The sequence below is a fragment of the Aedes aegypti genome, chromosome 3 (genome assembly GCF_002204515.2).
Source record: "Aedes aegypti strain LVP_AGWG chromosome 3, AaegL5.0 Primary Assembly, whole genome shotgun sequence".
In the NCBI taxonomy this organism is placed as follows: domain Eukaryota; kingdom Metazoa; phylum Arthropoda; class Insecta; order Diptera; family Culicidae; genus Aedes; species Aedes aegypti.
Genome location: NC_035109.1, coordinates 176,715,552 through 176,787,640, shown reverse-complemented (window position 1 = coordinate 176,787,640; position 72,089 = coordinate 176,715,552). Strand labels below are relative to the sequence as shown.

Genomic DNA, 72,089 nt, shown 5'->3' with positions numbered 1-72,089 from the left:
CAATGTCCCAGAAAGTTGACGTCAATCGTACCGTTTCGGACGATGGCGAGGAAGACGATCTGTGCGACGTTACCCAATTGGAATGTGGTGAATTCGAATCGTTTCCTGAGATGGAAAACATGGACGTCACGAAGATTGTGTCCGACAGCAACAAACCGATGGTATTCATTCAAACGTTCAAAAGCGAAATTAACGGTATGACATCACTGGATCGCACCTTGGAGGAGATCAAACCTCGCTACATCGTACTGTATCACAGCAACGTGACGGCGATTCGGCAAATTGAAGTGTACGAAGCCCGGCAGCAGCGCCAAGAGCTTGCCAGGGTGCGAGTGTTCGTTATTATCCACTCGAAAACAGTTGAAGAGCAGTCCTATCTGACGTCGTTGCGGAGAGAAAAGCAAGCTTTCGAATTGCTGATCGACACGAAAAGGGTAATGTTACTTTATAGATTAGATACATATACATAGGGAGCCGGGTCCGATTCTTGGAACTTTTGATTCACTTCGGCAGTGGGATTTTTTGAAAGCTACTAATCTCATATTTGGTCACAATATGCGTCGTATTGAGATGCTTCTTTTTGCCAAGTTCCAGACAATTCGGCCGAGGAAAACCCCCATGCCAAAGTGAATCATGGTAGTGCTGAAGTAGCTCTGCACCCTACCTATGCATTGCTCGATAACTTCTACAGGAACTTGTTCTCGAAACATACTTACTTTAGTTTTGATGGCGCTACGTCCTTCAAGACATGACCTGCGCCACAATGTTACGTCAACTAACTCGATCTATGGCTGCTAACCTCCAGTTTCTCTCTCGCCCACACTTCCAAGATCCTGCTCCACTTGGTCAAACCACCTAGCTCGTTGCGCTCCTCTTTGTCTTGTACCGGCCGGATTTGAGGTGAACACCATTTTTGCGGCATTGTTGTCCGGCATTCTGACAACGTTTCCCGCCCATCATACCCTTCCAGCTTTAGCGACTTTCCGAATACTGGGTTCACCGTAGAGTTGCGCAAGCTCGTGGTTCATTCTTCTTCTCCATACGCCGTTCTCACATACTCCGCCAAAGATCGTCCTAAGCACACGCCGTTCAAAAACTCCTAGCGCATGCAAGTCCTCTTCGAGCATTGTTCACGTCTCATCCTCGCCTTATGCCGGTCTTAGGCGGCATCCACAAATTACGTAACGCTCTAGGGGGAGGGGGGAGTAGGCTCAAGCGTTACGGTTCATACAAAATTTTGAAATTTTTCATACAAAAAGCGTTACGGAGGGGGGGGAGGGGGTCAAAAATTTCCAATTTTAGCGTTACGTAATAAATGGACGCTGCCTTATCAGCGTCTTGTACATGGTACACATAGTACAGAGGTGAAGTTTACCAGACCGTAAGATCTTGTGGAGTCCGATTTAGATTGGATTTGGATTTGAAGTGAATTTGGATTGTATATGCATTAACATTTTATTCGTTTTAATTTGTATTTGGATTAGATTTGATCCGATGTGAATTGAATTTGGTTTTAATTTGATTGAATAAGAATTTAATTGGATTTGGATTTACATTTGATTCAATGTGGAATAAAGTTGGATTGGATTTGAATTGAATTTGACTGGAAATTTGATTGGATTTGGAGTTAATTGGAATTAGATTTGGATTAGATTTCAATTGTATTTGGATTGGATATGGATAGGATTTTTAAGTGGATTTGGTATAACATTTGATTCAATGTAGAATAAAGTTGGATTGGATTTGGATTAGATTGGATCGCTTTTGAAATTTGTTTGATTTGGATTTAAATCGGAATTTGGTTTTGAATTGGATTGGATTTAAATTGGATTCGGATATGTATTGGAATATGGACTTATATTGGATTTGGATTGAGTTTGGATGTGAATTGGATTGCATTTGGATTGGATTTATAATTGGATTGGATTTGGATTGGATTTGGATTATATTCGGATTAGATTTGGATAGGATTTGGATTGGATTTGGATTAGATTTGGATTGGATTTAGATTGAACAGGATTGGACTACCGTGAAGGCCCCTAACTCTGCGCACTTTCACCAAAATCCACCAAAATCTGGTAAAATACTTACATTTTTGTTCAAAATTTATTTTTCATATATTGCTACAATAGTAATAAAAAAGCACACGAAGAATTTTCTTGACAAATTTACGTTTGTTACTTTAATAAAAAATAAAATAGCTTTAAAAACATTGAAAAACTTCCAAATTGACTGCCCGTTAGCAAAAATGCTAAGGGAGGTACTCGCACTTAAGTCATTTGAAGCAAATTAAAGAGAATATATTTTCGATTTTAAGTACGTAGGCTCTAGTTTATTTATCGAGCAATCATCACTGATAAATTGCAACATATTTTCTCTCCATTTTCTTATTCTTCTTAAGTGCGCATAGTAAGGAACCATTTTTCAACTATGTTCCTTACTATGCGCAGCAGTTATAAAACGTTATTTTCAACATACAATCAACCCTGCAGAGGTCGATATTGAAGGGAATCATCGACTTGTCGACACCATCGAGATATGGAATAGAAATGCTTTGGAAAATTATTTGAGGGGACCATCATGGTAAGGGAAGATTAAAAAATGACCTCCATCATATTTAAATGATTTCTACACTCAAATCCCCTGTCGCGATTTTTACAGTACCTAATGCATGCATTGTCACATTTTCATAGACTCCACCTTCCCGTGAACGATGGACGTAATTTTTAAATGCTCCCTAACCATGCAATAAAATAATTTTGAATATTTGTATAGTTTCATGAGTCAATATCGAGTAATGGGACATCGAGGTTTAATCGCATTTGCAACATAGAAACGCCAATAAAGTGCTGTTATTGATCTGCAATAGGAATCGTTCATTAATTACGTCACGCTTATACAGAGCGGCGATACTTTTCGATTGAGTGATGAACACTACATTAAGAATGGATATACCCTTACGCTTAAACTATTCTTCGTATTTAGTAGAAATGTTCGGGTTTCACATATAACAAACCAGCACCAGGTTCTTATTTATTTTCTTCAAACCCGGATCCGACCAGAATCGAGACAATAATTTGATACCAAACCCGGACCCGAACCGAACCAAAGAAATTTTTTGTTTTATATTTGCTAGTGAAAATACATAAACAGTCAAAGCTTTCCCTTACACGCCAAGGGTGAACGCAAAAAAGACATAGTATGTTGGTGTTGTATGTTGGTTTAGGTTTTAGAAAACTAAGTTAATTACATGTTTTGGAAATCATATGATGATTTCGATTGTTTTGAGAGTTGCACTTAATGGCATTCAATTGAATTATAGATAAAATTCACTTCACTTAGTAAACTTGTGTTAGAGACATTCCACGCTCCACTGGGGACGTAAAGCCGTATGAAGCAAGAAAATAAAGAGAAAATCGGAGTTTAAATGCTAGTAAAGCTATTAGTAAAACCCCGTTTGGCATAATGCCATATGGCATAATGCCGTTTGGCATACAGTCGTTTGGCATAATAGCTGTTTGGCATAATGCCATTTGGCATAACGGTCGTTTGGCATAATCGCCATTTGGCATAATAGCCGTTTGGCATAATTGTAAATAGCATTGCATTTAATCAAATTCGTTCCATTAGGCAAAGGAGGTTTTGATAAACTGCTCGTGATCGCACATTCTGCTGTCAGTTATTAATAGGACATACATAAAATCTTCATTTTTAAAAGGAAACCAACATATAATGAAGCTCTTTTATAATTGCATCATACATGACTTCCGGAGATATTATAGCGCATTTTTTAACAAATTGTGTCCAACGCCTGAGTTATGTCATGTTATTTGAAAAAAAGAAGAAACATAATGTTTTATGACGCATCTTATGGTCCTGGATATTACTATACCATTGCAGAATTTTCTTTTTCAAATTATGCCAAACGACCATTATGCCAAACGACTATTATGCCAAACGGCTTTATGCCAAACGACTGTATGCCAAACGGCATTATGCCAAATGGCATTATGCCATACGGGGTAGACCCTAGTAAAACACTTCAACTGTTATAAAGAATTTATCGAGTGCGCAGAGTTAGGATAGGAACCTAAATGCGCAGAAGCATTACAAAAATCAGTGCGCAGAGTTAGGAACACGGACACCCTTGAGAACAATTAAAAACTTGCAATAAAAATCATTACTTAGTGAAGCTTTTATATTTTTTCCTTATACATAAGATTAATAAGTATTTGCTTCCAAAATTTCAGAATATTGTTTTTTGTTTTCAATCAATTACAGCTGTTTGAAATTTGAAAAGCCTTAAGTGCGCAGAGTATGGGGCCTTCACGGTACAATACAACGTTAACGAATTTGCAACTTCCAATTAGAATCACGCATTTTTATCAAATCTACACCATAGTACATATCAATAATTTTATTTTTTATTTTTTACAGACAATGGTCGTACCGGAGTACCAGGACGGGAAATCTGAAGATGCAATTACCATGCTCCAGAAGAAACAGGAGATTTCTACGAGGCAGGCCGGGGGTCAAGCGGTCAGCACTGAAAGCATCATCACGCCTCGCATTATCGTCGATATGCGAGAGTTTCGATCAGACTTACCATGCTTGATTCATCGTCGTGGCATTGAGGTAGTGCCCCTAACGATTACGGTGAGTAGTTTCTACCGCACTCTTTCTGCTTCATCCAATATGTTCATGAATTTCCCAGATCGGTGACTACATTCTGACACCGGAAATTTGCGTGGAGCGAAAATCCATCTCCGATCTCATCGGTTCTCTCAACTCGGGACGACTTTACAACCAGTGCGTACAAATGACCCGCTGCTACGCTAAACCGATACTGCTGATTGAGTTCGATCAGAACAAACCATTTCATTTGCAACGAAATTTCATGATGTCTGGGGATTCGAGTTCTTCCAATGCAGACATCATGCAAAAACTGCAACTGCTCACGTTGCACTTCCCGAAGTTGAAGCTCGTGTGGTCTCCAAGCCCTTACGCCACGGCCCAGCTGTTCGAAGAGCTGAAACAAGGTAAGCAGGAACCCGAGCCTGAAGTGGCTACGCTACTCGGTTCGGATGAAGCCGGAGGTGAAGGGGAGAACATCGTGGACCGAACAAATCCAAATGTTCACGATTTTCTGATAAAACTGCCAGGAATTAACTCGAAAAACATTGGCAAAGTGATGAGAAAATGTAAAAATCTGAAGGAACTACTCAAAAAGACCGAAAACGAGCTGGAAGAATTGTTGGGCAACAAAATGCAAGCCAAAATGATGTGGGAAATATTGCATGTGGCACATAAACCTATTCAAGGGGATGTAGGTGAGAAGCAGTTTGCTTCCAAATTTAAGCGTGGACTCGGAAAAAGAGCTTTTTGAGGTCTTCTGTAGGCGAATTCCGGCGCTTATTTTCTTCGAAGAAAAGAAAATTTTCTTGCTGGTGAGTTATAGAAGAAAATTTCTTCTCTTCGAAGAAAATGTGCGCCGGAATTCGCCTACTGGGGTTTAGTTGGTTTGTAATAAAATTCAAAAAGTAATACTATTGAAGAAGTGGCTTTTTAATCAATATCACAGGATTTGAGATTTCTTGATTTTCATTTTCATTTTGCAGCGCTTGGCTTGGTGGGGCAATAAGCGCGTGAATAAGTCATTCCAAAATCGGTAGAAGGAAAAGGTAATGGCCATAATAGTCTATGTAGACCACTTGAACACAATCAGAAATATAGGCAAGGTTGGGGTAGATTTTAGGAAATTAATTGTAGATTTGACACAGTAATGCGATTAATGCTGCAACATGTAAATGTGTTGATTTTGATAAAAACTATTTTTTCTATTCCTCTTGTTTATTTTAAAGGCACTCTGTGCTCATGGCCGCCACTGTGCCGGAATCATAGTTCTTCTTTATCGATACAGATTCTATTTTAACTATTCTATATTTACATCACTCTCTACTACTCTTTTACTCTCACACTGAGCAGGTAGGAGAGTGCTCTGCTGTTGGTCCAATCAATTTCCATATAATCCATAGTCCATTGCTCTTGCGGTGGTTCATTTTGCCGTGTTCTTGAGTCGTTTGAGGCTAGCCGCCTTCGAAGAGGGTCAGTTTGTCTCAATCACCAGCTGATACTGACGGAGGATGGATGTGCTCCCGGAAGCACGGCCCTCCGTGCGGCGTCTTCTGGTGGCTGGACGGGTTTTATTGTGGAGGAGTTGGGAATCGAACCCATGACCTTCCGCGTATGAAGCGAATTGTTAACTTAGGGGGTTGAAAGCAAAGGGGTGTAAGTGACAAAACCTTAGTTTTGAGAAAAACAACTTCTAAGTTGTTTGTTTTTTTTTCAGCAATTGTTCATTCCATTGTATGGGAGCCGAAAAAACAAGTAAATCTTCTACGAATTTTTTTTTCTATTGGATGAAAAATGACCTAAAAATACTGTTCGAAAGGTTGAAAAGTATTTCAAATTTTTCAGCGTGCTCAACTCAAAAACCGACCAAAATTTCACGAATTTAAAACCGAAACATTTTGAAAATTATACCGGAAAAAAGCGGGAATTTTAAAATGGATATTAGGTGGTCACCCTGGAACAGCTACCGGAGGAGTGGAAGGAAGGGATTATATGAGTCATCTAAAGAAAGGCGACATTTTAGATTGTGAGAAAATCCGAACGATCACCATCCTAAACATCACCTACACCTACCCAGATCATCTTCCGTCGTCTGTCACCTTTAGTAAACGAGTTCTTGGGAAGGTATCAATCCGGCTTCGTTGACGACCGAGAGACAACGGAATAGATCTTAACTGTACGGCAAATCCTCCGAAATTGTGAATAAGAGGTCTCATCAACGCGTTAGTATCGACCGCGTAGAGCTATGGAAAATCATGGACGAGAACAGATTTCCCGGGAAGCTCACAAGACTGATAAGAGCAACGATGAGAGGTGTGCAGAATTGTGTGAAGGTTTCAGGCGAACATTCCAGTTGTTATGCGGAGAACCGGGCATAACACCCGGGTTACGGTTTTCACGAGATCCAGTCATTTTTTTTTGCTTCGCGGTTGATGTGAACATTGTTGACAGAACATTTTAAAAGGGGGCATACCTGTACACCCGCCTGAAACGCGTGGCGTCCAAGACAAAATACATGCTAGTAAGTGGAGTCGAGCGCGACAGGACTCGCCTAAGAAGCAGTGCAACGATATGTGGGGATACGTTCGAGGTGGTCGATGAGTTCGTCTACCTTGCATCCTTGCTGACGGTTGATAATAACGTTAGCAGTGAAATCCAGAGTCGAGCTTACTATGGCCTCCATAAGAAACTGCAGAAGAAAGATTCATTTCCGCACGAAATGTACCATGTATATACAAAACTCTCATAAAACCGATTATCCTTTAGGGGTCATGCACAATTTACGTCACGCTCCAAGGGGGGGGGGGGGGTCGAGCCAAACGTGACAAGCCTTAAACAATTTTCAGAGGACTCATACAAAAAGTGTGACAAAGGGGGGGGGGTCGAAAAAGTTGAAATTTATCGTGACATAATTTGTGTACCATCCCTTAAAAGGAATGAAACATGGGCGATGCTCGAGGAGGACCTGCAAGCATTTAGAATTTTCAAACGTCGGGTGCTTAGGGCAATATTTGGCGATGTGCAGTCTTCAAGGAGCATCATTCAGAATGATTCGTAATAGCATGCGCTGAAAGTATCAATTGTACAGGGATCGGTGCGAATCTCATCTAAATGATCCTATGCTCACTAGATATGGAATAGTGCATCATTGATTCAAATCATTTCGCTGATTGCCAACATAAAGGATATAGGTAAATTCAGCACAAAGTTTAATGGAAACTACTAAGGACAGGCATTAATGTGAAATTAGTGTTGCTATTAGCATGTTAGAACATTATTAAAAATAAACAAACAAGCAAAAAGTGGTACCGAAAAAAGTTATTTTAGTGACCAGCTTTGAGAAATAAGTGACTAAAAATTTAAAGATATTGCCTATATTTTTTTCAAACTGAAAAGCTAACATTTAGGGTAAATCGCCAAATGTTGAACGGTTGAGAAAGGCTTTTTATGTTATTTAATGGAAATTCTGTTATAGAGGTTGCTAAAAAAAGCATTCGGTGTGGCGATTGTTTAACCTTATTCCTGTTACATTTTTGGCACTGTAATGTCCATTTTGAAATAAAAAAAATATATATTTAAAAAGATAGTTCTATACCCAATTATTGTTGAACACATACATAAGCCATCTTATCCTAATGTTGAACGATTGTCGCTAAATGTTGACCGCTTTACTCCCGCATTGATTCAACTTGCAAGTTCGCGCTCCTGGTCGGTTGTGAGGACAGGATAAGGTCCGCGAAGCACTGTCCCTGACCACTCTGGGCTGAGACGGAAGTGAATCGTTCCCTTCGGCACTCCATAGACTTTAGCGGCTTCTCCTAATATACATTAACTATCAAGGCTGAGTTTTATCACTTTGAAATTGCAAGCACCAAAGTCATCATTGCTGCTGAAACGATTGACGGGCTACTTAGCCTTAACAAGGTCAATATTTTATTTATTATTATCATTAATATCTTTATTAACGAGACTTTCAGCCTGAGGCTGGTTCATCTCGGATTAATATTTTATGTTACTAGATCGCATATTATTGTCAAATAGAAACTCTGTGGCTTTCAAAAAACCTCCTAAATCAAAAAAGCTAAGAAAAAAATCCGACACCCACATTTCTTTGAAGAAAGCATACATGATTTCATGAACGATTCAATGAAAACGTTGAATCGTCGGAAAACACGAGGTCTTTTTTTACCTCGTTTTTGGAATAACGCGGAGGGTATGAACAATTTTCTTAAATGAGAATTCACGAGATATCCAAAAAGAATACTGAACATTTAAACCTCTAATTTTATAGCAATGAACTTACACCATACTAATAATAACTTATATATTATTAAAAATTACGTGGAACTCTATGAAAGATTAACTTTTTTCACATGAACCAATATTTTGATACTGGCGTGAAGTTGTTCTGGTGATGACCTAACTTAAAACTTAGCCTAAGTTAAAAAAAAAGCCGAATCATAATTTTCTCCAGAAAATTTAGCTCAAAATTGTTCAAAAAAGTGACTATAGTTGAAATGGCTTCAAAAAAGAGAGTTTAAAGTGACTGGCCTCAAAAAAGTGACCATGTCACTAAAAAGTGACTCGCTACCAGCCTTGCAATAATTCTGCGATGTAATATCCTTTTATTTAATTGTACATCTAATGACAGAAAATACAACATAACTCCGTCCTACATGTGGTGTTGCAATCATTCATACTGAAATGAATTTTATTGTTGAAATTACTGAAAATCGTTGGTGCAGTTCTTAATTCTACCATGGATTCGGTAGATTATACAATAACATTTGTTTGCGTGCAGGCTTACGGCAGGATCAGAGAAGGGTCTACTCTGGCAGACATCTTGTCAAACGAGACGAGACTATCAGCTCCCACCTCGAGTGATGGGAGACGACTAATTTTAATTAAATGGTAGAGAGTCCACGATTGTCACCTCACCAGACTTACAGAATAACTGACCATGCTGTGTCATTTAACCATTTGGTGACTTTCCACCGGCAACTTTGCGCTATTGTTCATGACATCGCAAAGCGGGAGCGACAAATTTTGTTGTATAATCTCCCGAATCCATAGTAGAATTAAGAACAGCACCAACGATTTTCAACCGATTACAAAATTCTGTTAAGTTTACTATAAGCTGGTAAAAATCACTGAGCAGTGTAGTAAATGTGACTATGTCCATAGTAGCCTCGACTACAAAGCATTGTATTTCAATCCGTGACACCCACCGTACAACACAGTATGGTGAAAAGTACAAAGTCAAACTTGTCAAATCTAGAATATTTCTAGTCATAAATACTACAACTCTGGTTAAATAAACAGAATATATTTTCTTGTTGACTATGTTATGGTAGAGTTAACAGATTAATGTAGTCAGTTGAAAATCGTTGGTGCAGTTCTTAATTTTACCATGGATTCAGTAGTTTCTAAAAAAATTCATTTCAGTGTAGCATCTTAATGGTAGACAAATTCTGAAGCAAGCAAATCTCATGTTTATTAGTGTAAGTGAAACATTATTTCAAACATCAGCTTTTTAAGCATGTTCATTAGAGTGATGCAAATTTTGAAATTTTGGCTCCTCTATGTTTAAACGACTTATATTATGGTAAATAGTATCCTCCCAAAGTTTGAAATGAATCGGGAGAAATTTGCACTGAAACTGTGCACAAGCCATTTGATTTTTTTTATGGAGATTACTATGGAAAACGCCATCCTTTTGTGTTCAGCCCTCTATCTCTTCGTCATGATGTGTTATAGAAAAGTGAACACAATCTTCTCATGTAAAATCCTTTCAGCTACAACTTTGCCGAAGACCACATTTTGATTGAACGTCAGGATAAATTGCTATTCACGCACATAAACTGGTTATGCATTTTGCATGCTTAACCAACTGCCCGGCAGGCAACAGTGGTGCTCCTGGCGGGTAGAATAGATCAAAGTAATCCAGGCTACTATGTTCTACAGCAAAAAAGCAGTGTTGCTCTGAAACGTCCCATCAAAATTTGGTCTTCGGCAAAGTTGTAGCTGGAAAGATTTCACATGAGAAGAGTTTGTTCACTTGTCCATAGATTATTATTTCGAGCAGTTAGAGGACTGAATAAAAGCTTTGCTTTTTCATAATAATTTCCATATAAACTTCAAATGGCGTGTGTACAACCAAATTTCTTCCAAATCACTTCAAAATTTGGGAGAATGATTTTTAACATAATTGACACCGTTTAAGCATAGGGGAGCAAGAACTTCAAAATTTGCATCAGTCTAATGTTCACATTAAATCTGATGATTATTAAGTCATCCAGCTTAGATGAACTTAGTCTTAATCTATGGTCTTATAACAACTTCAAGCCGGAAAAACACCGTTCTACAGAAACTTGAGTGCAAGGGACAGATAACGCAGTTATGGCGAGCATGTAAACATCTGTATCTTCGTATTGCTTCGATTCCCATAACTTTAGCACATCGGTCTTAGAATCCATGCGTTGCTTGGAGTTAGCGAGACTCGAAAGCTTAATTTTGAGGTCAATATCCGTAGAAATTGCGAATTCCATGTGGCTGTTGCACTCATTTTCGAGGCGTTTCTCAAAATCTTCATCGCCTACATATGTTTCGGATGAACCAGGAGTTTGATCTGTTTGCATTATTTATTCATTCATTCATTTATTTATTTATTCCAACTGATCTTACAATGATCTCATTGAAATGTGATTTAAAACTAAATATTAACATAAAAACTAATAAAACAAACATAGAACGGACAACAATTTTCAAACAAAAGTTCAAAGAATACGGATTGCTTATTACATAACATTTTCTATCATTCTAAAGTTCCATACTACACCTATGATCACGGTTCCCACGAGTGGTTGTGAAACTTCCTGAAAAAAATTCCAACTGGCCAAGTCGATGGAAGTAGAGCAGTTTGCTTGAGACAGGCTTCCATTCCAACTTTGAAGGAAACATACGGTAATGACGAAGGATCTTTCCATGCAGGTTTAAGCAGTTTCACTACAGCAGAGACGTTTGGACCCAGAGAATCTACAATCATCTTGGTTATATCATGTTCTGTAACATGGTTCTTCAGCCTCGTGAAGAAGAGCCAACATTTTCCATTCAACACATCGGAGACAACGGAAGCGTTAGGGTTCGTAGTAGGGTAACCAATATATTTTGGACCTCTATATATTTTGGACCCTCTGGGCCGTCTTCCTGCAAATTTCCCAGTTTGAATCGAAAGACAAATTCAGTTCGCATGTCATGTGGAAAGATAGGGCTATTCTGCACTTGCATCAACCGTTTGTACATGGAAAATGTGTTTATTTCATCTGAAAATTATTTAATTTAATCGGTTCATCCATGCAACCGTTACAACACGTTACACACAGAAATTGAAGCCGTCAGAAATTTTTCAAATGTAAACAAAAACTTTTTACAAATTTCTGAACTAATAGCGTAGAGTTTCTTTGGTTTTCCATTGTCAATCGATTGATTAGACTACGGGAAAGCATATTATACAACCAGTGTCGTGGACTTTGTCGCCAAACGATAAAAATGCCGGGGGTCCAAAATATATACTTTGAGGGTCCAAAATGATTTGGTGTGTCCAAAATAATGAAAAACAGTGCTTTGCAATTCAATTATTTTCGACGTTTTGTGGATCCTACATGACCGTATGGGCATTTTTATCTCGTAGAGGAAGTTTTTCTCTACATCTTAGCATGTTCTTTGATTTGATTACGCTGTACAATTATTTAATTGGAACAAAAAACTAAAATCACTTCCTTAGGGGGTCCAAAATACGACCGTTACCCTATTCTTTGTTCCGCATATCAGTTTTGGTGACATAAACGGGGAAGACTGAAGATTAACGTCTTTATGCGGTAAACGATCATTTTTCACGTATCTGTTGGATGCACGTATCACAAATCCACCAAAAATAGGATTTTTTCAGGTATGCCTTCAAGCCCGACGCACTTGATGTGATACACTTTGCCGCAGAAACCTTCGCAAGCGATACAATCATCCCCTCGGACGATTGAAGAAGAGCATTGTTTGCTGATCGACGGTGTATTGCCAGTTTCTCTCTTTGGTTGATCGTTTGGGGTTTCCGAAACTATTTTCAATATCTTGACCATTTTCAATATGTGATCCTGCAATAATAGTATAACAATGTGAATTGTAAAATTAATTTAGAAAAAGAAACGTTTCGTTGTTCTTACAATGGCAATGACTTTATCTTCTTTAGTCAAATACGGAGAATCCATAAAATTCCATCTTGGATCCAAAAAAGGGCGGTTTTAGCAGCTGTACTGGAAAAAAAATCTGATTTACTCGTTGCTCCAAATTTTCTATCAGCTTGGTCACCAGTGGAATTCCTTTTTTCTCGATACCTTGTAATTTGTATTGGCAAACTTTTATTGATCTGAACATATCCCCAACGATTAGGTTTGGCTTCTGAAGTTCTTTCGTTAAAATATTTGCGGGTTCAAAAGCTTCGAGAAAACTTTTCATCATGGTCCATTCTTCTTCGGTAATTTTGACCCTCTCTCGCTCTTTTCAATAGTTGAGTAGAAGTCTTCGTCTTCCACAATTCGTTGAAACATCTCGTACTCAGAGCTCCATCGCGTTGGCATACTAAGTTTTGGCAGACGTACATCTAAGACAAGACGTGACAGGTCAAAGTATAAAAACGGAACCAATCGCCTGTCAAAAAAAAAACACTTCTCATTGGTCGTTCTGGCAAAGGCCTACTTTCACATCGTTGAGTTGGATTGCAACAGGGCACTTTGTTGCTAGCCCGGCCGGGTTGCTAGTTCATAAATTAGGGTTTTTATCAAAAGTTTGGAAATTTTTCATGAAATCTCTTACTTTCAAATCTATTAATATTGCATGTGCTCCTACAATGATAATATAAATAAAAAAAAATCCTAATTAAGCCTGATTCGGTGCTGACAAGTAATTTCTCGGCCTATCTTGATGCATGGGAAAATTCTGCAAGGAATCGCTCAAGAATGCGCTTTTTTCTGATCGCAGTACGCAGTTGAAAAGAAATGTCAGTTCAAACGGGAGTCACTGTAGAAAATTTCTGCAAGGAATCGGCGAGAAATTTCTTTAGCGATTCCTGTTCAGCAGCAAATCAGGCTGAATAAAATGGAAATCGTGACAATTATCTCTAAAATCTCTGTTACGTGGGGGAGGGAGGGGGTCTAAAATTGACAGATTTTGCGTTACGTTATATTTGAATGAACCCTAAGGGTAACGAAAGTGCTTGCTCTTGAGTAAGTTTTTTCACACAACCAATCATGTTAGCCCCATTATCCACTGTAATGGCGAAAGCGTTTAATATATTGATCTTGTAATCTTCCAACACTTGCAAAATTCGTTCCTTCAAATTAGCGGTTGTCTATCTTTCGTTGATTTCGAGCATGGATAACGTTTGTACGTGAACGATACCGACGATACCATTGTATAAATATTGACAGTTAATTCCGAATATTTTTTTTTCTCATGGCGTGAGGCGCTGGCGCATTTAAGGCAAAGCATGCGATTCTTAATCCTCTCAGATATTACGTGCCGGATTTCAGAAGCTACCTTCACAACTTCTGCAGAAACCGTCTCCGAATTTAATGTTATTCCCAATGCTTTTGCCAGAGGATCTTCTTGCAGGCTTCGGAATTGAAAAAATTGAACGAAATTGATTGCTAGGCAGGCATTTCAACAATACCGGATCGAAAATCATCGCCAAAACCGTCACCTTTTTTTCCGTTGAACTGCATGGTCATTATCCGTTTTGCGTTTATTCGAAATTCCTAGTACCTGTACAATATTTTTTTTTAATTTTTAAAAGGACTAGCTAATAATAACGCACCTTCGCTATATCAGAATGCATGTTCATAATATGACGGGTGAAATTTCCAATGTGACCCTTTATGAAGCCGTACCCTGTACATAGGGGACGTGGTGGTAAAATGAACAGGGGTGGTAAAATGAACGCCGTGCCTTTAACCGAGAAAAAACAAATTTCGATAAATTTTTAGCACACACGGACGATTGAGAGCATAAATCTGAGCGTTCGAGTTGATACGTAGGTCAATTGAAGTGAAAATATCAACAAAAACTAAGATTTTAGAAAACCAACCTTGAAAATTAGATCTGACGTAACTTTTAGCTCGGAAGACTTGAGGTTTTTCAGTGAGGTGAATATCGTTATGATATGATGTCAAATCTGATACCTTTAGAATTCTTTTTGAATGGGTTACAATCATTAATGGATGTATTTTCGGTGGGGCAACAAAAATTTTCAGAAATATTTGTTTTGCTCACGTTTTTTGCATGGTGTTCGTTTTACCACCAACCGCTGTTCATTTTACCCACATAGTGCAGGTAAAATGAACATTTGCATCGCTTTTTCATAGCGATGAAAATATGTGAAAATTCAGCTATTTTAGTCTGAATCTATGTCGCTGCTATAGATTACATCCCTATTTTTGATGTTATGCGATAGAACTATACAAATTTCTCGTTTTTGTATCAGAAACAAGATGATTTCCTTAAGGTGTTCATTTTACCACCCCTTCCCCTACTTCAATTACGCACTTAAATTTCTGCTCCGCTTCACTCCAAACAAAATATTTTCTGAATTCACTATGTTTTTCACGGCCCATTCCTAAAATATATATTTAAAGATGAAAAATCTTCAAATAGCGTCATAAATTCAAATGCAAATTCATGTTGCATCGAATTGCCGGACACTTCGTAAGCGGGACATTCGCTTATTTGACGGGATTTATAACCCCAAATCCATAATAATGCAAAAGAAATTTTGAAGACTGGCGGTGTGCAAGAAAACGATGTGTGTCGGCGAAAGATGAACCACGAGCTCGCCCATCTCTACAGCGAACCCAGTATCCAGAAGGTGGCCAAAGCTGGAAGAATACGCTGGGCAGGGCATGTTTCAAAAATGCCGGACAGCAGCCCTGCAAATATGGTGTTCGCTTCGGATCCCGTTGGTATATGAAAGCGTGGAGCGCTAGGCGAGCGTGGCGAGCTAAGTGCAAAGACGAAATAAAGACCTCCATGTGCCTTGCAATTGTCTGAGGTGAGGGATTGGATCGATGGTTCTAGAAATAATCCAACTAGGTCATGAACTAATGTTTTTTGGTCTTGCGTATACACAACCCTCAAAGCCCATGAGGAAACAATCCCAAAGGAAGATAGAACATATATACAAATTGAGGCATATGTAAATTGGGTGACGATGTTCTTTATTTTCATATATTTTTGAAATTTCAGCAGGGTCCACAACAGTATGTGTTCAATAGTGGACTTCGCATCGGTCGCCGGCAGTCTTGAATTCGAAAAGAAAAGTTATAGACTATTTTTGGTTCCTAAATTTGTACTAGCGTCTTACAATTGTAGAAACGTTCAACATTGTAGCAGTGAGCCCGACAGGGAGCGTTATAACAGCATGGCTGTGGTGCTCGCCATACCGATTTGCAGCACCGGTTGGCAGGGGTGCAGTACCAATTAGTTTTCGGGATCTTTGGTTTCGGTGTAGGGTTTCGAATCGCAGATCGGACACGTCTCACAGGGTCTAAAACGAAATGTTGGGATATACAGTGACCCCACGCAGTTGAATCACCCACAATTTATGAATCAGCTGATTTCAAAAGACAAAATTATTATCAAACTTGTCATAAAACATCACAGAATTATTTTTACACATAGTTTCTTATCAGTAAAAATAGTTCGGTGATATTTTGTGACAAGTTTGATAATAATTTTGTATTTTGAAATCAGCTGATTCATAAATTGTGGGTGATTCACTTGCGTGGGGTGACTGTAATTCTTGTTTTCATCAACCCTGATCGATGAGTGTTACTCACATGGCATCTGAAAAGAGATAAATTTGCGAACTTTCATTATTGGGCTTAAATGAGAAGAATTTACTGATGAAGTAAGGGATAGTCTCATGCGCTTCAGTGCATCGTTCATTCCAATCGTTGTGAAGATGAATAGAAGCCAAACCTCAAATTTTGAAGAGCACAAATCTAGAGGACCAGACAGCTGTTCAAACTGAAAATTTGATCGATTGATCACCACCAGTCAGTGACATATTGACCAAGTTTTCAGTTTAAATAGCTACCTGATTCTCTAGATTTGTACTTATGAAATTTTGAGGTGTGAGTTCTGATTTTTCTTCACATTTTCGAAAAAAAATCCACGGTGTTGATTATCTTTGGTTGAATCGATTGACAGAAAATACTTACGCATGGCGCACAGGGACCGCAGGGATTGCAAGGTCCACAAACAGATTCGCAACAAGGATCGCACATATTGAAAAAGAAATTTCTAGCTTGATACAAATTGTAGACTCTACTTCAAAATCTTTTTTTTTTTCTTTTTTGTAATTATCACTTTAATTTTGCGTCCGCTCTCCAAGAGATCTGAAAAGAAAATGAAAGTAACAAGCATTTCCATAGTTTGGTTGCTTAGATTCCATCAAGCTAGTCCGAAAAGGAGCCAACGGTTGCTTTTCTCTTTCGCGATTGCTCTGATTGCATGCTTGAGTCGAAACACAGTCGCCTCTCCACATCTCGATCTAGGGCCGTTGTTTTTCAGTCGATAATCCTGACGATGCAAAAGTCAGTGCTACCAGTATGCTTTTTAAGCAAATCTTATGAACAAATTTAAATATCAAGGCTCACAACTTGGTAGTTTTTTGCACGCTTCATCCATTCAATGCAATAGAGTATGCTAGCTTTAAAAAAATCAGGTTTATTTTGAAAATTGGCGATGATTTTAAAGGAAATTGAAGCAAATACCATTATTTTGCTTTCAATTGAGCATTTTGTATTTATTTTACCATTATAGGAGCACATGCGGTAATCTTGACATCGAATTTTAAAAGATTTGAAACAATAAGATTTCATGAAAAATGTTCAAACTTGTGGTGAAAATCCTAATTAGTCAACTAGCAACCTGGCCTAGCTAGCAACAAAGTGCCCTGTTGCAATTCAACTCAACGATGAGAAAGTAGGCCTTTGCCAAAACGACCAATGAGAAGACTTAGTGGTCTTTTTTGACTGGCAATTGGTTTCATGTTTGCACTTTTACCCGACCCGTCTTGTCTTAGATCTCGATATCGAAGGTACCATCGAGATAGGGAGAGATCGAGACAAAGAACAAATTTTTGATGAATACAGGTCGGACTCGATTATCCGGAGACTCGATTATCCGGGATTCGATTATCCGGGATTCGATTATCCGGGATTCGATTATCCGAAATTTTAGACTCGATTATCCGGAATTTGTTTTTTGATGTTCTTGTTTTTTTTTCAATTTTTATGCATAATTTGGTAGTGCAATATACAATATGAATGGTTTTGCAGTTTTAAACGTATATAAGAAAAGGGGGGGGGGGCTTGAAAAAGTGTTTTTTTGTGTATGCAGGTCAAAAAAAATATTTTTCTTGTAAAGAAATAGTTTCTGGTTACGCAACTGCATCATATAAATAGGCGTCTTGCTGGGTAGTGCTTCGTGAAGCCCAAGCAGGACAGTTTTTACATTCAGAAATAAAATAGTGAAAAGTAAAAAATGAAAAAGTGATTTGTTTGATTTGTGTCCTCAGTACTGTTGGTTTTTGGATGCCCTAAGTTCACCGAACCATCCGGAAGTGACAGGCAGCACATAAATTTAGAGAATCAATCCGGTGAGTTTGTTCCAGTATGATACTTTTTTCTTTTGTGAGCCTTCCGGATCGTTTTTGTCCGCGTCGTGGAACTTCTGATCGTTTCTTGAACGGAAAATGTTATTTTCGGAGTTTGATAATTTTGTTCAGATTGCGCATTCTGTCCGGGCGCGTGTTACGCAACTAACAATCGGTTGTGGATGCTTTTTAACCGTTCGATGACCCTGGAGGGATCGATTCTGCTTTTCTTATAATTTTGAGCAGAAAAACCGACTGTGTTTAGTTCGAACGGGCTTCCTTTCGTTTTTCGATTATCTAAAAATACAGTACCACCCAGAACAGTTTTTCAATAGGCGTGATTTTTTTTTTACGCGTATCGTTATTTTATACAATCCGATGACCCTGGAGGGATCGGTTTTGCTTTTTACTGGTTATTGAGCAAAAATATTACTGCACAATCGACAAGCATTTCGCGAAATACTATTTATACTATAAATAAGCTATTGTTTTTTCTTTTGATTGCCGGCATTCAAAAAATTAATTTGAAAACGCTTAAACAACAAATATTTATGGTCTATCGCCAGCTTTCTAGGCGAATCCTGACAATATACCTTCCCCAACCTCCAACTCCGTAGCACTTATGAGGGTGTCGCTGAGTCGGTGGCCTCTCATTAAGTAAGTGCTACATCAACATTTCCTTCCCCTGTCCCAAGTTACGGTAAAGATGGGCGTGGCCGGGAATAGCGATATTCATGCTTTTAGTATTCTTGTTTATGATTTGAACAAGGTATACTCCCCTGCCTTGTTCTTGAAAGTAGTCAGGATGAGATTATTAAAAAGAAACATGAATGTTGCTAGTATCCAATCTACGAAGTATACCGTAACTACGCTAACGCTAACGCTAACGCTAACGCTAACGCTAACGCTAACGCTAACGCTAACGCTAACGCCACTGCATCATATAAATAAAACAAAAAAAAAAAGATAATATTTATCGAAGATTTTAATTTTTTTTAGTGTTCCGATTATCCGGAGGATTCGATTATCAGGAGTGAAAACAAAATCGATACTCCGGATAATCGAGTCCGACCTGTACTAGATTGAAAAACACTCCGTTGCCAAGAAAGTATTACACAAACAGACGTCATTTTGCGCTTCTTATTTGTTTTGAATCCCAAAACTTTGGTCTAGTAACCTTCCATATTGGTCATATCGACATACGGAGAGAAAATTGAGAACGAAAAATCAACAGAAACGCATCGAGATATGGAGATATCGAGATAAGGAGGAAATCGAGATAATGGAGAGTAAAAATGAATGCGGACCAGGGATGGGAAGTGTACTGTAGCAAACATTTACCACCTTGACATTCACATTTTTCTACACGACCATCAAAATTTAAAGCAAACCATGACCGTTCAAAAAAAAAAAAAATGTAAAAAAAAAAAATGCAACTGCTTTGAGTTGCGTAATGAATCATAACACAACAATTTCTCAGAAATTGTAAAATAATTTTGAATGCATTCCGATATAATTTCTGATACCCTCAAGTGGTCTTCAACGAAATTGCAAAAAATGTTGTACGTAACTCGTTGCAGAACTCGATTTTTACAGCGCTCGTCGTAATTATCCTACTCGGCAAGCCTCGTAGGATAAATTTACGACTCGTGCTGTAAAAATCATCTTTCTGCAACTTGTTCCGTAAACTACTATTTCAATCATTCACCTCGAGATGGCTGCCCGAAAACGATCATAGTGGAGAGACAAAAATATTCAAGCAGTGAGTGAACCAGGGATGAGAAAAGTACTGGAGCACACATTTACCGCCTCTACATTTACACTCAGAAATAAAAATAGTCCCAGAATTACTAAAATTTATGCATTAATGACTATTTTCTATCTGCCTCTCTTTCATTCTGCTGTGAATTTTCTTACTAACTGTCATTTCGACTGGGTTGAAGTTTAGCGATGCTTCAACCCAGGTGAATTGACATATAGGAATAAAATTCCCTGCAGAATGAAAGAGAGGCAGATAAAAAATAGTCATAAATTTAGTCATTCTGTGAATACCCGTGTTTCTGAGTGTACATCTTTCTACACCACCATCAAAATCCAAAGCAAACCATGACCGTTCAAAACAAAAAAATGCCACGGCTTTTCAAAACTGTAATCTTCTTCTTCTTAACGTTTTTCAACCCCGAATGCGAAATGACTCGAGCACAGTGGTGAAACGATTTTTGCGGTTTTCGGGGTTTTGCATTTCGATAAAGACAGCATGAAATTGAACTTGTTTATATGTATCGCGACGGAATGAGCGTGCTCTTTCTATTAGAGCTAATAGATTTCAATGAGTTGAAAAAAACAAGCGAAATATTTGCGATTGAATGATTTAACACTTTTCTCAATCATTCAACTTGGAATGGCTGCCCGAAAACGGTCATAGTGGAGAGACAAAAACAGTCAAGCAGTGAGTGAACCGTTGGCAGCGCAACGCCTGATGGTATTGATGCTGCTGCTGCTTTGTATTTTGGTTGACTGGCAGAATCGAAGAACTGTGGTGAATAGTGGTCACAGTTCTCAAGCCTGATGCAGACTGAAGGGATCTTTTGAAATCATCGACATACGGAGAGATATCGAGATGTAGAACATCGAGATGTGGAGAGTCGGCTGTATTTATTTGTGGTAGACTGAATGAACTGCACGAAAATTTTGACTTTTAAGCGGTGCCATGTTTACTACGATGAACTTCACTTTTCGTGCAATTTGCCATGTAATATGGACCTTTGCACGAGTTCACTAATTTGACGTTTGAGCGGTGCCAAATTCACTCGTTGCCATGGTCACGTAAATAACTCGGCACCGCTCAAACGTCAGATAATGAACTCGTGCATTGATCCATTGAAAAGCTGTCATAAGTTTTCATCGCGATCGTGTTAAGCTCGTTTGGGTCATTCCGGTGTCTGCGGTTTGTTCCGCTTTTTCCGCTGCGGTCGTGTTTATGTGTTGCTTTGCGGTAAGTTATTACCCTAGCAAAGCTCGCGGTAAACTTTCAGTAGCAAGGGACCCCTCGAGCTAGGTCTTAAGGCTGGATTACTAACAGGCAATCGGAGGGGCTTCGCGACCAACGTGCAGATACTGTTACCTTACTTGGGTTATGTAAAAAGTGTAATTTAAAAAGAAAAGTAATGTGAAACTTATTGGAAAACTGTTTCTTATGTGGTGTGGGCTGACTTTATTGAATTGAATATTGTGATTGTGGGTGTAGAGCGGGTAATTTATTGAAAACTTTGGGACGTACCGGTACTGTTGATGCTGCTTAGCCTGGTGTCTCGATGCCGTTGGACGAGCGCTCGTCGACGATGTTTCTGCGGACGGCTAGATAAGCCTCCGGTGGATTTCCCCGCAGGGTGGTGGTGGTAGTCGAAAAATTAGCTTGGTGGATCGGTAGTAGATCAACTTGACGGAAAGGTGCGATCTACTTGTCTCCCTGGCGTCTTCCCTCTTTGGCTTACATCGACAGAGCCCAGGACAAGGCCGGAGTGACTCTGCCGAAAGGGGTCCTCCTTGACGTTTAGGGCACCCTTGGGGCCCGAGGAATCGCTCCTTAACGGTTATGGCCTTGCAAGACCAGAGCGGCACTAATCTTTTTCTAATAGGCGTAATGGCCAATTAGGGACCACTAGGCCGAACCGTGTGCTTCGCCAACTTTCGTTGACGTACACAATGTTGGAGTACCGTAGGGTACCACAAAAGGTCTTGTGAGGGTAACGGGGAAGGGTTTTAGAATATCATAAGTCATAAGGGCTTGTATATTTTTTTATTTGTGAATATTTTAATTGAAGCTGATGTTGGAAGAACTAATATTTTTTATTTTGTAGATATGATCCAGCCAGTTAATTCTCAAGCATCAATACGTCTATCTGTGTACGCTCGAAATCTTCCAAAGGATGACCCGAATATATTCAAGCGTTATATACAGAAAATTAAAAGTATATCATTCAATGATCCCTACTTGATCGATTTGAAAAAGACCGAGTTGCCGTTGAATGTGACCACTGGCCATGTGGTAGAGTACTTATTAAATTATAGATCGTCGTTTACGGGAAATGCTATGCAAAATAACCGTAGCCTGAAAGGTTACAAGAAATATGAAGCAGGATACGTAACATCGGTGAACGGGCAGAAGATTAATAACGCGTACATTGTACTAGCCAAAGTAAGTTGACTTAATGAAAGTAATAGTAATTTACGGAACTAGTTGCAGAATGATGATTTTTACAGCACGAGTCGTAAATTTATCCTACGAGGCTTAACGAGTAGGATAATTACGACGAGTGCTGTAAAAATCGAGTTCTCCAACGAGTTACGTACAACATTTTTTGCAATTTCGTAGAAGACCAGTTGAGGGTATCAGAAATGATATCGTCAGTGCGCATCGTACCTTCGTGCTGTGCGTATACGAATTCTCTCATCTTGGACTCATTGACACCCGCGCATCGAAAGTGTTCCCACGATTCACACCCATCGCCATGGGCGTAAATAGCCATCAGACTTCTGGGGGGCCAAGGGCCCTTAGCATTGGAGGTTCCCAATGCTTGTTTTGAAATATGTGTGAATCGATTACAGTAGCATACAAAGGTAGGACATAACCTTAAAAAATGTCCCAAATCGATTGATGTGTAGTGTACATTATTAGAATTTAATAGTTTTGGTATGTTTTGGCTAGATAACTTTTTTGTACAGAATCAGAGGATGTGACATAGAACTCTAAAATTAAAAATTCACAAGTTCACCTACATTGATTCTGTTTGACTAGAGTTTTAACCGTTTCTTCCAACGACTTTCATCGTTAATTTCTCTACGTAAAAAGTGTTTTTTTTAATGAAAAGTAGTTGAACAAACATTGTGGCAAATGAAATTGTTTTTCCAAAATCAGTTTCAAAAATAATAATTGTTTTTCAATAGTAAATTGTTTGTTTATTAACAGTTTCTCAACAGTTTACGCAGACCGTGAATTTGAATTCGAAAATTGTAACATTCTGAGTTATTGGGTCACCTAGTGGCTAGGTAGCTTAGTTGGTAAAGTACCTACTCGTCTAGGATTTCAGTCCCATCTGAGCACGTATTTTTTTCATAATTTATTGATAATTTATCCATCTTTACTTGCATAATAAGTTAGTCAATTTAAAAACCATGCGAAGTTCCCCTTCGCCTAGATTACCGTAAAACTCAATATTTGTAAACTGGAATAGATGTAGAAGGACGGCCACTTTACGCAAGTTTTATCGGACTTGGTACAATAAAAATATCTGAATCGAACTAGGAATAAAGAGAAATTTTACATGCATATTTTTTTCAAAAACTTTAGAGACTTTGAAAAACCCTTTGTATTCAGTCTTTGAAAATATTCTCAAACTTGTAGTTTAAAACAGAGAAAACTAAGAGAATTCTCACCCCAAATTGTGGTGTTTAAACACAGTTTTAAAAATGATTTTAAATCTTCACAAACCTCTACATCATCAGTATCTCATTAGCATAGAAGCAAGTTTTATCTATTTTTTCTTAAATGTCGTCTTTTTTTTTTAATCACAGATAGTTTACATAAATGCAGAAATATCGATAATGATAAGACAACAGACATTTGGAACAAATCTTTGGACAGAAAAAAAATCTTATACACTGTATTTTCCTGTAAGAACGATTCTTAGTATCATTAAAGATCCTTGATTAAACAACAAAATTCTATACATTCTAGAAACCGCACGCTTGGAAATCATTTTATCATTGAAGCAGGCAATCCAATCTTAGCATGTTTGAGGAAGAGCACGCTTTGAATAGTAGCAACAAACAACAATTCTCAGAGTAGTATCCAAGGTATCGTTGAAGCCAACTGATGGTTCGCAAGTGCAAATCAATGCTAATCAGCTTGCACACGCTCAAAAAAGCGTTCTGGAAAACGTGAACTGTCAAAAATATTGTCAAAAACTGTCTAATGAGGACTATGCTCCTGAAAATAAAAGTGATTGCCTTTCTTGATGCGTGGGATTCTTTTTTTTTCAGAAATGATCAAGAAAAGCATTTTGCTTTGATCACAGTTCGCAGTTGAGATGAAATGTAAAGCTTGCTAAAGAAAGTTTCTTGACAATTTCTCTCGCAGAAATGTTCATTTTTCTTGTGTAGAACAGCATACTTAGCTTAAATTACAATAATTGATCTTAAAATCTTGAAGCTTGTAATAAGATTAGAATCATACTTAATAACTTAATCATTTGGTTTCATGATTAACTCTACGGCTATAAATGGATCAAACGAATTCTGCCTATTGTAAAACGTGTTTTCACAATTTCATCATCGAGAAAATAAATGACAAAAAAGGGTTTGGCAGTAGATATAAGAAGTTTTTAAACAACGTTTTGCTGTTGCATGTCAAACAATGATCATTCAGAAATTTTGAAAATATATATTCAACATGCAATTTAATTATTATCTCATCATCTACTGTTCAAAAATTTTAGGGGGGTCCAAATCTACGTTTCGGGGGGGCCAGGCCCCCCCTGGCCCCTCCCTATTTACGCCAATGCCCATCGCAACAGACCCAATTATCATCACCCTCTTTCTGATTGCATATTTTACATGGCTTATCTATCCCTTCCGTATTAGTAACGTTTTTGCCCTTTTTCGGCATAATTAAATCTAATAATTCGCCTACTAAGCTGTCTATAGGACAAGCGAACTTAACTGCCGCACTGCAGTAAGCACGACTGTGGTAAAGGCACGAAATAGAAAAGCTGACTACTGACTTGTGTTTCGATGCAATCAAACCTCCGGGTCCGGTACTGGCTGGGATGATGATATTCAGTCTTCAACTGTGGGTCGTTCGGTTGGCGGACGTCTCCCCGATTGCAGCACTACTTGGGGGCTATCCATTAATTACGTAAGGGTTTATGGGGGGAGGGGCGGTTTCAGATTTCTTACGCGTCATACAATTTATTTTTAATTTTCATACAAAAAATCTTACCATGGGGGGAGGGGAGGTTGAAAAATCGCGAAAATTGTCTTACGTAATTAATGGATCGCCCTTTGGCAGCGACACCCGACGGGCAACAATCATCCGACTTAGGATGAAAATCTTTGTAGAAATGTGGGTTGTACAGTCAGAGCCGTAGCGTGCGGTTGGCCAGGTTGGCAGCCGCCAAGGGCGCCAGTCAAAAGGGGGCGCCAAAATGCGCTTGATAATATTTTTGAAGATGCATAATGCATATTTAAATAGGGCTTCTTATTAGTAACAATTTAAAAAAAAATATTCGACATAATAATATGAAACATTTTTTTTAAAGGTTTTTAACAAAATATGCAACAAGCATTTCAAAGGATATTGTTCATTCCTTGTTGTAACCTAAAAAAAATCGTAGAACACTGAACATGAATCTACATTATATTGAATCTGAGCAGAACTCTTGCTTCGTCTTGATCAGTCTTTCACATAATTCTAGGTGTGATTCTGACAGAATGTTGTGTATGTTTTTTGATAACTTAACCATTTTTTAAACTGCTGCTTTAAACCTAGCCGGAAATTCTCACAACAGACATAATTTTTGGAATTTGTAATACATTTTAAATAACCCAAAGAATGTTGTACACAATCTAAAACTCGTTTGGATTAAAAAAAATAGTAAAATGGTTGACTGTATCCATATATACTGCCGTTCTACGCATATTTGTCCCGGTTTACATAGAACATGCGACAAGTAGACATAGAAGGGCAGTAGACATCTTCCCATCTTTTAAAAAGTTTTCCTGGTTGATATTTTACTTATTCATTTGTTTTTTTTTTAACTATATTCCATTGAAAATATAAATGGTAAACTTACTTTTAATAGATCGTTAATAAACCTTCTCTTCCATCGTAATATTGATTTCATTTATAATGTTCTTGATAAAAAAATGATTTTTTTTGTAATTATCTTCATGTTTTAGTATCTTATTGTAAAGAAAGCATTCAATTCCAATGGTAATAGCAGTTTCTCGAAAATTATTTGGACCTCTTCGATATCAAGTAATATCAAGTAATTTTTAATTGATTAAGAACAAAATTTGTGATTTACAGACTGCAATAAAACTTCTAAAAATATATTGACTTAATCTACGCTGAATTTATTTAAAAATATCTTTTTACATCTTATAGAATTTCCTTTGATTTACCTATGAGTTTTCTGAAAACTGAAGCATACTTTTATTTCCGAAGAATTTAAACCATCCTTTCCTATCGTATCTCAAACAATTTTACAATTAATATTATGAGGTAAGTCTTTGTAAAACATTCTTAAATTTGTAAGCAGTTACCTACTTTAGCTTTCGAATTCTATTTTAGGAATAAGCTTTTAAATGCTTTCCGGTTGTTTAGGGCAAAAAGTTTCAAAACTGTACCTAAAAACAAATGGAAATTTAGGAGAATTTCTTTAAAAAATATATTTCATATAAATTTGCAACGAAAAATTTTGTTGGAAACATCTAGTAGATTCTGTATATTTGTTTCTGTATTTTATGTATTTTTTGTTTCTATATTTTTTCCGGAATTTTTCAAAGCATCTTCAGATAACATTCAAAATTTCTAGAACAATTCTCATTAGAAACATAAAAGAGTACACATTGAAGCGAGTTAACCCTGGGAGAAGATGATCAGTCCCAGAAGAGGACTGCCCTAAGCCCCAAGCAGCTGATCTAAACCCAAAGACATGTTTCTTTGCAGGAATTTAGTCAATAATTTGATATGTTCTAAAGTTAATCAAATATGTCATCTATTTAAGAAACTTTTGATGATTTTCATAAAAATCTTGTATCGCTCAAAATTTTTCAAAAATAATTTACAATTAAATTTTAAATATATGTTTTGATAAGCTTCGACTAAGGGGCGCTGAAATGGAGGCCGCCAAGGGCGCCATGAGACCACGCTACGGCTCTGTGTACAGTCTACAGATAAATTACAGTTTTAATCCATTAGATTTCAGGTTATGGTGTTTCACACACGCGGTAATTCTTAATTCTTAACGTACCTCAAGTGAATGCCTCCTACGTTAACTGTACGGCGTTGACTGTAGCCGAAAACTGTTGCTTGGCACAAACTGAATTAATGAAATCCAATATATTAAACTGTTTGATGGACTGCTATCTAAACTCACTTGAATAATCGAAATATCTCACTAACTGTTACTCTTTTGTGAACACGGGTAAAAAAATGCTGACTAACTGAGCAGTGGTTACTGTGTATTCTGTCTGTTTCTATTTTCTTTTCTGTACCGAGCGCCGCGCGAACTGTCATTCAACTCGGCGAGAACCGCTCAGTTGCGAGGGAACTGACAGTGGTTTTACCGCCGTTTCGCCGTCAACAGTGTTGCCGGTAACAGTATTGATGCTGCTGCTGCTTTGTGTTTTGGTTGAATGGCAGAATCGATGAACTGTGATGAATTGTGGTCACAGTTCCCATGCCTGGAGTGAACCGTTGGCAGCGCAACGCCTGATGGTATTGATGCTGCTGCTGCTTTGTATTTTTGTTGACTGGCAGAATCGAAGAACTGTGGTGAATAGTGGTCACAGTTCCCAAGCCTGATGCACACTGAAGGGACTTTTGAAATCATCGACATACGGAGAGATATCGAGATGTAGAACATCGAGATGTGGAGAGTCGACTGTATTTAAAAGTGGTAGAACGCTAGTGGCGCTGTTAGGCAGCGTACATTTATTACGTAACGCTAAATTTGTTCATTTTTGACCCCCTCCTCGTAACGCTTTTTATATGAAAAATTTCAAATTTTAATGTGATGAGCCGTAACGCTTGGGCCTACTCCCCCTCTCCCCCTAGAGTGTTACGTAATTTGTGGACGCCGCCTTATAACAAAAAAGAACTATTTGATTAATACTTACTATTGAAGTTTTTGATTGTTTGTTTAGTGCCATCTTGTAGAGAATGTTTTATTTTGGGTAAAAAAATGATTTGACACTGAAAGCCCCGGTACTCAAGCTGTCAGAGCGGGGCAAACTAGATGTTGGTCACTTGAACAGTCGCGACATTAGCATTCTAAGACTAATGCTTCTACTGTCGCAGCAGATGCCTTTGACTTTTGAAGTTTTCGCACGATTTGATTTAGAATTTCTGAAAAAATAAGAAAATTTGACCAGAACTTTTGTTTGAATACTTTTTGAATTTCTGAACAGATGTATTGGAAAATCTCTGAATGAAATTTAGAAATTTCTCACACAATTCAGGAAGCAATCTCAGTGCGTTTTCGGAAGGAAGGAATTCTATAAGAAAAAAACGGAACAGTTTTTGAAGTAATATCTGTACGAATAGCCTAAAGATTTCCTAAAGAAAGATTTGAGAGGACAAATAGATGAATTCCATGAAAGTTATTGGCAGTAAAAAATATGCGAAAAGCCTAGAAAAGTACTCACAAAAGGACTTGTAGCAGCAATATGTGGAGCACATGAAATTATAATATTTGAATGGTTTCGAAGCAAAGACAGATCTAGTTTTGTTGAAAAGCCAGAGGAATCATTTCTATTTAGAAAGAAAGAAACTGTGGAGAAACATCTCGAAGGTGTCAATGAATAAATTCGGAGAAATTTACAGGTAAATCTGTGAATGTGTTCCTAGTAGAATCAATACAGGGATTGCTAGAAGTATCAAAATAGAAATTCGTAAAAAATGCTAAAAAAATTAAAGTGTTTTTTTTTTAATATTTCTTAAATCTATTTTCTTAAAGATTATACTGCGGAATATGTTTTTGTCTCATGCACCAAAACACCGCTATTTACTAAATAAAGGGCTGCTAAATCCAGTCGTTTTCAAAAATATCATAGCACGTCTAGTTTTTGAGATATTGACTGTTGAAAATGCAAAATTTGACTATTTCAGCATGTTTCAAATGTACGTCCAATTCATCTTATCTTGATTACACCTAAAACAACCTAGTACAAAAATTGTATAATATCGTGGCAAATACAGAAAATGCAAGTTTTTTTTTTGCAGAAGATGTAAGATTTTAATACAAATGCAGTATAAGTACCTTGCTATTTCTATATTTGCAACGATTTTATTTAAATCTTGCAGTCTCTGGTTGGGTGTACTAGTGAATTTTCAACAGGATTTTTGAAAATGAGCCCACGAGCTTGAAATATAATTTTGTAATAAACTAGAAGCCACTTATAGCCCTATAGAGAAATGAAATGAAAACAGATTCGTCGTCCTTCTGCACTTCACAAAAAATGAACCTAAGAAACTTTCTCATAAGCATAATCCAGCTTTTTAAAAGCGCTAATGGCTGCCGCAAATAGGCTCGCTTTCTAATAGGGATCGGTCGATTTGACGTTTGGCTTGAGTCGATTTATATTGAGCGAACCCAAGCCAAACCTCAAATCGACCAATCCCTACCAGAAAGCAAGCCTGTTGGCGGCAGCCATTAGCGCTCGTAAAAAGCTGGATAGACAGACTCTAGTGACGCGAAACCCCCAAAACGCTCGAAAACATAATGAAAATTGCGGCAAAAGTAGCTCACGTCGCAACGACCAATAAATACAGCCACTTGATTTATATTGTTTTCATGAAATGGTCCAAATAACTTGCAAAAGTTTAAATTAAATGAAAATAGGATTTTTTTAAATTTTTAAATTTTCACATATTTACATAAAACATGGCGCACCCTGAATATGTTGAAATTTGATATTTGTCTGACGTGCTATGAAAAATTCATTCAAATCGGTCTTTAAATAACTGAGATTAACCCTACCAAAGTTAACCATTTTGTATGGAAGATCTAGAAAGTTACAAACGTATTGTCCAATTATGTATGTACACTCGGTTACGATTGTATTTTTTTTTTCGTGAAAATAAGGTAAGCTTTTGATTATGCTCCAACATTTCACTTGAAGCGTGACATAGTTTGTATATTTGAGGCATCGAATTTACTTGTGGAACTAAATGAAGAATACTTAAGAATATCTAAAAAATCTTGAACATTATACTGCGGAAATTCCAGAGGCTTCTAGAATCGTTCGAAAAAATATTGGGACATTCCTTTCACTTACAAGACACGACGCGAGACTGGACGCAACACTTATTGTTCTTAAAAATATATTTGTAAAAACATTAATAAATGTTGTATCGAGTCTTGCATTAGCGTCTGCTCATATAGACAGATATCAAAATTTTAGAAATATCAAAATGTTCCATACAAAATGTGGCATCAGCAAATATTACCAACCGATAGCAATTTGTAAAAGGTCATCCGAAAAAATAAAAACATTTTACGATGACTTTTTCCACGGGAAGCAAGATATTAGCAATACACCCGATTCTGTTTGGTACGGTGGATGCGTACCGTGCAAAATGAATTTTCAGTTCAAAATTTCAAAAAAACCGTGCAAAAAAGTAACATTTCTCGACATTTCTTGCAAAAATAAAGTTTTGGCGGAAAAAAATGTATGGAAACCTTTTTTGCATGGCCGTGTAAAAAAAATCCGTGCAAAAACAGAATCGGGTGTATTGTTTGTGAGAGCCGGAATCTTTAATTCAAAATTCAGCAAGAAGAGCTCAAATTTGCGTAGAAAACTACAATATTTTACAACATTAATCAGTTCTTTTATTATATTAAACTTACCGGATGTTTGGAACGCGTAGTCTTTCTTCGCCAAAACTTTCTCATTGAATTACTGTCGATTCTCAATAGCTCGATATTCAAGGTACCATCGACTTATAGGATTGGCTTGATAAGTGATGACAAATTCGCAGTTTTTTGTGGCTTGATCGAAAGAGCACATATGTCTAAGTATAACACGATTTTATTACACTTCAATATCCTAATGTTGATATCATAGATGATTAAAAAAGGTTTCAATCCATCGACTCAATGACATTTCAATTTACATAATGACAACTCGTTCCGAAGTAAAATTTGCCGAGATATTCAAAAGTGAATGTCATACTAATTTCAAACTTGTTTTATAAATATTTCCAGGTCATGAAAAATTGTTAAACAGAGAATAAGTAAAAAACTAAATACCCCTAAACAAGCCAATTATCGAGTTGAGCATGGGCATGAGCATGATTGACCGCCCGCAGTTGCTATTTCGTTATTACAAGAACAGCTGTACTTACACAGGGAACCAACAGACGCTACTCGGGATCAGTATCATCCTCAATGTGTAAATACTGGTGCTCTTATTGTTATAATAAACAATACCGGCGCCGGCTGCGTCCGAATGCAGGTCAATTTGGGAATGGAAGGGAAATGTTGACGTGTTACTTGCTTTACACGCTAACTCTGAAGTACCCATTAATGGGTACTTTCGTACCCATTTCCTACTAAAGTGGTTTAACTCATTTAATGAGTAAGGTCGACTTACCCATTAAAGAGTATTAGCCACGAACTTCAAAACATGGGTATTTTTTACTCCTGGTTAATTTTGAAAAAATGGGTAAAAATGCCTCGTGTTTTTGCCGATTTCGCTCTGGATTCAGGTTAAGAATTGGGACCTTGGAAAATCAGGACGAAAAACAAATATCAGTACCATCAGTGCACCAGTATCCGCTCATGCTCCTATTTCCGCTCACTAGTGTAAAAATTGATTTTTAGTGTCAAACACCAACCATTTTCACACGGATATATTCTAGCAATATTAAAAACTTTCAAATGAAGTCGTCTTACATTATTTTCATTTGATAAAATAATTCTTTATATTGAAAACACATGACGAACAAGATTAGAATTTCTTATTTTTTTACACTTCACTTATTTTATTGTTCATTGAAACTCTGTTCCTCTTCGAGCATTGTTCACGTCTCATGCCCGTAGATGACTACCGGTCTTATTAGCGTCTTGTACATGGTACACTTAGTACGGCAGTGAAGTTTACCAGACCGCAAGGTCTTGTGGAGTCCATAGTAAGCACGACTTCCGGCAATGATACGTCTTCGAATTTCTCTGCTAGAGTTGTTATCCGACGTTATCAATGATCCGAGGTAGACAAATTCGTCCACCACCTTGAACTCATCCCCGTCGATCGTCACGCTGCCTATGCGAGCTCTATCGCGCTCGGTTCCTCCAGCCAGCAGATATTTCGTCTTCGACGTATTTACCTTCAATCCAACCCGATCTGCTTCACGTTTCAGCTTGGTATACTGTTCAGCAACCACCTGGAACGTTCTTCCGACAATGTCCACGTCGTCAGCAAAACAAATGAACTGGCTGGATTTATTGAAGATCGTGCCCCGCATTTTGAAGCCCGCCCATTTCATGACACCTTCTAGCGCAATATTGAACAGGAGGCAGGAAATACCATCGCCTTGTCGAAGTCCGTTGCGTGTTTCAAACGGGTCCAATAATGCAAACTGGACACAACGGATCCGGATTCCATCGCTCGCCCACAAGGAGCATGCAACAGATTCAGCGGATCCAACACTACTTCAAGCCAATAATCGAGTTATAGAATAAGACTTCTGTAAGAAAGCAATTTTATTTTGTTGATAGTATTTTAAAAACTATCATTTGAAAACTTTTTCGAAATGCTCGAAAAATCACGTTTTTTATTTTCATGTTTTTCAACTTTTATAATAACTGGCAAGTATTATTCACCTCCTAACACGAATTAGTTTTCCCAAAAAAGCAAGATTTTTAAAATAGATAACGAGTTATAGAGAGCAATTTACCTCCCACGTGACATCTACTAGAGGAGATATCGAGTTATAGAAATATCGACTTATGGAGAGCACGATGTATGGAAATTTGAAGGGACCGAAAAATCGAGTAATAGAATATCGAGTTGTGGAGAGTCGACTGTAGTGTGAAATAAGATATAAATTTTGACCAAAAAATGTATATCACACCGTAAAACTTTTTTTTTTATAGTGCCAATAAAAGCTGCCTGAAAAAAAGCCGATTTTAAATTGACGATCCAGGATTTCTTAGAATTGAACATTTTATTTGCATCCCTGAGTATACCAACATTTTTCCTACTCATGATTTCGAAATTGGACGTATCTCTGCGTTGAAGAATTTGTCTATTGCGATGCGAACTCTACTAGCATCATTTTTTCATCACAAAACAATATTGAAATCGCATTACCTGTTTCAGCTTTCGATATTCTTGCACCATTTTTTCACATGTTAAAAACTCTTCTGTATCGGTTTTGATCGTTGGTCATCTGCATCCGTAGACATTCCAAAATTCCTTAGGAGACCGACGCATAGCCATAACCCACGTAAATACATCCGGCTACAGATTTTTCCCCACGTCCGTTATTCGCTTTTCGAAATTATACTTTGATGAAAGTCTGTTGTGAAAAATCATACAAATAGGTGCAACTGTTTTTGAGTAATGAGCTTATAACAGGCCATAACAAGATCTTGAAAACTTCAAAAAACATCATATTATAATTTTTAAATTTCTCGAAGACAACTTAACCGATTGTTATGATTTTTTCATAGAAGTTCCTTATCACCTGATGTTGGATGGTTTACTTTTTTTTTTGTTAAATTGACTAAAAACCAAAATGGCGATCAAAGAAATTCTATATGGGAAGTGTCAGTCCCCCATGTAATTGCTGAATATCTTCAAAAACAGATTACCAATGGTCAAAATCAATACAGATTTCAAAAAATAGAAGAGTTTTTTGAAAACTGGTAAACAAATGGTGCAAAAATATGAATAATTAAAAAAGTTATCGCCATTTGAATATTTGTTTTTCGGGGTGAAAAATGAAGCTGCCGATAGAGGGGTTGATATGTCTACTTTGGGCAGCTGATTGGAAAGTTCCAATCTAAAAATGCACGAAATCTCGTTGAATGTACAAAAAATAAAAAGAAGGGGAAAAATAATAATAATTCTATAGGACAGAAATGCAATTACTGTCCCATGATATAAGAACTAACATTGAAAATGTTTGTTGCTAGAATGTTGTCGAATGATTTGAATAAACATGACTGGACAGAAGAATATTGAATTAACAAGATTAGAATTTCTTATTTTTTTATATTTCACTTATTTTATTGTTCATTGAAACTCTGTTAAAATGGAAGTTGAAACAAATGTAAAAGTTAATAAACATCGAGAATCTTACTGGTAGTTTTCCAGCTTATGTAAAAACAATATAAGGAGGGATACATTAGGGCGATTCAAAATTTAAAACTGTTAGAAAATCCAATCACCCATATCTTCCTCTCTATCGTTGCCATAATAATAGTGTTTTGTGAAATGTTTAGCTTTTTTGGTGGTGATTTAAAGGTGCCCAAAGATAAAGTAGATTAAAAAAAAAATGAAAAATGTTTCAAACAGATCAGTAATGTAAGCACAAACTTATCATCCCATAGTGAAATCTCGTGCTTCAAATCATAATGAAGGATGTTGCTGGGGAAACAAATCTCTTCTGACCTATTTTTGTTTGTTTTTTTTTGTAGATGTTTGCAGGGCTATAATCCCATATAAAGCTAAATAACAGCAAACAAACCATGAAAGTCTGGAATAATATCTGGATGATTTCTAAGCAAAGACAAACTTGTCAAAATGCCAAAGGAACCATTTCTATCTTGAAAATGGAAGAATATGTAATTAAACATCTCGAAAGTTTCAAGGAATATTTTGAGAGAAATTCAAAGGGAAATCTCTGAATGTGTTTGTAGAAAAATCAATAGAAGGATTCCTAGAAGTATCGAAAAAGGAATTCGTATAAATGTTGAAAGAATTTCTTGAAGGGTTTTTTGAAATATTATTAAGCCGAAGTAGGCCGTCATTGAAATTTGTACGCGTCGTTGATGATTGTTGCTAATTCATCTTACGATTTTGAATCAGTTGGTTTGGCACTGACACAGCTGAAAAAGTATCAGCATACTTTATGCACGTTGGCGCGTACAGTGATACTTTTTCAAGTCAATATAAACTATCTAAAATGAGAGTTGTCACTTTGAAATTGCACGCTTCAAAGTGATCATTGCTGCCAAAACGAATGACGGGCTACTTTGCCTTAATCCTTGTTTTTAGGGAATATCCGGCGATATTTTTCGAGGTGTCTGTTTGGAAGACATCTACATTGTCTGTATCATTTAAGATTAATATACCCGGAGGAAATTTCCAGAATTCCACTCAAGTGTCGTCGGTGCCAAAAGTGGGGTCAGGGTATCAAACATTGTCGCATGGATGCTAGATGCAAGATTTGTGGAGGTTCTCCCTCACGCAAAGGAAGGAAGATACCAAAAAGTTTGTATGTGAAAATTGGGGAGGCAACCAAAAATCTAACTATTGGGACTGTCTTTCACGCAAACAAACCGTTGAGACTCGTACCAGGCAGATGAAAGGCAACTTTTTTTTGTAACCGTAATTCACCAGTCAGAATCTAAAACAATTCTCAGTTTCTAGTTAACGATCGCTTGCTTAATAGTCTTACTCATCAGGTAAATTATAGTTTACTTTATTTTGTCGGGTTTTGTAGGTTGCCGTTCAAATCTCTTAATTTGTATTGGAAATACCAAAGGAAATTCCTATGTCAATGTTGTCGCAGGAAATTTCAATTTCTCCCCTTCAAATTTTCGTTCGAATTGTTTCAAATCAAAAGGAAATACTCATGCTTATGCCGCCGTAGGTAATTTCTATTCCGTTTCTTCATCACCAGAAAATGCCAACAGAAAATCATCGCAAAATGTACTTATATCTATTAAAATGTCTCCCTTTGATATTGAATATTGAGCTGAACAATTGCATCAAATAATTGATGCAATGTTTAAAACCATCAATATGGTTGAAGCAGTCCAAGTTGGTTTAAAATCTATATAAATAAAAATGGAATGGTGTTTGTATGTCACGAAATGGCTCGAGAACGGTTCAACGGATTTGCACAATTCTTTCAATGTTGTATTCATCAAGGGTTCCGACGTGATCATGTGAGGGAAAGGTTTAGAAAAGTATCCGGAATAGTCGAAAAAACGGGACAGAACTAAAATGTAATTTTGCATGGGAGAGTGCATGCCATTTTTCAACAGCCTTTCAATTGGGTTTAAAGTGAAAACTCCTTCATTCTCACCCAATAGATTCCAACGGAAAAGTGGATATGTAATTCAATGTTCATTACTTTGGAAAAGGAGTTTATTGTATTTGAAGACTCTAACATTCAGTCCGATGAATAATAAAATACCACATCAGTTTTAAACGTTAACTGATGAGAAGTAATTGGACTCACACGCTTTCGCGAGATAATTTTCCATTAATACCGAACCTTATAAAAACGAAGGAAAACCACAAAATCGTTCCTATACTTTCGCAAGAAAATATAGCACAAACGTGTTCCGGAACGGAAACGGCACTGATTTACGATGATGAACGAGCACACGTGAGCAATTTCCACCAAGAAGTCATGTGCGAAAAATATAGGAAGCTGTAAAAGGTAAACAGCACCAGTTACCAAGTCAGTGTGAATATATGTACACGGGAGTGCACGGTACGTGACGAAAGAAGTTCTCATTTGCAGCATATGCTGCTCTTGCAAAGCACAGCATCGCCAATGAGCTTATTCCAGTGTGTAATGTGTATTATAGTGCAACTAAAATCTTGTAGGTATAGGGATATCGAAAACATGATTTGGTTGCACACGAACAAATAGGGACCCATGTGCATACTAATTTGAAGTACGCAGCTAAAATAGATTTGCAAATCACATTGCACAATTCAGAAATAAAAAAATATTCTAAATTACTTGGTACAAACTATTTCTCCAAAATTTGTATTGCAGTTTGCGACATAAACTGCCCTGATCTATTTATAAGAATCTTCTGTGCTGTCGTCCCCATTGCGTTCCGTAGTACAATTTGCTCTCCATCCGCGAAGGGTGGAAGCTTGTTTGTGCAGCACAGAAGTAATCCCTAATCAGCATATTTGGCTAATTTATATTGTTGCCACTTTGAATGTAATCAGTTTTTCTTTGTCGAAAGTTTCCTGTGCAGGAATGCTTCGTGGGTGGCATACCGATTTGTTTTGGGGTAACATTGACAATTTAGGGAAGCATCTATGAATGATGTTATATTTATAGACACTTTTTAATACATTTTCCCCAGAGTCTATGAATGGAGAGTTGCGCGAAGAGGCTTCTTTGAATGGTTGTTCTTCTTCGTCTTCGAAAATAGCCCCTATCTGTTTTGCTGGTCTGCTCGATAGGTAGACGGTTTGACAGTTCGAAAGGTAGATTTGGTTTCACTCTTCACGCAACTCTCCATTCATAGACTCTGATTTTCCCTATGTTCAAAGTTCATCGCAAAATAAGATTTCTCTTGATGACTGAAGCAATCGATTTCGGATTTCTCGCGTCACCGTAGTGTTTCTGTGTGCATTGATTATGTTGAAAGTAGCTTATAGCTGCTCGATAGTAGTGCTTCGTGAAGCCCAAGCAGGATGGATCGTTGTTGCGTCGTCGGATAGGTTTTGTTCTCGGTTTCGCGCGTGTTTTCGTCGATGGAGAAAATTTTTTCCCCTGTTTTCAAGCGTCTTGCTGGGTAGTGCTCCGTGAAGCCCAAGCAGGATGGATCGTTGTTGCGTCGACGGATAGGTTTTGTTCTCGGTTTCGCGCGTGTTTTCGTCGTCGGAGACCTTTTTTTTCCCTGTTTTCGCGCGTCTTGCTGGATAGTGCTTCGTGAAAACGGTTTGTTTTCGGGACGCCAAGAAGTTTTTCTGTTCGCACTGTGTTGCGAAGAGATATTTGTGTTCAGTCGAGGATGGATTACCAACTGGTGAGTTCGTTTCATGCTTATGATAACACATTTTTTCTTGAAAGTGTAACTTTTGTGTAATATTAAAACAAACTTTGTTTGGTTCGTCACTATAAGTGTCGGCATTATGCTTGTTTTACACAATTTCAATATACATATATTTTTCTCTTTTTTACATTATTAAAAATATCTTTTGAAATGTTCGACATTGTGAATGTTGACGTATTTTTTAAAAATTCTACCATCTCGAGACAAAAATGCACAGTAATACTCATATGTAATTTTCAAACAAACTATGTATGGTTCGTCACTACAAGTGTCGGCATTATTGCTGTTTCATATGATTTAAAATATATAATGTAATTCTCAGTTTTCGCTATTAATAAAAACTTCTTTTGAATTGTTCGATATTATAGATGTTGACGTTTTTTTTTTTTGAATCTACTACTAAAAACTTCTCGAGACAAAAATACAAAACTAGTTTTAAATGTAAGTCGTATATTTCCCCCTTGTCCATGGATCGCATCACCGACCAAAGGTGACTCCCAGATCTTTTCCTCCCCCACTAATAAACACCCTTCCCGTGGTGATTGTGGAGATGCAGAGGTATTCTCGGTCTCTAGAAGCAACAATCATTACACCCTAACATTCCTTCCCCATCCCAACTGACTGTAAGGACTTGGCCGGCGCCGTTATTGATCAATAATATTAGATCTGCTAAAATTGCACTTCGAGAGTAAGCGGAAACTCCCATCCCTTATTCATTTGGATCCCAGTGCAATTCTTACCAGTTCCGATCAATCACGGAGTAGCAACCATTGACATGTACAGTCAGTCTATGCTATGCTATGCTATGCTATAGCTGCTCGATCAAGGATGAATGCTCAATTAGGTGAGCACGTTTCATGCCTTTATTCTAATTGTATAATGTATTATTAAGCATACTCAACAACTTTTACGTGTAACAAATTTGATTCGTTGAAGCTACTATGGACATGGTCACATTTGCTGCACTACTCAGTGATTTTTACCAGATTGTAGTAAACTTAACAGATTCTTGTAGTCGGTTGAAAAACGTTGGTGCAGTTCTTAGTTCTACCATGGATTCGATAGATTATACAACAATATTTGTTTGCGTGTAGATTGTTAAAAGTATGAATATTTTTTCATACTTGCAAAAATGTAATATTTCTCCTAATACTTTCAAAACTCAGCTCATACTATTACCACATAAACCAAAAGTATTTTATCTGAAACCTTCGAGTAGAAATGATGTCACGATGCTAATAAATTGGTCAGATGCAGTTAAGCACCTAAGGGTCATTGGGGGAGGACTGTGCTATGCTCGTCGTCAGTCTCAGCCTCTAGCTGAGCAACTAGCACAAGAAGTACTTGGCGACGAGGTTGATGTAAGTTCCTTTACTGCTGAAGCGACTCTCCAGTGTAAAAATCTGGATGAGGCCACCGATGCAGTGAAGGTCTCGGCTGCCCTCAAAGAGCAGTGTGACATCGACGTAGCCAGTAAGAAAGGGCTCGTAGGGCACCCAGGTGGCGGCGATCAGGCTGCCGGTCGCAATGGCTAACACAGCGAAGAACTTGGGCATACTCAAGGTAGGCTGGTTGGTTTGCCGGCTGAGTATACAACAGCCTCCTGAAGTTTGCGTCAAGTGTTTTGGGAAGGGCCATAAGTCGTGGAATTGCAATGGTCCCGACAGAAGTAAGATATGCAGAACATGCGGCTCCGAAGGCCATAGGGCAAGCGATTGTAAGTAAATCGCTAAGTACCTAATATGTGTCGACAGAGCAGACAATGGATACTTAACGGGCGGACCCAAATGTCCGGGCACAAGCGGAATAGCAAGGCAGCCAAAGCCCAGCAGCGGCTTTGGCAGTCAGTCTCGGAAACCACATGGTGTTACTATCGGACCCATACACCATACCAGCCAACAACGGGAAATGGGTGGCGGATAGGTCTCAACAGCTAGCAGCTATAGGGATGACAGGACGATACCCAATCCAAGAAGTAGTCTCTATCTCAAATGACGATAGACCCGATGGTATCCCGAATGTTGCCTTAAAAGCGGCAATGAATGCGGATCCGAATATGTTCAGAACCACGATGCAACGCTGCATAGATCAAGGAATCTTACCGGATCTATCGTAGTGACCAGCTGACCCGTTAGTTTATAGACCTATCCGTCTTCTAGATACGACGGGCAAGTTATTGGAGAGGTTGATCCTCAACAGGCTAGTACCGTATACGGAAGGTACGGACGACCTGTCCAACAACCAGTTTGGATTCAAGAAAGTCACGGTTCACAGGCGCCCGACGACCATTTTCCGGTGCAACAACACGATCTACTCGACTAGTCCTCGGTGGTAGACGTAGTCTTCTCTGAAGCTGGCCGGGCATATGCCGAGGTCAGTCCTGCGATTCAGATGCAGGGAAACTTCCGGTTCACAGGCATCCGACGACCATTTGCCGGTGTTGTTTCACGAATTACACTGCTAGTCCTCGGCGGTGCACTCTGCCTACTCCGACTTGACGTTGATCGGCCAAGGACTGTTCTGTAATTCCGATATGATGATGACTTCCACACGTTAGGAGTGAGCCTGTGGGTCCACCTTCTTTTCTCCGAGTTATTCCACTCCTGCTGCCACTTGACCATTGTATCCAATCTGATGGTATTCCTCACATTCCTTGTGTCCTTTTGCTGGTATCATACTAGAGTGATGCAGATAGGGATCATTCCGGCGATAACGCACACTGCCTTCGACGATATAGTGCGGTAGGCACTCATCACCCGTATAGCCATGAGCTGGAACGTACCTGCCAGCTTCTCTCAATTGCCTTTGGTTCGTAACCCTGCAACTCAAGCCGAAACTCCGTATCTCACTATGAATGATGATACGGTCGCCATAAGACGCCTCGCACTGCTTCTTAGCCTGGAAGTTTAGCCTGTCGTCGACCATTACTTCAAAGTGCTTTAAAGAGCGTTTCGATAAGATTGCGTGTCCTTTTACGTTGACCTGGAACTGATGAACCGCCCATATGACCTTGAGGATTAGTACTATGCTGACACAGTTAGACACATGTAGGGGAACTGGGTGTAAAATGCGCTTTTGGGGTATAACGCGCCACCTTCGATTTGAACGAACGACGTCTTTGGGACGCTGTTTTTCACCCGAGATAATAGAAAATATATTAAAATGCTTCTCTATTTATATTTTTAAGTGTTTTCCTGGCAAAAATCGTGAAAAACTGAAAAAAAAGTTTTTCGCTGTTTTCGTTGCAATTGTGTGTTATGTTTTAGGTCGATAAACAACAAAACTTTTGAAACTATCACCCAGAATCGCCTTGTGCACTCCCATAGTTACCATGCGAAAAAAAGTGTCGAATTTATCCCATAAAAGCGTATTGAAGGAATTAAACTTCAACTCGTGGGGCAAAACGGCAACTCCTATTTCATAATACCAAAACAGCCGTTTGAATTCAAATTCCAGCAAACGTAATGCCACGCTGTAGTTACGTGCCAATTTAAACCTTACAAATGCACATTTTTCAAATCAGCATGTATGCTATAATTAAACAATGATAAATCGCTTTTATGTATGACGTATATGCAATCAGGAATGAAAATGAAAAATGAAAAATGAAAATGGATGGCTGTTTCTACTATTTGATAGAAAACATGTTTGTCTATCCAATAATAATTAAAAAAGAGCTTATAATAATATACTTAATAGCTAAAAACACTTCTTTCCTTAGACGGCGCGTTATGCCCCCGGTTACCCTATCAGCTGCAACTTTGTCGAATACCGTTTTCAAATCAAATGCTCAGTAATTAATTATTGATTTTGTTGTTAAAAAAATAAAAATACGACGTTTTTATAGATAAATATGAACATTATATTGACATAGTATTATTCAAAAACAAACAATGTACATATTTGAGTTTTAAATATTGTTTGATTGATTTGAATCACATGTTCCGTTTAGTCATTAATTTTGAATTCCAGTCGCATAAGTTCGAGTGTGGGATGCATTTAAATCTACTCATCGGATTTATATCTTTAGATAGTTGATGTTGAAGACCCAACATAAAACAATGCATAGTATTTTTCGAAAGTAGGATGCATTTATTCGCATTTTTCAATTATTGCTACGTGTGACTCAATGAAACATACATTCGTGAAAATAAATCACGTTTTCCTATTAGCGTGCCATGTTTACATCACCTTCGTACCATAAATCTTCAAACTCTACTTCTTTGGTAAGGGATAGCTGGCAATAATGAGCTTTAATGGTTTCAATAAGAAAAAAAAATATGCATGAATCTGGCAAAAGCTCGAGAGACAAATCGTTGAAAGGACAATGTTGCGGAAACGCAGAGGCATTTTGTCCAAATTCTCAAAAGCAGCTCGCTAACTTCGGGTTTTGGGTGCGAATCAGCTTTAAGCTGTGGATGTACAATTTTCGGTTTGACGCATGTTTGAATAATAATTCGTCTCTATGTTCTGGGTGTTTGTTTCACTATGTGTATCAATGTTCTAGGTTAGATAAGCTGCATTTAGATTAAGCAATAATATCTGTGATAACAATTAGAAACTTACTGTGATAATAGTTAGGTTTAGCTTCAGTAGAATTCATTGTGTTGGTTCAAACTGCAGCGTTAATATAATATATAGGATTAAGTTTGATTTACACGGTTCGGTATTCAGCTAAATTACAGTGCACCAGTTCTTGTAAGTAACAATTCACATTGCCCTGGCGAATAATGACATTTCTGTTGGAACAATACTACCGCTAACGTGCATCGATTCCGTTTATGGAAACAGTAGCCAAGAGGAACAGTGCTGCCAGCAGCCCCCACCCACCCCCGTAACACTGGTCACCGGTCCCAGGTGTTCCAGTTTTACTTTTACCCAGGGTTTTGAGGCTGCTGACAGCACGGCCACTATAACCCTGCATGAATATTCTACATCCTCTAGAAGTAACCAGAGGGCAAAACTGTCTCCCACTTTGTAACTGTTTTTCAAATTATTTACTCCGCTGGTAACCGCGATCGCCACTATTTCTATACTCTGGTACAACTATTAACTATTAACCATTAATAGCTTACGATCACTTACAAATGTTCTGCCAACGACTTCGATGATATCAAATCTGCTGACTTTAGCTGCGATGGAAGGCTGAAGAATTAAAAGTTTATTACAGCAACATCTTTGGAGGACTCAGGACAGACAATGATTTTATAGATGGCTGCAAATTCAAATACTTGCTCCGAATTCTGCATGCACTGCGATACTGCTTTTGCATTCGCTCCAATATCTCCGTCCTCAATACTTTCCTGTCTGCAGCTTTTATCCAAATGACTGGCCAATACATATCGCTTATCTGCAGGCAATGGACATGCCCTATATCAACTGCAGCGATTTGCAGTAGACAGGATGTCCCAGGCCCGATCTATCTGACAAGCCAATCGAGCCCTCTGTCACCATAGAAGATGGTGTCTCCATCATGTCGATAGCCTGCTTATCTGGATTGATGTTTCTGAAATTGATCATTGTCCGGCAGAACAGCGTAAGATTCCGATTCTTTGCCGAAGTATGTCATTAAGGCTAAGTAGCCCGTCATTCGTTTTGGAAACAATGATGACTTTTCAGCTTGCATTTCAAAGTGATAATGCTCAGTCTTGATAGTTTATATTGACTTGAAAAAGTATCACTGTACGCGCTAACATGCATAAAGTATGCTGATACTTTTTCAGCTGTGTCAGTGCAAAACCAACTGATTTTCTTTGATTCGAAATCGTGAGATGAATTCGCATCAATCATCAACGACGCGTACGAATCTCAATGACGGCCTACTTCGCCTTAAACCCATTTTAATATTTTGCTACGTCGTATCGCAAGCGATGTGATGATACGTGATACACTATGCTGGCCAATTCCGTCGATCAGTTTCTCGTGTTTATCCACTTTTCACAACTGGCTCATAATCGTAATATTGGTACTCAGATGGCGTGTTCTGATCACTGGCAGACTTCATGTTAGCTCCTCATATACCGTCAAGCTATCATTCACCGTGCATTTAAGAAAAATTTGCACTTCAAAAAATTATATAACTTTTCCAAATAATTTGAAGCGTACTAGAATACCACTACGTAGCGTGCAATTACATAATAATTCAGGGAAAAGTCTAAAACTAGTGATGCATAACAAAAAAATACTCAAAAATTATGTTTGAAAATGTAATGTTAAGGTCGCCTCGTACCGTTCTATGTCACCATTTACCGTGCACACTAGTGCACCATTCACCGTGCGTATAGTTTTCGTCATGATTTAATTTTGTATCTCGAAGAAACGTTGTTGATGGTGCAACTATGTTGCTAGTAGTGTGCGCACTCATTTTTAAGAGTATTCAAATCATCATTTAAACTAAAAACCATAAAAAATAAAATTGTCTAAATCATTATGTTTTCATTAAAAACCGTAATAGGAGGTTTGACTGTATTGTCCAAACCATTCCATATTCACTCAAAAACTAAATATAAAGTAGTTTATTGACAACATAACAATGAATCTAATATTACCGAAAAGTTTCACGCCTTTTTCACTAATGCACGGTAATAGGAACCATATATATTGAAAAGGGTCCATTCACCGTGCATTTGGGTTTCGACTGAAACAAAATAAAAAATTCTAATTTGCATAAAGTCTTATTGCTCATACGATGAAATACATCTTACTAATATTATCCACAGTGAAAACTTGTTGAAATTTAAAAAAAAATCATACTCTATCGTTAAAATGAAAATATGTGATTTTTTGGCGTTTCTACTAAGAGTGTTGAAAAATATCATTATCAAACAGAATTCACATGATTTTGACTACATAAACTAGGATTTTCAAAATGCTTTGTGACAAAATCTACTTCATTTCATCAGTTTTATCTTAGTTTGCTGACAAAAGAATAATTTGTGAAAATTGTATGAATATTCTGTAGGAATTTGTATATGTGCACGGTGAATGGAGGCCGCACGGTGACTGGTGACTTAACGGTAGGCGTATAGTTACCTGATCTTGGGGGATCCATGCCACAAAGGATGAGCCAAATGCAATTCTACGTGAGTTTGACTGCTTTCGGTCACACTGTGGGGTGTTTGCATCATACAGCTGGCCAAAATTATTTTCCCACCGTCTCGGTGGATGGCATGTTTTCGGTCAAGATCTACGACGGTGGAAACCTTTTTTTACAACGATTACGATAGCAAGAGAACTTTTCCTTTTGGTGTACGAACGACGATGTATTCGATTCCGGCACTGCATTCCCCCAACAGGCCAGCAATGCGAAACAACGACTGATACACGGGAGCATCAAAATAATCAACATTCAGAAGCGAAAACACTTTGCTACTGTTACACATCTCTGTTTTGCTATCTGACAACACATGATCATTTGCACGGTCTCTGAACATTGCTAATTGTCCAGCATCCAGCAGTAGACGTGGAGATGCTAGGTCCGATTCATTTTGTACCACGAATGTTGGAGAATTGTACCTACATGGTTGTTCGCAACAGCGAAAGATCGTAAGCGACGCACACCGATGTTTCCGTGCTTCGCCCAGAACACAATCGGAGGATGCCAACCCGAACGCAAGAGAACGCCGTGATGAGTGGGAGAAAGTACAGTCGACCGTTTTCGTGCCGTAAACCTCGTGGCCAATCAGTGGCAAGGATGCTCCGACCAATCAGAACATTTGCAACATTCAATCCAGACTATAAAAGTAGATGTAAGAAAAGCTGTAGGCTCATAAGTTTTTTGTAATTCAACCAGTGCACAAGTAAAAAGTGAAGTTTGTAAACCAGTGTTTTTATTCAGAAGAAGAAAGTTTCTTCCCGTTCAAGTGCCAATCCAGTTCCAGTGACGCATCGAGGCTTGAGTGTCCGATTAATTGCAGTGTTTGCTCCCATCACCCAGTGTCGCAGCTCGCTACCAAAACTAATATTCACTAGCTCTTTTCAGAGCTAACTCAAGAGTTGTTTAGGCGACGCTCTCCACTGGGTGAATCGTAATTTGTTCTTTGCATCGGCACCAAGCGTTGCGTTCCATCGTTGCATGTTGGCAGTGAGCCAACGGAGTTTCATCGTCATCGTTGTGTGTGTGTGCGCTGGCAGTGGGCCAGCACGAACGTTGTCAGCCATTCAGCGTCGGCAATCCTCTTTCGCGTGTGTGTGCGCGTGGTAGTAGTGTATTACCACAGTCGCATCGTCGTCGACCTTCCAGCGTCGTTTTCCAACAGCGGCAAGAGCCGCCATTGAGTGTGTGTGAGTGTGTTTGGCAGTGAGCCAACACGTCTTCGTCAACGTTATCGTCGGCAGTGAGCCGACTGCATCGAAGCCTCTCGAGTGTGCTCGGGTTTCCAGTAGTTGGCAGTGGGCCGACTGACTGCTAGCTCGGCTACCTTGAATTCGTCGTGATACATGTTGGCAGTGTGCCATCATATTGTGGTCCATCGGATCCGGATAAGTGAGTGAAAAAGTAATACAGTCCACTGAAGAACGAACTACTAGTGTGAGAAGTGAACTTTTCTCTGAAGATCGGAAGTGATAGTAAGTGAACTGATAGTGAAACTAACAATCTGATGATCGAAAAACTGAAACTAAAGCCGATCTAAATAACTGTGATGACTGAAGGAAACGTTACGAACCAAAAGTGAAAAGTGAAAACGAAAAGAAAACTCGAAACAAATCAAGTGATTGAATTGCCACTACTCGTGGCGATAATTCCAAATGTCATTGAGACATACACCGCTGAAGAGCAACCAGCAGCCGATCATGGAGGACGCGAAGAGCGTGATACATCAGCGTGGGCAGGTAAAGGGTAAGGTCACCGCAATTTCCAATTCGCTGGAGAGAGCGGAGGATGACCCTTCTCAGGTGAGTCTCCCGTTACTAAAAGTTTTTTCGAAGAAGTTGGAAACTCACTATGCTGAATATATCGCTTTGCACAAAGAAGTGCTGCGGCTTGTTCCTCCGAACAAAGTTGATGAACAAGACGAAAAATTAAATGAGTTTGATCATCTTCATACTGAAGCTCTTGTCCGCTTGGAAAATTTGATGGAATCTTTGCAAAAGTATCATCGTGTTTCTAACGTTGCGTCACAACATGATAACTCTTCCAGAATTATCATTCAACAAGCACCACTTAAAGCTCCCATCCCAACATTCGATGGGAAATACGAAAACTGGCCACGTTTTAAGGCGATGTTTGAAGACATCGTCGGGAAAGGTTCTGATCCCGATTCCATCAAATTACATCATTTGGAAAAGTCTTTAATTGGTGCTGCAGCCGGAATCATTGATTCCAAGACATTGGCCGATAATAACTACAAACATGCTTGGACAATTTTGACTGAAAGATACGAGAACCCTCGCATCATCATTGATACACATATTTCTGAGCTTTTGAGTATGAAGAAGATGAACAGGGAATCCTACCGGGAACTAAGGGAGTTGGTTGATACGTGTTCTCGGAACATTGAGGGTCTCAAATTCATGGAACAACCAGTGGAAGACACTGCTGGGTTGATAATCAACAAAATTTTGGTGTCTTGTCTAGACCCTACTACGCGTAAACAGTGGGAACGCACTATTAACCATGGGGATTTGCCTAAGCTGGATGCAACTCTGTCGTTCTTGAAGGATCAATGCCGCATTTTGGAGCGGTGTGAAGTGGATAATCCATCTACTGCTGCTAAGTCCCAACCAGGGAAATCCGTTTCGTCGAATGTTAAACCCACTAGCGTCAAGGTTCACACTGCAACATCTGATGCTAGCAACGAGTCGTGCAGTTTTTGTGGCAAATCCCATTTTTGTTATCAATGTCCTGAGTTCCGCAAATTGTCTGTGGCCGCACGTGTCAGCAAGGTAAAAGAATCTCGTTCTTGTTTTAATTGTCTCCGTCGCGGACACAATTCCGTAGATTGTTTGTCCAAAAACCGTTGTTCAAAATGTGGCAAACGACATCATTCCTTGCTACATGAAGATGGGAAGAAGTCCGATGAAAGTGTAAGCTTTACTCCTGCTTCTGCTCAGAAGCCAACCGATGTTGGTCAGAAGCCAGTTATTGATTCTCCTCAGTCTTCGAGTACTGATTCTGTTCAGTCTACTACTGTTTCCTCCTCGTGTTCTCAGAACGTCGAACTCCCAAACGTGTTATTGTTGACTGCTATGGTTCATCTGCTCGACCAATCTGGTCATCCCGTGCCATGCCGAGCCTTCCTAGATTGTGGAGCTCAAACAAACCTACTTTCCAGCTCTATGTTTGAGAAATTAGGTTTTGACGGATTTCCTGTAAATGTCGATATTGTTGGAGTCAGTTCTACTCGCAGTAAGTCTAATTGTCTGGTCAACGTGAAACTTCGCTCTCTGTGCAGTGACTATGGAACGACTCTCAAGTGCTTGGTCACCACCAAAATTACGAATCCCTTACCGTCCAAATCCATCAACATTGCTCAATGGAATATTCCCTCCAATGTCAAGCTGGCTGACCCTAACTTTCATGTCCCTGCTACTGTAGATTTACTGATCGGGATGGGTCATTTCTTCGAGTTGTTGAAAATTGGACACATCGTGCTTGCTGAAGGTCTTCCCGAATTACGAGAGACAGAGTTAGGATGGGTGATTGCCGGAGAAATCCGTGATGAATTGCCAACAGTTGTGAATGTTCAGCAGGTAAATTGTGTAGCTGTCGAGTCGCTCAATGAGACAGTTAAGCGTTTTTGGGAAATTGAAGAGATTGAATGCAATCCTGCGCCCACCGGCGAAGAGGACGAGTGTGAAGAGTTGTTCCGTAACACTTGTCGGCGCGACTCGAGTGGTAGATACATTGTGAAACTACCAACCCGTGACAACATCAACCAACTGTCTGATAATCGAACCTTGGCCCTTCGTCGTTTTTTCTTTCTGGAAAGACGGTTGCTCAAGGATCCCGTGCTCCACCAGCTGTACTCTAATTTCATTGAAGAGTACAAATCACTTGGTCACTGTAAAGATGTTGTTGAAGCAAACGATCCCCCTGAAATGCTTAAATACTACATGCCACATCACGCCGTCCTAAGGCCGTCGAGCACAAGCACTAAATTAAGAGTAGTGTTTGATGCGTCGGCAAAGCCTCCATCAGGTGTATCGCTCAATGAGGTGTTGAAAATAGGTCCAGTGGTTCAGAGTGATTTGCTATCGATACTCTTGAGGTTCCGTAAACATCCCTTCGTTTTCACAGCCGATATTCAAAAGATGTATCGGCAAATACTTGTCGATAAGGAGCAAACTGCTCTGCAAAGAATATTCTGGCGCTCCAATCCCACTGAGTCTATTAAGGTTCTCGAGTTGTTAACAGTTACTTACGGTACATCAGCTGCCCCTTATCTAGCAACCAGATCGTTGGTTCAACTATGCATCGATGAAGGAGCCGATTTTCCTCTTGCAGCACGCATAATACAGGAAGACTGTTATGTGGATGATGTACTGTCTGGTGCAAGGACCATTCAAGAAGCAGTTGAATGTCGTCAACAGCTTCAAGCTCTATTAGCAAAGGGTGGTTTCCCCGTTCATAAATGGTGTGCCAACGATGAAGCAATTCTACAGGATGTCCCTGAGTCAGAGCGTGAAAAACTAGTACTCCTTGATGATCTGTCCGCAAATGAAGTGATGAAGACTCTCGGATTAACATGGAACCCGAGAAGCGACGAGTTTTTATTTTGTCAGTCCATCTCTTCTGAAGATACAGTCATAACAAAACGTCAGCTGTTTTCCGAAGTCGCGAAAATGTTTGATCCGTTAGGTCTACTCGCACCTATTACCGTTCTTGCTAAGCGTCTGATGCAATAAACGTGGGCTTCCAAAATTGGTTGGGATGAGTCTCTGACTGAGGATCTCTTAGCTGATTGGTTGCACCTTCGAAATTCCCTCGAAACCGTCCGTGACATCAAAATTCCAAGACCGATCATTGGCTTGGGCTACGAGTCTGTTGAGCTACATGGCTTCGCGGACGCTTCTGGCATAGCGTACGGAGCTTGCCTATATGTTCGCAGCATTCTTCCAAACGGTTGTTGTGTCGTTAGACTGTTGTGTAGCAAATCTAAAATCGCCCCACTCCAAGAGTTAACAATTCCTCGAAAAGAATTATGCGCAGCCGTACTGCTGTCTAGGTTGGTAAAAAAGGTCAATTCGACTTTGCAAAGCCAGTTCTCCGCCATATGCCTTTGGTCGGACAGTCAGATTGTCCTCTCGTGGTTGCAAAAAGCACCAGCTAAATTGCAGCATTTCGTTCGAAACCGTGTCGCCGAAATATCAAACGATACTGGTTCTTATAAATGGTGTTACGTTCGGTCCAAAGACAATCCGGCAGATATCGTCTCCACGGGCCAACTGCCAGGTGGTTTGAAGAACAACTCGTTGTGGTGGGAAGGATCACCATTCCTCCAATCAAGGGCTTACGAATCACCTGTTCTTGAAGAGATTCCTGATGCTTTGATGCCTGAAATGAAACCCACGTCTATCACGGCGATGCCGGTGGTGAATAATGATGATCTTCCACTTTTCAAGAAATTCGGTTCTCTTCGTAAACTGCAGAGAGTTCTCGCCTATGTGCAGCGGTTTATCAAAAATTGCCGTATCAAGAATCCAGAACATCGTGTCAAAGGTGATTGTCTTTCTATTCCCGAGCTTCGATCTGCACTCCATACAATTGTGTTGGTGATTCAGCGAGAATCTTTGTCGGATGAATTCGAAAGAGTCGAAAATGGGGAACCGTCTAAAAGGTTAAAAACACTTGGACCGTTTTTGCTCGATGGAGCTTTGCGAGTGGGTGGTCGTATCCAAAGATCTAAGTTATCGTTCGATGCCAAACATCAATATATCTTGCCAAGACATCCACTCACTGATTTGATTGTACGAGATTACCATCTGGAGCACTTGCACATTGGGCCATCTGGCCTTCTGTCTGCCCTTCGTCAACGGTTTTGGCTATTGGGTTCTCGTTCCGCTGTGAGGAAAATTACAAGGGGGTGTGTAGAATGCTTTCGGGTAAAACCACGAAGTGCAACGCAGTACATGGGCAACTTGCCGCATACCCGCGTAACGCCTTCCGCTCCATTTGAGGTAACGGGCGTTGACTACGCGGGCCCTTTCCTAATAAAACAGGCTGGCCGAAAGTCAGTTGCGATTAAGGCATATCTATGTGTGTTCGTTTGCCTGGTGACCAAATGTCTTCATTTGGAGCTTGTCTCAGATATGTCTACGGCTGCCTTTATCGCAGCTTTGCAGAGATTTGTTAGTCGTCGAGGGCTAGTCCGTGAACTTCATTCCGACAATGGCAGCAATTTTCGTGGGGCCAAAGCTGAGCTTCATGAGTTGTATTCCATGTTTCGTGAGAATGCCGCGGTAAATCAAATCGCATCTTTTTGTCAGACAAAGGAAATTGACTGGCATTTCATACCTCCTGACGCCCCTGAATTTGGTGGTATTTGGGAGGCTTCAGTTAAAAGCACAAAATATCACTTGAAGCGCATTCTCAAAGGAACGCCGCTAACCTTTGAAGAACTATACACCTTGTTAACACAGGTAGAGGCGATTCTGAATTCGCGTCCGCTATTTTCGCATTCGGATGACCCTTCCGATGGTGAGGTTATCACTCCCGCTCATTTTCTTATTGGCCGTCCAATGACGGCCGTTCCTGAGCCCTCTTACGAGGGTTTGAATGAGAATCGTCTGTCGAAATGGCAACACTTACAACAAATGCGGGAACATTTTTGGAGGTCATGGGTACATGATTATCTGGTTAGTCTTCAGCCGAGAGGAAAGAATTTTGTTCGCTCTCCAAACCTTCGTCCTGGAATTGTAGTTCTTCTGGAGGATAAGACTCTTCCACCCCAACAATGGAAATTGGGAAAAATTACTCATGTCTATCCCGGGGAAGACGATCTTGTGAGAGTGGTTGATGTTAAAGTGGGGAATTCTGTATACAGACGACCGATAACTAAGCTTTCAATTCTTCCAATTGAAGATAACAATCCAAATGGGGGGACTCTGGATGCTGGTAACGATCGCCCGGGGGATGATGTTCGCAACAGCGAAAGATCGTAAGCGACGCACACCGATGTTTCCGTGCTTCGCCCAGAACACAATCGGAGGATGCCAACCCGAACGCAAGAGAACGCCGTGATGAGTGGGAGAAAGTACAGTCGACCGTTTTCGTGCCGTAAACCTCGTGGCCAATCAGTGGCAAGGATGCTCCGACCAATCAGAACATTTGCAACATTCAATCCAGACTATAAAAGTAGATGTAAGAAAAGCTGTAGGCTCATAAGTTTTTTGTAATTCAACCAGTGCACAAGTAAAAAGTGAAGTTTGTAAACCAGTGTTTTTATTCAGAAGAAGAAAGTTTCTTCCCGTTCAAGTGCCAATCCAGTTCCAGTGAGGGCGATGACATATTGAAAGAGAAGAGAAGTGAAGTGAAGTGTTGGCGAAAAGAGAAGAGAAGAGGTAAAAATGGTATGGCATATTGGGAGAGGTTTCGAAAGAGTTTCAATGCGCTCCGTGTTTTCATTGATTTTGTGCTTCGGCAGCAGCATGCTGCCTGCGACCAGAGAGAGAGCGCGCACGGCTGCTTTATTCGGTTTCTTCTCCTTTCCTATGTCCCATTCGCATCAACAGAGGCCTGTAAAGGCGACTCTGTAGAATGTAGCAAGTTTGTTAAAATCATTTCTCATCATGCAGGATGGCGATGGCGTGCGAAGAAAACCATTTAAATCACTAAGCATGTTTATTTTTCGTCATCATCCGCACTCAAGTCCGCTAGAAATTACAATGTAGGGCCGATACAACTTGGATGAAACAAGCAGAAATAGCAATCATAGGCTATCATTCAGAGTATATACCATGACCCCACAGTTATGGATCAAATAGTGTGGAGTCCAACCTATAAAATTAAAACTACATGGTAAACGTAATTTAAAAGCACGAATTGAATCGGTTCAAATTGGATCTTCATATAGTAAACTGTTTTGAATGTAATATTTACATAGGATTGCATAAAAATTAAAAATTGTATCGGTTTCTGAAAACCATATTATGGATCAATTTTCATATTATGGATCAAATTGTGACATATTACGGATCAGTGCGCAAAATCAAGAGATTTTCCACTCAATGCATCTGTTTTGCTTGATTTGGCGAAAGTTAACAATGTGTCACATATTACTGCAAAAAAATAGCAGTATTAGTGCTGGAAACAAGGGTAAAATGCCCTTTTTTGTGATACTGCATTGTAGTAACTGAGCCATGAACTGTTTTCGCTCCATACCAAGTTTTCCACCCATTTTTGTCTGCTAAAAAACGAAATTGACAAACCTTGATGTTTTATTAGTTTTATCCTTAGTGCTTTTGTCTAAAAATGTCGAATCCAATGCTTAAAATGGCAGAAATCTACATTCTTTGGATGTGATCCATAACCGTGGTAAACAATCATTTCCTGGTCCATATTATGGATCACTAGTTAGAAGTGCTAATATTTGGTATTTAGAATCAACAATCAAGAAAAATGTTTTCCAATAATGAATTCATACTGAATCGAAGCGAACAAGCATGTTTTATGCTATAACATTTGAATTTTACCACCTGTGGGAGCTTATGAATGCTGACGGCACTTCTTACAGAAAACGACCATATAATGATAGCTGTGTGGTACCAACTAAACATTTGTCAAATACACCGTTATTTAGCGGTTGAATGTTGTGCTTAACATTAAAAATGGTAGTAGCAAATAGTATAAGATGGGAAAAATATGTTTTACGTCAACGTTTATGTTTTAGGCAAGTTATTCGATGTTGAACGCCAAAGTGATCCGTCACTGTGGGTGATTCGTAACTGTGTGGGCATTGTACAACATAAAAATTAGAAAAAATATAACAGAATAAATAAGTTGTTGTTAATCTGATTGAATACACGATTGACTACATTAATTAAAAAACCAATGAATAGATTTTCGTGACATAGTTTTTAAATATGAATCACTATCACATATTATGAAAACAACTACTAAAACGTTAAATTAATTAATTCAAGAGAACAAAAATAAATCAAAACATATATGGTACTGGTTGTGTATAATGATGATAGCTATCAAGCCGACTGGTATATATATGGAACATAAATTGACTCTAATCTGTTTACATTTCTTTCGAACAAAACTTGATATAAACAATACTCTTGAAACTTTAACGAATTCCATTGTTGAAGCCAGGAGCATTGCAGTTTCAAAATGTGAAGTAAAATTTGAATACGTGATTATAGACTATGATCAAAGACAAATTAAAGACCTCCATGTCCCTTGCAGTCGCCCAAAATTTTATGGCTCATAAGGTAATCTAGAATGCCGTGAAAAGTGTACTGCGATTTATCAAACTTGGGTACCTTTTGCACTAGCGAGGGATCAAATGCAGTACTAGAAGTGGTACCCAATCTGAGCCCGAGTGGAACGGACCTGCTATGATGATAAACCGTCTTAAAAAAACGTGAGGAGAAGGCAATTTCAACGCACTCGCGATACTGCTATGAAAATTATATGGCCGGATTTGCAGGAAGAAATCAAGAAAGATTTGGAAGAAATGAGTACTATTATTTAAAAATTCAAAAATATGAAAGCTCCTGGCGATGATGGAATTTTCTACATCCTCATCAAGAAAATTCCCGAAAGTAGCTTATCATTCTTAGTTGATATTTTTAACAAATGTTTTCAATTAGCATATTTTCCTGACAAATGAAAAAATGCTAGGGTTGTACCAATTTAAAAACAAGACACAAATCCTGCAGAAGCTTCTAGCTATCGTCCAATCAGTTTGCTTTCCTTCATCAGTAAACATTTTGAAAAAGTCATGAACAGAATGATGGCCCACATCAACGAACATTCATTTTTTGCCAATGAACAGTTTAGATTCCACCATGGACATTCGACTACTCATCAACTTTTACGTGTAACAAATTTGATTCATTCCAACAAATCTGAAGGCTATTCTACTGGTCTTGCTTATCTAGATATAGAAAAAGCATTCGACAGTGTTTGGTACTGAAGGCTTGATTGTAAAATTAAAAAAAATAATTTTCCAACATACATTGTTAGAATAATTCAAAGTTATCTGTCAAACCGTACACTTAAGGTTAATTATCAGAACTCCAGGTCTGAAAGACTTCCTGTAAGAGCTGGTGTTCCCCAAGGCAGCATTTAGGGACCAATATTATACAATATTTTCACATCTGACTTACCTGAGTTAACTCAGGGATGTCAAAAATCTTTGTTTGCGGATGACACAGGCCTCTCCGCCAAAAGACGAAGCCTGCGTGTCATCTGTAGTCGATTGCAAAAAAGTTTGGATATTTTTTTCATACTTGCAAAAATGGAAAATTTTTCCTAATGCTTCCAAAACTCAACTAATAATATTCCCACATAAACCAAAAGCTCTTTATTTGAAACCTTCAAGTAGACATGTTGTCACGATGAGAGGGGTTCCAATAAATTGGTCAGATGAAGGTAAGTATCTAGGGCTCATGCTAGATAAGAATTTAACTTTCAAAAATCACATTGAATGCCCTCAAGTCAAATGTAACAAATATGTAAAATGTCTCTATCCCATTATTAATAGAAAATCAAAACTTTGTCTTAAGAACAAGCTTTTGATATGCAAACAAATTTTCAGGCCAACCATGTTGTATGCTGTACCAATATGGACTAGCTGTTGTAATACCAGGAAAAAAGCTCTTCAGAGAATTCAAAATAAAATTTTGAAAATGATTCTGAAGCTTCCTCCCTTGTACATATAGTACTAATGAGTTACATAAAATATCCAGTGTTGAAATATTGGAACAAATGTCAAATAAAATAATTAATAATTTCAGGCAAAAAAGTTACAATCTTCTATTGCCACGATTAATGCGTTATATATTAAGGTTAAGTTAAGTTAAGTAAATTGAAAACGTGTTTTTTTTCTTCTATAAGCAGGTGAAATCAACTCACCTGTAAAAATCTGAACTGCTACGGCAAATGAAATGTAATATGTTGTTAATAAAATGTTATTAAAATCTTAAATTTGTTTTACCGAATTAGGATGATAGTGTTGTCTAATAACACAGAACACACAGAAGAAATGAATGTAATGTTTGAAATGATACTTATAAAGAAATTAAAAAAATGATATCTATCAAGCCTACCGAATATTTTTTCAAAAAAGGTTATAATTTTCGAGAATTTTGAAATTGAATGCCTTTTTCCACACAAAATTAAATTATTAAACTTCTGCTGTTATGAACGAATAATTTCTTTAAATTCACTTAACACTGCAGTCGTCGCGATGTTGTATTTTGTACAACACTTTTGAAAAAAAAACTCGCTTTTCGTCCTCAACAGCAGTGTGGTGGTTTTGACGGTGGTGAACCGCGCAACGACTGGAAGTTTAAACAATACACTAGTTATAGATATAATATCATGTTTGTATCTATGGAATGAAATAGTATGTTAATTGCATACCTTTTCTACGATTACTGTAAATGTTTTATGGGAATCTTTTCTAAGCTTGAATCATCGATATTATAAACAAGATCACGAATGGTTCCAATTGCAGTTAATTTTTAAGTAAATATTGATTTTCTGAACGGTTCTAATCGATCAAATTTGAGAGCAATTTCCCGCTTTATTAAAGTAAAAGCTATGGTTTTAATGATTGATAACAAATCGACCCTCTTATTTATAAGTCAAGGAACATTGTGGTTTTCTTTTTTTTTTTCCTACGGAATGGCCGAGTGATAATTTTGAGTTGGGGAATTTTATTGTATAAGATCAGTTCAGTGGTACAAAGCACACATTTTTTTTTTCAAATATAAAAAAGAACTTTTTTTGTGTTTGTTAATTTAGTTTACTCCCAACAGTTTTCATCAGTTCGAAATTCACGCGCAATATTAGTGCTGCCAATAATAGTTCAAATTATCTTCAAGCGTTTTCGCGCGTCAAAGCACCACACGAACTGCTTTCACGCTTGACCACACTTTCCATCCCTCTTCGCATCGCTTCAGTATGCCAGGTAAGCGCGATTTTCATACAACATGCATGGAGAGACCTTCAACGCGTACGCTCCTCTTTCACATCCTCGCTTTCTTTCTGTACTAAGTAATATAGTTTGAGATTTTATCAAACATGCCTTGTCGATTTTTTATATACCGTATTGACAAGTGATCCACAAGGAGCAAGTTTGTTTTACGTAAGCCATACAGGGTGTCCGCAAATTATCCGTACAAACTTTGAAGACATGGCTCTATACAATCAAGCATAATAAATTCAATATTCTTGCATGGTTTCAAACATTGGCTTATTATATTCTTAAGAAGTAAGTTTGACACATTTCCGATTTTAAATAATTGCAAAACCAACTCAAATGTATTGAGATGTCTTGAAGGGAGCTGTTTTCCGAGCTTTATGACGAAAGAGAAATGTCCATAGAACTCACTGGATTTGAACCGTACAATTTTCTATTGCCAGTCTAACTTGAAGCCACTAACCTGTAGATTACTTCAAATCATAATAAGACATTTGGATTCATCTCTTTTAGGTTTCAGGGATAACACATCTCCAGCATGACTAGCGGCCCTCAGAAAAAACGTCTTCGAAAAATTTGAATTTGCCTATCTCAGTAACAAGCAATCATTTCGAAATTTTTTAAAGTTGTATTTGGTGTTTACATATAGATGTATTATAAAAGGTACATGGACATTGATTCTTCATTGTTTTCAATGCGGGATCATCTTTCCAATATTTTGCTGTTCGGATAATTTGCGGACACCCTGTAGTGTTGCACAAAATATCTAGATATTTCACAAGATTTTATTGAACTGGTGCTTGATATTGAATCGTAATCAAGAACTCTAGGAAGATTTCCTGTTTTTTGAGGCGTTTTACAAACAGTTACTTATTCGATCGAATTGCCCGGAACCCATAATGGCGTTGTTTTGTTTCACATTGGGCTGGATAGATTATTTGGGAGGGAGGTGAGGTTGGGACGGAGAATATTGCTTTTACCTTGAATTTCAATTTTCGATGGAAAATCCACCTGTTTTTTTTTTTTTTTTTCAAATTTAGATGTCAGTATTATCATTCTGTATTTCTGTTTATTTGCTGTCAAATCATCTAACAGTGAACAATCTGCTCTTCAAATCAGCAAAATGGAGTCACACAAAACCAAGAGTACTCTGAAAATTATACAAGAGTGAATGTTCAAACTGATGAAAGTTTAAATCAAAGCCTGAGCTTACATGATCAACTGATCATATTCTTCGACATCTTTTTATCTCGATTTATGAGGAAAATGTATACAGGAAACAAGACAAATAGAAATAAGGAATAGATGATTGACGAATTATAATTATTCATGATTGTAATAAGATTGTTGAAAAATCTAGATATTTAAAAGAGAGATTAGTGCTGAACAAGCAAAATATTAGTCACCCCTGTTCTTGTTTATATTCAAATGCCATTTCGATCGAAAACAGTTTTTCATTTTCGCCAACAATACCAAGTAGGGATTCTTCCACCACATTTAATGATAAAATATGTTTTGAAGTAGTTATCAACTGGAGAAAGCAATAAAATAATATAGAAAACAAAAATACTGATTACTGTGATGCATCAAAACCCGGACACCTAAGACGATACACATATTCAAATGCTTGCATACGATTGGTTAATCGTTATTTTATTATGTATTATTTTGAGATGATAGCTTTTAGGTTAGAACTTGATAATTTTTAACAAATTTACAATGAATTGAATGAAAATTGAGTTAATTCTGCATCATGTCGTGTCCATAAATCCGGACACATGAATCAAAATCCGGACATCGGTGCATCAAATTCCGGACATTCAAAAAATCGCAGTAGTTCTTTTTAAAAAAAATAAAAACCATTAAACATACCTTGATATCACGATACAAAGATTCATGGATTTGTAAAATTAATGTTGTTCCTCTGTTGGATTATACAGAAACATCATAAAACGTAGGAAGTCTTCAAAAAATACTTGTGATATGTGCATCGTTCCCCCAATAATTACACATAATTTACAAACATTTTCAGTTAATACTATTTAAAATCACAACGGTTCAACATTCAACGAGTTTTCCAGGTTTTCGAACAATTATGATGTTGTATTTCTTTTTGAAATTTGAAAAATTGTATGCTAACACACTGTGTCAGGATTCGAAACCACACATATAAGTATCCGGACAGTCTTCTTCTGGCAAAGAATTACATGCATTTCATAAATTTCTTCGAAACTATTGACTTTACCGAGAACAAAATACAAACAAATCACTACAGAACATGAATCACATATGATAAGCACGTAACAAACGCGTGATGAATCGCCGAAACGCGATGGCGCATTGAGTAGAATTTCTTTGGTTATCGTTAATTTTGAAAGCAAACGCGTCCTAGCGGAACCGACTTTTGTTTTTGTCTTTAATTATGTTTTACAAGGCTAACTTGATGTCAATTCATGTTACAATGGTCTACAGTAGTTAACATTAATAGTAGGAATAATATTCTCCCACTAGGAAGGATATTTAACATTGAAATGATTGAATTTCACCAGAGTGTCCGGATATTGGTCCTGTCCGGATTTTGATTTATCACGGTAACAGTTTATCAATAAATCAGTTGTAATTATGATAAGTTACTAAACTTAATTCATTTAATTATAAAATTCCCTATTTGTGGATTTAATTTACTAGCAAACGTTCTGATCCGTGCTCCATTTACGCCAAAAACGAGCGCAGTCATATCATATTTCTCTAGCGTTCACTAGCGTTCTTGCGCGTCGAAGCAGCAAATGATTTCCACAGATCTCTTTGAACCTCTTTGCTTCGCCTTCAGTATACCAGGTAAGCGCGTTTTCCATATAGTTTGCATTGAGAGAGCTTTGACTCTTTTCTCTTCTCTCCTTTTATCCCTTCTCTACTCCTGCAATATGTCATCGCCCTGACGCATCGAGGCTTGAGTGTCCGATTAATTGCAGTGTTTGCTCCCATCACCCAGTGTCGCAGCTCGCTACCAAAACTAATATTCACTAGCTCTTTTCAGAGCTAACTCAAGAGTTGTTTAGGCGACGCTCTCCACTGGGTGAATCGTAATTTGTTCTTTGCATCGGCACCAAGCGTTGCGTTCCATCGTTGCATGTTGGCAGTGAGCCAACGGAGTTTCATCGTCATCGTTGTGTGTGTGTGCGCTGGCAGTGGGCCAGCACGAACGTTGTCAGCCATTCAGCGTCGGCAATCCTCTTTCGCGTGTGTGTGCGCGTGGTAGTAGTGTATTACCACAGTCGCATCGTCGTCGACCTTCCAGCGTCGTTTTCCAACAGCGGCAAGAGCCGCCATTGAGTGTGTGTGAGTGTGTTTGGCAGTGAGCCAACACGTCTTCGTCAACGTTATCGTCGGCAGTGAGCCGACTGCATCGAAGCCTCTCGAGTGTGCTCGGGTTTCCAGTAGTTGGCAGTGGGCCGACTGACTGCTAGCTCGGCTACCTTGAATTCGTCGTGATACATGTTGGCAGTGTGCCATCAATGGTCAGGGTTCAGTTCGCTAGAAACTCTCGCAGACTGTGCAACTTTTGCATGCTTATCAATGTGTGGTACTGGAGGTACGATGGAAACTAGATTGTTTTCAGTCGGCGTTGTATTGCCGTCCACTATGACATGCCGTATACGGGATGGTTTCGAGAAACGCGCGTTGATTCCGCTGCTGAGTCCCGTCTATTTGCGATTGATGAAATGGATAATTCTCTTGTGTTGAGTGTATCGAATAATTTACTTGGCTCGATGGGTGTGTGACAATTTTACCTACATCGGTGTGCTCTGTAGCATTTTTTTATTGGGTGTGATGTTCTACTGGATTCACTGCGCTGTGGCTTATTCACAGCTGCAGTTTTGCGGAATTTTGTTGCATTACGTCGCTGGGCAAATCGCTCTTCGAGCAATCTGTATTTTTATCGTATGGAATTCTTCTCCCGTTCTAAAGCTCTTAACTCTGCTTCTATTTCGCGCTGCTAATTTGCGCGCTCTTCTTCGAGTTGCTTCAGCCGGAGAGCGATACGTGCATTTTTAGATGCTGCTGCAATACTCGCAGCTGAACCTCTACTATAGGTGTTCCGAGGATCATCGTTTGAGTCGAAACACGAATTGATGCCGCAATCTCTCGCTCGTGATACGTTCGGCAGAGCCGAGGAATTGTACTCTGAGTTCATCTGGTCGAAAATTCTTCCCGCAACAGACAATTTTCGGAAAACATGTAGTCTCACCCTTAAAGACATCGGTAACCAAGTGTGTAGCTTGTTGTTACTACACAAACAAATGGATTTACACGTAATTCAACAATGCTACGATGAAGAAAAGATCCTCCTCTATCTCCCAGTGGTGATAGTATTTATCTTGGTTCATTCATTTGCTTAGAAACAATGAGCTACACACTCGGTTTGCAGTGGCTTTTAGAGCGAGATCAAGAGTTATGCGAGAAATAGTCTAAACGAAATGACAAAGGTCTGATATGAAGAGAAGTAGGGACTCCTTTGTTCCTTCTTGTCTTCATCTTCGGTTGTTGTCCTTTCGATCTTTTGCTTTAGACCATCTGCTTCCTCGACGTTTTGTTTTTTGACCTTTTAGTATAGATAATATAGATCTTCAATAATTGGATTCATTTAAGTGATGTAAATTTGCAGCTCTTTTCGGGGCAGAGAATTTCTGTGTCCACCACACTTGTTACACATCTCAGAATTACAGAGCTACACGACTGAAAATATTAGAAGTGAACAAGAACAAGAAAAAAGATATAATTTTGGCAAGTCTTCATGAAAAATATTTTTTTTTCTTAATGGTTTATCTTACATATCTCATTAACGACAACATTCCTTTAAAGTCGTCTGCAAAAAAGGTCCAAAGGATTTGGATCATCTAGTTCGGGGTGCGATGTACGTTCACTGAGGAATGGAAATGGGAAAAAATACATTCTAGCAGGTATCTGGTTAGGTGGAGGTTTGTATAAGAAAAAAAAAACGAAGTGACTGATATCGTGAGAGACTGTAAAGACACTGCATTTTTATATCATTCGCGAATTTTTTTGTCGTAGCATAATGGTTCAGTAGATAAACGTGTACCTTTTGCAAACACCCGAAAGCCATATTTCACACAGTGACACATTTGGTGCATCCTTTTGCAGCCGTTACTCGTTCCGAACTCGATGTTGCGTAATTCGAAGAACGATTGGCTTCAAGGTATATAAGATTCAGAATAATCCGGAAAATAATTCTATGACTTTTTTATTTATGGATTCGACTGTGATTATGCTATTTTGGGTTATGGCGCACAGTCTATGTTCAAGAAAACGCAGTTTATGTTTTCAACTTTCGTTTCAAACATAATTGTTGTGCCTTTTTGAAGATTTTAACTTTTAATTTCTCCGAGAATGAGAAGATGTTCATTATGCCCCTATTACCACTACATAAAATTGGAATAAAATACGTTTGCTCGAAAAATTTTGACATTTTTTCAGCAGAATAATATTTTTTTTGTCGAGCTAATTCTGCTGTTGGTAACTCTTATAAAAATGTTAATAATTTACTGAGCAAAATTTAGTGTGTATGATTATCGAAAAAACACTGTTTTTACTCTGATGTCAAAAGATTGGATTCTAAACTATTAACAGTCGATTAATCAAGCGTACATGAACATATATTCATATATTTCTAATCAAATTACGAGAGTTATCCAACAATCAACTCCAACATATGTGTGTTTGACTTCGATATCTTTATCTTTCAAAGTAAAAGTCATTGTTTTATGCTAGCGTATGTAATGCAGCTTACTGTACATAGTTCAACCACAGACAAACAGACGTAACACTTAGAACAAATTTCGATTAAAATCATAGTCGAGAGAACATGGACGCCCAATGCTAAAATCGTTGTGTTTGGCCGATGGGCCGACAGATGGCGGTAGTGCGTAAACGTCAAACGCGAACAAAAGTGATGCGAGCGCTGCGGGTGGTGGATTGACCACCTACAATATATTTGAATCGACCGTTAAAAAGGTGATCGATGGACATCGATGAGAGTGTGACGTCTGTTTGTCTGTGGTTCAACAGTTCTGCGATCAATAATTCATTTCTTGATTGCACTTGGTAGCCTTCATCGGAATAGCATTTGCATAAACGATACAGTCAATTAATTTGTAAGCAGCAAACCAAAATCTCGTACAATAAAATTGCCCTCTGATAAATGGAGACCGTTTTTCATCCCAGCTTAACGAAGCATCCTTCATCAGAAGTGGAAGGTACTCCTCTGCTGTGCTGAATTCCTTATCTGCTACTGCTAACGGTTACGCACGGAACTTTAGTCATTATTCATTGAGCTTCCCCCTTATTTCCATGTTGGTTTTGTTTATGCGCCTTCAATAATCAAATTTGAAAGCTAACAATGTCAGGTAAAGCGTATATGGGATATATAAAGACAGCGGTTGCCTACGATTTTGTCATATTTATGTTTACAGGTTCTGGCGTTACGTGCCCACTGGGACAAATCCTGGTTTTCAGATTAGTGTGCTTTTGAGCATTTCACATGAGCTTAGGGGTCGCTAAGCTTTGGCTTAGTAGTAAAGTTCGTTGCTACAAAGCAAACCCATGCTGAAGGTATCTGTCTTCGATTCCCGGGCGGTCCAGGATCTTTTCGTAATGGAAATTTCCTTGACTTTCCTGGGCATAGAGCATCATTGGTCCTGTATAATAGTCGTCGGGGCGCCTGCAAACCGGAAGCCATCCTCCAACCGGAATTGCAGAACCGACCCTGGCACTTGGCCGCCCAACGTCGAGTCGGAGTAGACTGAGGCCACCGCCGGGGTCTAGCTGAGTAATTCACGAAATAGCACCGGCAAATGGTCGTCGGGGCGCCTGTGAACCGGAAGTCATCCTCCAACCGGAATCGCTGGACCGACCTCGGCATCCAACTGGTCAACAAGGAGTGCTCGAACAGCAGAATCGTATTGGGGATTTATGTACAACTTGTGTTGACATTGATAGCGTTTAATTTGGAATCTCGTGCGATTCTGATTTTTGATGTACGAATATGTGATTTTGGATGTACATTCTTATACGACATGTGGTTCACTGGGTCTTCCTTGATGATGGGTCAGACGGGCATCATCCCGGCTATGATGCACACGACCTCTTTAAAAACCGTTCGGTATGCACTTGCTGCTCCTAAGCGCACGAACCTATACGTGCTTTCCAACCGCATTAGGTTTCTGTCCGTTCTAAGCGTTTTCGACCAGATTTGTCCTCCATACCATAGTATGGATAGCGCCACGCTTGCCAGGAGCTTGCGTTTGCTGTTGCTGTTGCAGAGCTGTTAGACATCATCCTCGATAGTGCCACTATAACCGTAGATGCCATTTTAAAGGCATATTCAACGGCTGGCGCGTAAATATAATTTCACCGATCGAGCTGAAATTTTGCACAGTTGTTTTGGGACCTAAATGCAATCCGAAAAGTGGACTGAAGCAAGAATCTAAATTTTGTCGTCCCACACTATTGACCACTGCCAGGAACACTGCGCTGATGCCGTGTACGAAAAGCAAAGTTTTCACATGTGTTGTACAAATAGGGTAACGGTCGTATTTTGAACCCCCTAAGGAAGTGATTTTAGTTTTTTGTTCCAATTAAATAATTGTACAGCGTAATCAAATCAAAGAACATGCTAAGATGTAGAGAAAAACTTCCTCTACGAGATAAAAATGCCCATACGGTCATGTAGGATCCACAAAACGTCGAAAATAATTGAATTGTGAAGCACTGTTTTTCATTATTTTGGACACACCAATACATTTTGGACCCTCAAAGTATATATTTTGGACCCCCGGCATTTTTATCGTTTGGCGACAAAGTCCACGACACTGGTTGTATAATATGCTTTCCCGTAGTCTAATCAATCGATTGACAATGGAAAACCAAAGAAACTCTACGCTATTAGTTCAGAAATTTGTAAAAAGTTTTTGTTTACATTTGAAAAATTTTAGACGGCTTCAATTTATGTGTGTAACGTGTTGTAACGGTTTCATGGATGAACCGATTAAATTAAATTATTTTCAGATGAAATAAACACATTTTCCATGTACAAACGGTTGATGCAAGTGCAGAATAGCCCTATCTTTCCACATGACATGCGAACCGAATTTGTCTTTCGATTCAAACTGGGAAATTTGCAGGAAGACGGCCCAGAGGGTCCAAAATATATTGGTTACCCTACAACAGAGTGACTACTGAATTATTAAACACGTTTCATCTGTTTCTCCATTAGCATTAGCATTAGCATTAAGTATTTCGCACAAATTCGTAGGTGGTACAGTCCTAGACCAGGCCTGCCCAACGTTTTTGGCTCTTTTTCAACAAAAATTGTTGGTGCGTTCGCGAGAATAGACCGATATTTATAAATTTAGTCTCAAATGAAAGCATGGTAGTATATCTGTCAAATCCATGCTGAAAATTTTAAATTTATGTCAAACTCTTCGCTAGCGTTGTAAGCAAAGGTAAAAATCAGTCCGGCCCGCGGGCCGTATCATTTTTTGGACTTAACTGCATCGGTAACAAAGAGGTTGATATAAATTTAAAATTTGCAACATGGATTAGACATACATACTACCAAACTTTCATTTGAGGCTAAATTAATAAATTCTCGCGAACGCACCAACAATTTTTGTCGAAAAAGAGCCAAAAAGGTTAGGCAGCCCTGTGACCATTGTATCAGGGTTGCCTCCTTCCCGTCCGTTACCAAAGTTAGAAATTTGGGACTAACCTATAACTCTTAGACAAGATTGATGCATCCTCCAATAATCAAGAGCTGTCCTGGCCACGTCCTTGCGAAAACTGGGGAATGGGAAAGGATATTTGACTGAACACCTACATAAGAAAGATGCCGAGAACTCTACGGGATGTTGTGGAATGTTGATGGAAAGGGTAGTGCCATAGGATACGTTCGGTAGACGTTCTGGCCGACAAATGGTTAATATTTACGTTTCACCTGTTTCTCCATTACCATAAAATCAATGCCATGCATTTCTGTTGCTTATATACATTTTACTTAGTTAACAAAAGAAGATATCTTAATAGATGTATAATAGGTAGATATACAACCAAAAATAATTATTCATTGATTGATTGATAGTTTCCAAGTTTTTCCGACATCGTTATGCTTCATTATTTGAGGATGTTTTCAATTCAAAAAACTTTATAAAATTAATTGAAGGAAAGAAAAGAAAAACTATTCTTTGCGCTGGAAATACAGTAACTATTGACATAGAGTGATACAAACTGAATTTTCTGGATCCGTTATCCCCGGGATGTCGGTTACTGTTTCTGACTCTAATCCAAGATGCTACGAAAGAAAAATGAATTCAATTTTTCAGAGCCGGCAGGAAAAGACGGAAAACCTGTGGATTGCCAGCTAGATGCCAGCTTAACTGGTTGTTTGTTTCCTCACTTCCGCATGAAATTGATAAAAGATGTGGATGCAAGGCAATCAATATTGCTTGTCTGATGCAAAGCAATCCCAGCCAAAAGGGGTTCGGAAGGATGAAGCCAAAGTACAATAGAGGGAGCTACAATCGAATCAATTTGTTCACCGAGCCGAAAGTGGTGCACCGTGGATGGGTTTAAAAACTGTTCTAAGAGTTTAACTCAGCTTCCGGTTATTTCCGGTTGCGCAGTTCCCTTGTGCTACAACAGTTCAGGGTTGTGTTTAGGTGCGAGATGTCACGCTTGGGTCCTTTCGTTTTCTGGTTTTCTATGATTGCTCTTTGTTTGCAGTCTCTTAATCTGTTTATTCGAATTACTTTTTTTTGAGCATTTCTGCATCTGTTGAAAAAAAAAACGCTTCCTAATAAACTTACCAAAATATATAATGCACTTATCGTGACAATAGGAGATTTCATCGATTTTTACCTAAAATTATGGATAACTTACTTCCACTTTTATTCCAATGGTGCAACATGGGATATTAGACTGGCCCAGCTCAGTATGGGAGAAAAATAAAGTTGTATGATTCCACGGGGCACCCTCCAGGATTTTTTCTTGGGACTAGACGAAGTCTTTCTGAAAAATTCAGCTCATTTGGTCGTTCCATGAGCTGGCGCAATTGAATTGAAATTAATATGGGATTTTCAGCTCAAACATATGAGCAACAGCACATCATCTACTGTTTGGTTCAGTAAAAATGATGATCGCGTTCAATTGGACCCAGAATGTCAAAAACACTACTTGATGTAATAGCGAAGAATATTGTAGAAGATTGTACCATGATCAAAATAAATAAAGTTGGTGTTTTAACCATCTGAAGTATATCATGCAATACTGCTTGTATTTCTTCAACATAACTTGGAGGTAGCCACTAAGCGCATCATAGCCACCTATGACGCTGAGCGAGCTGAGGCACATGTCGCATGCATATAAGTGACTGTACGGGAGTGCTGATCTAAGCCTAACTTTCAACAACTGAAAGAGTAATGAAAATGAGATTAAATCCAGATACAACCTTCTGTAATTATGTTCATTAGGGTATCAACTAGTGTATTTTTCATTCTGGACTTATTTGAACGCGAACAATTAGTATACGGAACGAAACAGTGACATAGGATCAATTTTCAATATATTTGAGACGAATATCCCATACAAACTTCAAATCGAATGCGCCAGCTGGTGAAGCAACCAATTGAGTTGAAATTTTGAGAGAGTGTTTTTCTTACCCTAAGGCTCATATCTAGGGGGTGCCCCGTTGAGTTTTACAACTTTTTTGTTTAAGGGCCAGTCTAATGGGATATGCTATAGCATATATGTAATTCATTGGCTCGATACCAGGGATAAAGCTACGAATCGTCTTTAATAGTTCATGCTAATCCTCCGTAGAGCCTTCTTCCTAGTATCATAAAAACTAGTTCATATTGATACATCATACGACATCAATAGCTTTGAAATTTGTTTGAAGATCCAAAGCTTGTTTTAAGCCAACAAATTGCAGATTCGTTCTTTACGGAGAGGCCGGTGTTATCCGCAAACAAAGATTTTTGACATCCATGAGGTAACTCAGGTAAGTCAGATGTAAAAATGTGATACATTATTGGTTCCTGAATGCTGCCTTGAGGAACATCTGTTCTTACAGGAAGTCTGTCAGACTCGGAGTTCTCATAATAAACCTGTAGTGAACGATTTAACTGATAGCTTTCTATTTTTAAAAATGCACAGTGCTCCACTATGCAGATTTACGCGGAAATATGCATTATAGCTCTAGAACAAAACTATCAGAAACAACTTTTTCGAATTCAAAATCGCGTTGGCTAATATGGGCTATCATCACCAGTTTTGGCCACATTTTTTCTTTTATTCTTAAATTGGCCTACCACATTGATTTCTCATGAGATTTGCCAATCTAGGAACACTCTGGCGAAATAAAATATACGGGAGCTACAATGTTATGGAATATGGATTATTTTTGTTATCTGTTCATGTGTACAACAACCCCACCAGATTACAACTCTGTCACCCCCAGCTGATATCACCACAAAAATCTAACGGTCAACGGTGGCAAGATAGTCGGCTGGCTATTATACGATTGAGCCTCATAGATCTCCTAAACCAAGCAGCGATACAGTCGAGCCATCCATCACATACCGGATTGGGAGATGAGAACGACCATTGCAGAGCTCGCTCACCGTACGATCTCCAGCATCCACAAAGATGCTCAATTCATCATCGTCATCATCATTACCATCATCACAGCTATAGGAGTGATAAGGAGGACCGATAACCCACTGATAATAACGGTGAGAATCTCTCCAAGGCCGACGAAGAAAATCATCGCATCGCAGCTCCGGAGGACTGACGGAGCAGACTATTCGGAGCGATGGACAGTCCACATCCAGCAGGTCACCGATGCACACGGGCAGCGGACCTACGGCCGGTTTATCATCCGATCAATTTTAATTCGTTTGTAATTGTGTTAGTGTTTAAGTCAAAAATTAAATTAACAGTTTTAAGCGTAATAAACCGAGTTTAGCATGTTAGCTACTAGTTTAAATAAAGTGCCATGTAATCAGCTAACCGCCGCGAGTTGAATTTATTCGATTGGTCCAGGCAAACTCCAGAAACGGCCAATGATTGAAGACTGGACAACCACGCTGTGAAGTGCATGCAACGGTTTCTTTTGTGTGGCTGGAGCCAATTTATCCCGATGTTGGGGGCAGGATTCCCCACCAGTATTAACCACTGAGCTTAGACCGAAGGTAACCGCCCCAACCCCCTTCATTTTGGTCCTTCGAACCGGATTCGAGCCACAACGGACCCTGGACTTACGGAGGCCTTGACATTGGGTTGAGGCTGAAACAAAACGGATCGCCATCACTTTATTTGGATAATTAACGCCATCAAATTACGGAACAATTAAGGGCTTTGTTCCATTCAAAACCTCAGAACGCGCGCTTAGGACGTAGCGTCGCTTTCCAGAGACGCCATCGCTGCTGGTCGTTTCGCTTGGCTTGGACTTTGCCAAAGGGAGTTTTCCGCAGGTTAGTGAACTCTTGCTAATATATGTCCAGCCAAGCTAGACAATTACTCCCCTCTAACACCTGGTTTTCTCTCTGCGTGCGATTTGGTGATTGCTGATGTGGACTTAACGTTGATGAGGACACGGTAACTGGTGGACATCGCATATACGGACCGCCCTGGATTCACGGTTCATCACACGTACAAGGTTGCCACAAGAATCATCCGTCTTTCTGGCGAGGCTACTCGAGGCGACACTCAACCTCATCATCCTGCTATTCAGCTGGAGTATACGACGATTTCGACCATCGTTGAGGCTACTGTGAATCAGTATCGGCTTAAGACAGGTCGTTCAACCCAAACAGGTGTGAGGCATCTTCCAGTTCATTGGCGTCCGACGACTTCAGCGCAGAGAAGCAGCATCGGCAGCATTTGCCCAGGTAATTTTAGAATAAGTATACTGCCGAAGCTAGGCAAATGAAAATACACCATATTGATTCAGAACCAAATCCTCTTCGTGTTACCTCTCTGAACGCAGAGCCCTGCTTGCCCTTCTGGGCTCCTCCGTCTTTGACTTGGATTTGTTGGTTGAAATTGGAGTTGGACATCGTCCACTGATTCATATATCTGGGAATTAATTTACCGCTTGGTGTTGCAATTGTTTCCTGTGGTGAGTTGTGCAGTATATGCCTGGCCGAAGCCATCTCTTTGGATACTACACCATATTATCCCCTCTTCATCCATCCCTTGATCGAGTGATTGCTGTTGTGACGATTTGGGTACAAGGCTGTATGCGTGGTTGATTGATTGAATTGGAGCATCGCTTGATTAATTGTCGGGTAATTTAAAGTAGTATATGCCTGGCGAAGCTAGGCCCTTGCAGTATACTACACCGCACCTCTCTCTTCTCACTACTCGCATTACCCTGACGACAACATGGTTCCACCGGTTGGCAAACCGCCGACGATGAGGGGATTGACAGCACGGTTGAAGGAGATTCAACTGGCTTTCAACGACATCTACCGGTTTACGCAGAGGTTTTCTGAGGAGAACACCATCACCGAGGTGGAAGTACGCACGGGAAAACTGGACGAGCTTTGGGAGAGTTACAGCGCTACTTTGGTGGACATTTTCTCTCACGACGACTACAACCCGGAAAAGACGTCACTAGAGAAGGAACGTGTGGATTTCAGTGATCGCTACTACGAGATTAAGACCTTCCTAATGGACAAGATCAAGGACCTTCAGACACCAGCAGTATTGGATCCGCCTAACCGGGCCGCTGAAGGTGCAACAGCGACTACTAGCGATCACGTCCGTCTGCCGCAAATAAAACTACAGACGTTCGACGGGGAAATCGATGATTGGCTAAGTTTCCGTGATTTGTTCACATCGCTCATCCACTGGAAGGCGGATTTACCGGAGGTTGAAAAGCTTCATTACCTGAAAAGCTGCCTTCTAGGAGAACCCAAGGCCCTTATCGATCCACTTCCAATAACGAGGGCCAACTATCAGGTGGCGTGGGATTTGCTGTTGAAGCGTTACAACAACAGCAAGCAGCTGAGGAAGCGGCAGGTACAAGCTCTTTTCAAGCTGCCCACACTCTCCAAGGAATCTGGAGCTGATCTACATACCTTAATAGACGGCTTCGAACGAATTGTGCAGACTCTCGATCAGGTCGTACAACCAATTGACTACAAGGACCTTTTGTTGTTGAATCTCCTCACTGAACGATTGGATCCTGTCACGCGAAGGGGGTGGGAAGAGGCTTCATCCACGAAACAACAGGACACATTGGAGGACTTGTACGAATTTCTGCGGCGTCGGGTCCAAGTATTGGACAATCTTCCACCAAAATCTACTGACACTAAGGGTGTCGGTCAAACGCAGCAGAAGGCGAAGCCACCATCCATGAAGTCCAGCTACAGTTCAACCCAGGCGTCTAGGGGACGCTGCTTTGCCTGTTTGTCGGATCATTTCCTCTACCAGTGCAGCGAGTTTCAACGGATGGCAGTATCGGATCGGGATCGTCTACTGAAGTCCCATGGACTTTGTCGGAACTGCTTCAGGAGCGGTCATCAAGCTAAGGAATGCCAATCCAAATATTCCTGTAGGAACTGCAAGGGGCGACATCATACCCTAGTATGTTTCAAGCAGGAAAAGGAAAAGGAAACCAAGGTTGTGGCAGTTGCTGGGGGCAACAAGGCGTCTACTTCCAAGGACTCACAGGAATCAACCAACACCCAAGTGGCTAACATGGCAGCCACGGAAACTGCAGTGTCCGCTGCAGCTCATCGATGTCCAGCAACGGTTCTTCTGGCAACAGCTGTTGTCATTCTCGAGGACGATGTCGGAAAT

At 39.0% G+C, this 72,089-nt stretch overlaps 2 protein-coding genes across 2 annotated transcripts in view; one reads left to right on the top strand and one right to left on the bottom strand.

Annotated features, from left to right (window-relative positions):
* Positions 1–5,460, top strand: part of LOC5573608 (DNA repair endonuclease XPF) — a 13,988-nt gene extending 8,528 nt beyond the window's left edge. The window contains exons 4-6 of the mRNA XM_021850513.1: positions 1–434; positions 4,438–4,656; positions 4,715–5,460. The exon at positions 1–434 is cut by the window's left edge and continues 567 nt beyond it. Of these exons, the coding sequence (XP_021706205.1) occupies positions 1–434; positions 4,438–4,656; positions 4,715–5,386 (1,325 nt within the window). The 3' untranslated portion in view covers positions 5,387–5,460. The remainder of the gene's footprint in view (positions 435–4,437; positions 4,657–4,714) is intronic.
* Positions 5,461–15,872: 10,412 nt separating this feature from the next.
* On the bottom strand, positions 15,873–43,430 carry LOC110679190. Its single transcript, XM_021853294.1, has 5 exons — positions 43,338–43,430; positions 43,192–43,251; positions 16,515–16,521; positions 16,040–16,222; positions 15,873–15,976 (listed from the first exon to the last, which is right to left on the bottom strand). Exons 1-5 carry the CDS (start codon positions 43,353–43,355, stop codon positions 15,918–15,920), a joined length of 327 nt encoding a protein of 108 aa, XP_021708986.1. The 5' UTR covers positions 43,356–43,430; the 3' UTR covers positions 15,873–15,917.
* Positions 43,431–72,089: the final 28,659 nt, after the last annotated feature.

Coding starts and splice junctions, on each gene's coding strand:
- LOC110679190 (XM_021853294.1), bottom strand. Junction 15,977..16,039: donor TGTTGAACGTTTCTACAATT/GTAAGACGCTAG, acceptor TTCGAATTCAAG/ACTGCCGGCGACCGATGCGA.